This window comes from Elephas maximus, chromosome X (assembly GCF_024166365.1).
Source record: "Elephas maximus indicus isolate mEleMax1 chromosome X, mEleMax1 primary haplotype, whole genome shotgun sequence".
In the NCBI taxonomy this organism is placed as follows: Eukaryota; Metazoa; Chordata; class Mammalia; order Proboscidea; family Elephantidae; genus Elephas; species Elephas maximus.
Window position 1 is genome coordinate 151756580 of NC_064846.1, and position 72089 is coordinate 151828668.

The following is a 72089-nucleotide window of genomic DNA, read 5'->3' on the forward strand; positions in this document are numbered from 1 at the left end:
TAAGAGGAATCCTAAATACAACTTTTTATTTACTGGAAGCCATTCTAGTAAATTAAGACAGCCCAAACTTTTAAGTAGCTTTCCCTCTTTTTAAGTTAAACATATTATGCCTGCTTGGTTGTGCTTGGTTTCAGTTTAATGTGACACTGGGTACTCAGGAAAAGGAGTCTGAGATTGGTGGCTTAGAAATGAGGCTATTAGGTCAAAAATAATATCCTTTTTTAATAAGGCTAAGGAGCCCTGGTAGTGCAGTGGTTTAGCACTCGGCTGCTAACCAAAAGGTCAGCAGTTCAAACCCACCAGCCACTCCATGGGAGAAAGCTGTGGCAGTCTGCTTCTGTAAAGATTTACGTCCTAGGCAACCCTATGGGGCAATTCTACTCTGTCCTATATGGCCTCAGTGGTCAGAGTTGACAGTAGTGGGTTTTAACTCTGCTCTGGGGATAGGCAATAAATTAAGTTTATTGAATTAGATGATATTAACCAGACTCCTGACAACAGATACAGAAAGTTAGAAGCTCATCTTAGCTTTTCCTCCTGAAAAATATGAAGTTAACATAAATATAAAATAAATATGAGTGTCCTTTTAATTGCTTTTTTAAAGGAATAAACAATCTCAAAATAAAAATAAAATGTATTTTACCCTATAGAATACATAAGCAAATTGTTTAAATGATTTAATCTATTGTTGAAAACTCCTGCTCTACTATATATGGTGGTTGTTAATTGCTGGCCAGTAGGCTCCAACTCATAGCAGCCTCAACCCAGAACCCAGTGCTGTCAAGTCGATTCTGACTCATAGTGACCCTATAGGACAGAGTAGAACTGCCCCATAGAGTTTCCAAGGAGCACCTGGCGGATTCGAACTGCCAACCCTTTGGTTAGCAACCGTAGCACTTAACCACTACGCCACCAGGGTTTCCATAGCAGCCTTATGTATAACAAAACAAAACCTTGCTCAGTCTTGCACTATAGCCATGATCTTTGATACGTTTGATCCCATCATTGAGGCTATTGTGTCAGTCCATCTCACTGAGGGTTTCATTCATTTCTCTGACCCTCTACTTTACCAAATATGAAGTCTTTTTCTGTCAATTATTCTTTCCTGATGAAGTGCCAAAGTAAGTAAGCCGAAGTCTCACCATCCTCCTTTCTAAGGAGCATTCTGGTTGTACTTCTTTTAAGACTAATTTGCTTGTTCTTCTGGCAGTCAACTCTATATTCAATATTCTTCCCCAACACCATGGTGTGAATGCATCAATTCTTCTGTCGTCCTTATTCATTGTCCAGATTTTTCAAGCATATGAGGTGATTGAAAAGACCATGGCTTGGATCAGGTGCACCTTAGTCATCAAAAGGACATCTTTGCTTTTTAAGGCTTTAAAGAGGTCTTTTGCAGCAGATTTGCCCAATGCAATACATTGTTTGATTTCTTCACTGCTGCTTCCATGGATGATGACTGTTGATCCAAGTAGAATGAAATCCTTGACAACTTCACTTTCTTGTCCATTTATCGTGATATTGTTTAGTGGTCCAGATGTGAGGATTTTTGTTTTCTTCACGTTCAGGTGTATTCCATACTGAAGGCTGTAGTCTTTGACCTTCATCCATAAATGCCTCAAGTCGTCTTCATTGTTGGCAAGCAAGGTTGTGTTATCTCCATATCCCAGTTTGTTAACGCATCTTCCACCAATCCTAATGCAGTGTTTTTTCTTCATATAGTCCACCTTCTTGGATTATTTGTTCAGTATGCAGATCGAATAAGTATGGTGAAAGGATACAACCTTGCCGCACACATTTTCCAATTTTAAACCACACAGAACTGCCTTGTTCTATTGGAACAACTGCCTCGTGGTCTACGTACAGGTTCCTCATGAGCACAATTAAGTGTTCTGGAATTCCCATTCTTCATAATATTTTCCTGAATTTGTTATGACCCGCCCAGCCAAATGCCTTCATGTAGTTGACAAAACAGAGGTAAGCATCCTCCTAATATAGATGGCATTTGGGGTGAATTTGAAGAATATATATCGTGGTTCATTAAGTAGCTTATTTTAATTTTAGCACTTCCCCCCCATGGAATTGCTTTCAAATGGCTGGGAATTATGGGAAATTTCTGGGTCAGCTTTGAAAATGTAGCAGTAATGCTTGCAAAGTTGACATGTACTTGATATAACAGCAAAGTCTTTGAATTTCTCTAAAACACATTAAGAAAGTTCTCGTCTCAAAAAAGATGGGAATCTTAGAATTGAGAAGAACAGATTGTCAAATGAAACATGATGGTAGGTGGTAGAATTTGTTTAAATATAGTTATCTACTCTTCAATAATTGTTGAAAATGTACCATCTGCTTTAAAAGTGTAATCATTTGTGGCATGTCATGTCAATACATTCATCAGGATTGAGTTTAATGTAGTTTGGAAAATTCCCTTAACCTAGAGTTATTAAGTACAGTTGGTCAGTTTGCTAGGGCAGTATTAGAAACTTTCCAGTGAACCATATGTTATATCTTTCAGCTAGGTGATCCTATAAGATCTAGTCTGGAATCACTACCTTAGTGTTCTCAGAATTCTTGGATCAGAGAACAAAGAGATGTCTTGTAAATGAAGATACATGAGTTGTAGTATTGGTCAAATAGATGTCTTAATATTTGGAATATTCTGAGGGAAATCAACTTTTGTAAATATTCATTGTCAGAGTTTGGCAAATATCTGCCAAGTAGGCTATATGTATCTACAGTGTGCATTAGCCTACTATAAGTAGAAAAAAGGATTTCTGTTTTATAAGAATGTAATCACAAACAAATGGAATAACAAACAAATGGAATAGGTGATATTAAATCGATTTATGTTCTATAAAGCATGGTGTAAATCTAACATATTTTTAATGTAATGGAAGGATTATTCAACTTTGAAATAATCCTCCACTAATTTTTGGTAGCTTTCATCCAACAACTATTAATCTTACTTCTCTATTGTATGTCACCATTTTATAATGACAACTTAACATTTTGTGTTACATGTGATACGTTCAGTTTTTCACAATATGTGAAAAAAAACATGTTCTAAGCAGATAATAAACTATATATTTTGGTCTGTTCTTTTAAAGTTCACCTAACTAGCTTCTCTTCTTAAAACCTTTTTTAAAATTCCCTTATTTTTTTTTCAATTAAGTAAGATTGATTCTCATTCTGTAATAAGCATATGTTAATTTTATCTTGAATTTTATTGACACATATATTTATCTAATTCCCCCTAAACTATTCTTTTCCCTTTAGAAGACAAACACTTTTAAGGGCAATGACTGTCCTTTATTCTTTTATATAATCTTTCTTGAATCTAGCATGTGTCACATATAGTAAGCCCTCAATCAACACTGGTTTTAATTACATCGAATATTATATGTTTCTACCCATTTCAAGATTAATTGGCTGCCATGTATTAAGGAAAGAATTTAATACACAACTGATTTTTCAAAGAGAAACCAGCCAGATGGATATTTTTTCTTTTAAGTGGTTGATGCTTTTATATTTATTCCATGTGGCATGTGCTCTTTCTGTCACATCTCTCACTTTAATGAGCTGATAATGTCACCAAATGGTTTTTGGCTATATCAGAACAGGTATGTGTAGGAAGGAACTAGAATTCCCTTATGAATACCTAAAAATGCCAAATGAGTTCCTAACATAGACATTAGGGAAAAAGAAGAGAACATCTGAATTAATGAGAAAAGTGAAGACACACTCCTTGGTAGAGCAGCAATGGAATGTGCCCAGAGCAATGCAGTGATCCCCTTCAGAAACACAGCTGTCTAGCTTTAGTATATATATAATACACTAAATATATATATATATATTATATATATATACCACACACACATATACATACACATATGTAATATTTTATCTAGCCTTTATTCTTTTCTCACTTAGAAAAAAATACCTAAATTGTTCTAGTATACTTACATCTGAATAGTTGGTTTTACTACTGAACGTTGAAGAATTTTAAAAATACAAATATATTATTTAAGCTACCTACAGCAAATACAATCAGCCTCCAGGCACTGACTCTAAGACTGGTCTCTGGTTACTAAAATCCAGCAAGCTTGGGGCACTCGCTTCCTATTCTCCTATTCCAAACCAAAATCAAACTCGTTGCCATTGAGTTGATTCCAACTCATAAAGACCCTGTAGTTCAGAATAGAATTGCCCCATAGAATTTCCAAGGAGTAGCTGGTGGATTTGAACTGCCAACCTTTATGGTTAGCAGCCACACACTTAACCACTGCACCACCAGGGCCCCCATTCTCCTTTTAGTCCTTACTTAGTTATTCTTAGTGCCTGTATGACCTTGGCAAGACGTTTAACCTGTGTATCGGTTTCCATGTCTGTAAAGGCAGAGATGTGCGTGCCATATACTTTCAGAATTCTTCACTCTGAACATGTTTGTGTGTGATGGTGTGTTTATGAATAAGGGAGCCTTGGCTTGATTTTCTTCTCTACCACTTGGTAGTTCTGTTGCCCTGCACAAGTTATTTAAGATGCTTAAAATTCAATCGAATCATTTCCAAAACCAATATAGTAAGAGGCATGTGTTATGAGGATTAAATAAAAACATGGATGTAAAGTTCTTATGGTACGTAAAATCACTCAAGTTTTAACTACTGTGATAGTGGGTCTTTAATTGTACAGTGTGGCAGATTCAAAGTAAAAAATAAGGAAAATTAGTGAGCTTTTTCAGGGGGAGAATATATGCTTTAGATGCCATCAAAATGCCTTCAATATTATTGTTTAGTTTAAAAGTCTTATGTTTGCAATAATGAATGAAAACTCTTCTGGTCCAACTTTCTTAATTATGCTCCCAGTTGAACATAAAAAATTAAAAGAAAGAATATTTTTATTACATATCAGCTATTGTATGGAGAAGTAATTTCTAAATACATGGAGTCTTAAGAGCTAAAATAATTAAGCAAAAATAAGATTTGAGCCGTGCCTTTTTTAAGGGGTAAGTCAGTATAAAATACTCATTTAAAAAGACTATAAATAGTCAATATAAAATCCCTATAGGTATTTTAAAGTAGTCCAAATCTTTGCTCTCAAGAGGTTTGCAATCTAGTTATCAAGGCAAGAAATAAACAGTAAAAGCGTTATAATTCAAAGTAATTGATGATAAGTGCCAAAACCAAAAACCAAAGGCACTGCCATGGAGTCGATCCTGACTCATAGCGACCCTGTAGGACAGAGTAGAACTGCCCCATAGTGTTTCCAAGGAGTGCCTGGTGGATTCGAACTGCCAACCTTTTGGTTAGCAACCATAGCACTTAGCCACTAATCCACCAGGGTTTTGATAAGTATCGATGTTGATAATTACTGGACTTTGGACAAGGGAGAGAACAGCATGTGCTTGGCTGATGAGACAAAACTGTAGATAGGGGACAAACCTTCAACTGAACATTGACAAAGGGATAGAGTTAGAATAAATAAGTTTTAGTGTTTATTTATTGTCCATGAAAGGGAGCTCTGGTGGTGCAGTGGTTAAGTGTTTGGCTGCTAACTGAACTGTCTCCTAAATATTTGCAATCTCACTCTAAAGCACTAGTCAAGATACATGCCGTTGTTGAACAATCTAGTAAAAATAGTACAATTTGGAGGCTTACATGCTATACAAAAAATCGCCACTTAAGGATTGTACAGCAAAAACATGTTGCTTTTAATTGAGCTATTTCCTGTCTGGTAAAAGTTTTTTTTTTTTTTTTTGAAAAAAAATCTAAAACTACGTTAGTTGTTAACATAGTTATTATAATCATTGATGTAGGTTTTCCCCCACTGTATTGCGCACCCCACCCAGCGCAGTCGAGTTGATTCCAACTCATAGCGACCCCATAGGACAGAGTAGAACTGCCCCATAGAGTTTCCAAGGAGTGCCTGGTGGATTCGAAGTGCCTACCCTTTGGTTAGCAGCCGTAGCACTTAACCACTACGCCACCAGGGTTCCCCCCACTGTACTAGGTGCTCTTTAATGGTAGGGGCAGTGTCTTAATCACACCTTATGAAATTGACTTTAGTTGCCTTAGTGTTTTGAAAAAGCTCATATTATTATGTGCACTTTTTATGGCATTATTTTTGTTGTTGTTCTCAAGTTAATTTAAAGTTCAGATGCCTTGACACTGGGACAGTTTATGGTTCCAGAACCAGTGTATGGTATAGGCCTCGCCCATTGAAGACTAAGCTATATGGTACATAATTGTGCTCATAAGATTCATTCCTCACTGCCCTTGAGGAATATGAGTTATGGAAATCAATTAGTTGGGGACAGTGTCAGTGATGTTTCTCATATATTGAAATCATTGCTATTGTTGGCAGAATAATATAAAAAGCACCTAGCTCTGACAAATTCAGTTATTCACTTAATTTATGCTATGCCACAGAATGATATGCCAAAAAAATAAGGCAAGCGTAATTCTTGGATAATGTCACCATAATTCCATCTTATAAAATGTAATTTAACTTTTCTTTCTTTATTAGAGTTGAAATGTCTTGTTGAGTGAAATGATTTCTTCTTCAAGGCCTAAACGCATGTGGTATCTACTTTATGGATATTTCCAGAAGTACCCTAGTGCTCATCGATGTGTCAGCAAAGCAAAATTTGGCAATGTTAAATAAATACACGAATGTATATGTGTAGTTTCTAGTAACATAACGTCATCTTGGGCTGCACTAAAAGAGCATTATAGCCACAAAAAGGTTAAAAAAAAAAAGGATTTCCACTATAGTTTATTTGCTCAGAGAATATCTAAAATACTAAGTTGAGCTTTAAAAAAAATTTATTATTAAAATTTTGAAACATACAGGAATGTAGAAAGAATACCTATATACCTGTATATACTTACATATCTATATATACCTGAATATACCTATATATACACTGAATACCTATATATTTACCCCCTAGATTTAACAATGGTCAACATTTTACCATATTTACTTCATTTTACAATATATAAAGTTCGTAGCATATATCAGAACTTTATTTCTCTTTATGGTGAATAATACTGCATTGTTCGTGGTGGTGCCAATGGTTAAGCATTCAACTATTAACCAAAAGGTTGTAGGTTTGAACCCGTCCAGAGGTACCTCAGAAGAAAGGTCTGGTGAAGGTTGCTTCCAAAAGGTCACAGCCTTGAAAACCTTATAGAGCACAGTTCTACTCTGCAACACATGGGTCACCATGAGTCAGAATCAACTCAACAGCAATTGGCTTGGTTTTGGTTTGGTGCGTATATACTAACCCACTAAACCCATTGCTGTCCAGTCAATTCCAACTCATAGTGACCCTATAGGACAGCGTAGAACTGCCCCATAGAGTTTCCAAGGAGCGCCTGGCGGATTCGAACTGCTGACCTCTTGGGTAGCAGCCGTAGCACTTAACCACTACACTACCAGGGTTTCCATATATATATATAGATATATATAGATGTACTACATTTTGTTTATCCATCTGTTGACAGACATTGGAGTTATTTCCACCCTTTGGCTTTTGTGAATACTGCTACAATGAATACTCAAGTCCGTTACCCCTTTTTTTTTATTTGGGTTATTTGTTGTTTTGTTGTTGAGTTGTTGGAGTTCTTTATATAATTTGTATATTAAAACTTTATCAGATATATGATTTTCAAATATTTTTCACCATTTTGTAGGTCGTCTTTTTACATTCTTGATAAAGTCCTTCAATGCACAGAAGTTTTTAATTTTGATGAAGTCCAATTTATCTTTTTTTTTTTTCTTTCTTTTGTTGCTTATGTTTTTGGTGTCATAGCTAAGAATCCTTTGCAAATACAAGGCCCTGAAGATTTATTCTTATGTTTTTTTTCTTCGAGTTTTATGGTTTTAGCTCTTATTTTTAGGTCGTTGACCTAAACTGAGTTTTAAGCAATGTACCTTGACTTGTAAGTTCTTATATTCACAAATAGATTGACATGCATTATTATTACTGTTCTTGTTATATATAGACTATATAAACACTATGAATTAAAAATGATTTCAAAAATATATTTTTGCATTATACTATGTTTAGGACTGTCTTAACTATATACCAGGTAGTTAAAAAACACTTGCCAGAAGCCTGAGAAATGCTTTTCCATCTTACCAAAATTGAATCCTGGAAACTGGTAAATCTGTTGAGTGGTAGCGGAGTCCTGGTGGTGATAACATGGCTTAGGAGTAAATCAAAGGGTACTTTAAGAACAGCTGTGTCATTCTGCAATGTATAACCTTGACCAAGTAATTTTTAAACTTCTAAGCCTTCGTTTCCTCAGTTGAAAAATGAGGTCTAGGGAGTAAAAAAGCCTTATACTATTAACATTTTCTATTATATATATATTTTTTTATAAATATAATAGAGCCCTGGTGGTGCAATGGTTAAGAGCTCGGCTGCTTAAGAGCTCAGCTGCTAACCAAAAGGTCGGCAGTTCAAATCCGCCAGCTGCATCTTGGAAACCATACGGGGCAGTTCCACTGTCCTATCAGGTTGCTATGAGTCGGAACTGACTGGATGGTACCTAACAACAACAACATAAATATAATAGAGTCCCTGGGTGATGCAGGAAACGCTGGTGATATAGTGGTTAAGGACTATAGCTGCTACCCAAAAGGTCAGCAGTTTGAATCCACCAGGTGCTCCTTGGAAACACTATGGGGCAGTTCTACTCTGTGGTATAGACTCGCTATGAGTTGGAATCGACTGGACGGCAACGGGTTTGAGTCTTATTTTTTTTTTTTTTGTGGATGATGCAAACAGTTAACATGTTTATCTGATAACGTAGAGGCTGGAGGTTCGAGTCCACCCAGAAATGCCTCGGAAGAAAGGCCTGGGAACTACTTCTGAAAATTTGGCCATTAAAAACCCTACACAGCATAGTTCTACTCTGACACACATGGGGATGCCGTAAGTCGGAATTGGCTGAAAGGCAATTTTTTTTTTTAAATAAACATAATATTGTGTGTTTTTTTTTTCCACAGTGGTACTATTATTAGTGTACCTGATTAAAGATATACTTGATTTTATATTTGTTTAAACAAGGTATTTTTTAAATTCTTTTAAAAAAAATTTTTTATTGTGCTTTAAGTGAAAGTTTACAAATCAAATCAGTCTCTCGTACAAAAAGTTATATACACCTTGTTATATACTCCTAGTTGCTCTCCCCACTAATAAGACAGCACACTCCTTCTCTCCACCCTCTATTTTCGTGTCCATTCAGCCAGCTTCTGTCCCTCTCTGCCTTCTCCTCTCCTCTCCAGGCAAGAGCTGCCCACATAGGCTCATGCGTCTACTGGATCCAAGAAGCTCACTCCTCACCAGTATCATTTTCTATCCCATAGTCCAGTCCAATCCCTATCTGAAGAGTTGGCTTTGGGAATGGTTCCTGTTTTGGGCTAACAGAAGGCCTGGGGACCATGAACTCCGGGGTCCTTCTAGTTTCAGCCAGACCATTTAGTCTGGTATTTTTACTAGAATTTGAGGTCTGCATCCCACTGCTCTCCTGCTCCCTTAGGGGTTCTCTGTTGTGTTCCCTGTGAGGGCAGTCACAGGTGGTAGCCATCCACCATCTAGTTCTTCTGGTCTCAGGCTGATGTAGTCTCTGGTTTATGTGGCCCTTTCTGTCTCTTGGGCTCATAATTACCTTGTGAGTTTGGTGTTCTTCATTCTCCTTTGCTCCAGGTGGGTTGAGACCAATTGATGCATCTTAGATGGCCACTTGCTAGCGTTTAAGACCCTAGACGCCGCTCCCCAAATTGGGATGCAAAATGTTTTCTTAATAGATTTTGTTATGCCAACTGACTTAGATGTCCCCTGAAACCATGGTCCCCAAACCCCCGCCCCTGCTACGCTGGCCTTTGAAGCGTTCAGTCTATTCAGGAAACTTCTTTGCTTTTGGTTTAGTCCTGTTGTGCTGACCTCTCCTGTATTGTGTGTTGTCTTTCCCTTCACCTAAATTAGTTCTTGTCTACTATCTAATTACTGAATCCCCCCTCCCTCCCTCCCTCGCCACTCTCGTAACCATCAAAGAATATTTTCTTCTCTGTTTAAACTATTTCTTGATTTCTTATAATAGTGGTCTCATACAATATTTGTCCTTTTGCAACTGACTAATTTCACTCACCATAATGCCTTCCAGATTCCTCCATTAAACAAGGTATTTTTTAAACCAGTGTCAAATGTAGGCACTTTGACTTTTAGCAGGCTATAAATAGCTATAAAACTTATCCTAGTGTACAGGTCTAAGATATAACTTATCCTAAAACACAAAATTTGCCATTATGCTAGTTCCCTTTGTTGCATCAAAAATACTCCTTTTCTTGTTTTTGAATATTAATTTTAATAATTTCATATGATTTTAATTCTCAAAGGAAACAAGTTAAAGAAAAATGTTGAAATGATCATAGTCCTAATAATATATTGAATATGTAGTCCCGAGCCTTCAAATATTGCAGCTGTCTCTTATTTCCCTTTCTATAATGATAAAACCCACTGCCGTCAAGTCAATTCCGACTCCTAGTGGCCCTATAGGACAGAGTAGAACTGCCCCATAGAGTTTCCAAGGAGCACTTGGTGGATTCGAACTGCCGACCTGTTGATTAACAGCTGTAGCACTTAACCACTACACCACCAGGGTTTCTATAATGATATTACTTTTAAAAACAGAGGAAAAATGGCAAATGTTCATGTAATGACAAGGCACTTCATTTACGTCCCATTTCATTAAATTTTAACCAATATTGTTAACTTTCTGCTCTCAATTAATTCATAGATCTAACATTTTCCTATCTCCCTATGCCACTGTACACTGAATATGTTTCGTTTTCCTGATGGGCTAGATAATTACACGCACCACGTGAAGTACAGAAGAGATTTTGTTTTGATGAACGTCTCTTTATGTTTCCTCTATAAAGATACCCTCCATGATACTGTGAAACTTAATTCATGTTTAAATGTAAAACAAATTTTTTTGCACTTTCTGATAAAAGATTTAAAGTTACAGTTGTGGAGTATAAATTGCTACAAGGTAAGTTTAGGAAAATGTAATTTGTTATTCCAAAAAATATTTTATTTCCATGTAGTATTATAAAATATTTACATTTCATGTATGTATTTATTATACAGAATAATAAACTTTAGAAAGGAACTTTGCAAGTTTGTTACCCAGTTAGGGTCCGTGCGCTGGAGCAGTCGAGCCAATGAAACAAACTCCAAGTCAGAAAGAACGAGAAAGTTTTTTAAGGTGATGTATAGGTGGCGTAGTGGTTAAAGGCTACAACTGTTAACCAAGAGGTCGGCAGTTCGAATCCACCAGGTGCTCCTTGGAAACTCTGTGGGGCAGTTCTACTCTGTCCTGTAGGGTCGCTATGAGTCGGAATCTACTCAACGGCAGTGGGTATACACATCACTGGGGACCCAGCAGCAACACAGGCTGTCTCTATGGAGTCCCAAAGAGCAGTTTTACATTAGAGCTTATATAGAATCCTAAAAGTGTTAGAAGTGTCTTAGTAGTCTGCAGATGGCCTGGCTGGAGGAGTTATCCATTACAAGATAGTGACAAAAGACTCTTTATCAGATTAAAGAGATAGGTATCAGATACCTGGGCTCTGATTTTCCTGTGGGGGGTTGTAAGTCACGGGTGATCAGACAGAACAAAACAAACTTATTTGCATCAGATTAAAACAAATAACAAAGTCATTAACATCAGGTCAAAACAAAGTCTTTAACAGTGGCATGCAAAGAAGGAGGCAGACAGAGAAAGGAGAAAAACTGACCAATTCATCATGGCATTAGTTATGTCAAGCTCTCAGTCACCCATTTTGAAAAACAGACAACATGCTGGGGAGAATTGTGGTCACAAGTTGAAAGAGGCAGAGGAGAAGTGAATTCCAACATCCTTGTCTTTATGATAAAAATTTTTTTTTGTCTTTATGATATAAAGCACATTGTTGCTTGTTTTCTATTAAAATCATACTCATTTGGGGATCGAGTTCTCAAGATTGGCCACTGTTTCTTCTGAATTAAACTATGTTAAAAGTCAAGGACCATAGTTATTCTTGCTCTGCTAAGGCTAAGAACCCTAAAGATTTCTATCACTTTGTCCTTCATGTTCTTGACTCTAACTCCTTCTATATCCGGTGGTTGCTCCATCTCTCTGATCTATTTTAAATCTCTTCCTCGCTAGAGGTATATTTTTCCAGGTTACAAACATGTTCAATTCCTTTCAACTATTAAACTCATAACAATATTTTATGTGCATCCCACCACTTTTTTCATCTGGAAATATTCTAACTTTCTCAACTCTTTTAAAACCGAATGTTGGGACTTGAGGAACCCAGTAAACAACAGCTATGTATTCTCCTCAATTTAGAGCAAATTGAGAAATGTACACAGAAGATAAATAAAATGGAAGTGTGGTCTTATTTCTCCCCTGCCTATAAATAATCAATGATTTATTATTATCTTGGCATTTCTTACAATGCCATGCAAAATATCACCTGTTTACCTTACCTGTTTCATGTCTCACCAACCAGCATCACACCTACCTCACCTAGACCAAAGAGAGAGCTGCTCTCTGGTCTTCAGTTGGATAATGTTCTTTCTTCTCTAGGCCATGTTTTTTCATATAATGCCACCTCAGCCTGGAGCATTCTTTTCTTCTCTGCACCCTAATTGATTATAGAATTGTCTGATCTCTCACAGAGATTCTTAGCCTTTTTTCACGTCAGGAGCCACTCAGAATAATGTTTTTAAATCCTTAAAGAAAAACACATAGTGTAACCTGACACACCAAGGTCTCCTCAGCACTGCTGTGAAGACGCAGGGAGCTGATAAAAGCAAAAGAAGCAGCTTTATTTAGTTGCCCAAGTAAAGAAGAACACCGGGACTCAGGTTGCCAAGGTGTCTCCCAGAACAATAGCCCAAGGGATTTATATGGATAAAGTAAATCGGGTCTGGGGTCCTTAGGAGCACCCCAGGGTGGGGTAAGCTTACTGATCGGTTTGACATGAAAGGACATTCTTGGGGCTTTCTGGTCTTCTATGCCTATTCAGTCTGAAAGGGGGGCTACAAAGATGGCATTTTGCCCACTTCAGGGGTGTAGACAGGGGTGTGTTTTTCGGCCTCTGATGTCAATAAGTTGTCTCAGGAGGAAGGTCATCAGTATTATGCAGTTCAGGAGGGTCTGAGCTGGTCCAAGATTGGTTTTAGCTGGACCGAGGACCCCCGTCTCTTCTTGTCTTTAGCTGAGTTGGAACCGGAAATATACCTAAATAAGGAGATACTCTAAAAGCAGAGGTTAGTTCCTGTTTTGCCTAATAAGGGGATAACTTCCGTGCTGGGAGTTAACTCTCTGTGTTACTGAAGATGGCAGGCTCGGCCCCATGGCACAGCCCCTTGTTTCAAAGTGACGGTGTGCTGCTGGTCTCAATAGAATTACAAAGGAAACTGACTACATTGAAATCTAATCATCAAAAAGCATTAAAATATGGGATATAATTATATGTTCTTCATTTAGCTCATTAAACGCATTAATTTCAAGTAGTAATAAGCTTTATGTGATATGAAAAAGAAATACATATTTAACTTCTAATACTGATGTAAGGAGACCTGGTGGTGCAGTGGAGCCCTGGAGGCACAGTGGTTAAAGCTAGGCTGCTAACCAAAAGGTAGGCAGTTCGAATCCACCGGTTGCTCCTTGGAAACCCTATGGGGCAGTTCTACTCTGTCCTATGAAAACAAAAACCAAACCTCTTGCCATTGAGTAGATTCCAACTCATAGCAACCCTATAGGACAGAGTAGAACTGCCTCATGGAGTTTCCAAGGAGTGCCTGGTGGATTTGAACTGCTGAATTTTTGGTTAGCAGCCATAGCTCTTAACCACTATGCCACCAGGGTTTCCACTCTATGCCATAGGGCCACTATAAGGTTCTACTCTGTCCTATAGGGTCGCTGTGAGTTGGAATCGACTCAACTGCAATGGATTTCGTTTTTGGTTTGGTGGCACAGTGGTTAAAGTGCTCAGCTGCTAAGCAAAATGTCAATGGTTTGAACCCACAAGCCACTCCGCAGGAGAAAGATGTGACAGTTGCCTTCCGTAAAGATTACAGCCTTGGAAACCCTATGGGGCAGTTCTACTCTGTCCTGTAGGGTCTCAGTGGGTCAGAATTGAGTCGATGGCAGTGGGTTAATACGGATACGCTACTGGTACTGCTAGTATTACTGTGGTTTGTGTCTACATTCATAATTCAGGAAATACAAAATTTATTTAGAGATCGATTTTATTTTTCCCCAAATGAGTTAAGGTACCCCTTGAACCTTAACTCAGGTGATCTGTTGACCCCAGGGTAGAAATTTCACTGTCTCTCTTGAGGCCTTCTGTGACCTCCCAATTCTAGATTAGATGTGCATTCTTTGTTATCCCCAAGTAATTGCCGTCACCTATTTTTTTTTTATTTTTATATAACTCTAATAATCACATTGCAATTATCAATTTAGTTTTGATTCTTCTAGGAGACTTAGAGAGGAGGGGACTTTTTGTATCTTTTTCATGAAGGTAACTCCAGATCCTAGTCCTCCCGATGCAGTTTGTGAAAGAGTAAATAAAAAATGCGTAGAAATTGGTGGTTCACTGAATGTTGATTCCTACTCATAGTAAAAGGAAGGAAAAGGTACAAAGGTATTTTCTTTTCATTGTCTTTTTCTTTTGTCCTTATTTTCTGAATGAGGGAAATCATTAGAGATTAATCTTGGTGGATTTTTGAGACGTGGCAGTGATAATATAACTATTTTATTCAGGAAAACTCAATATGAGCCTTATCCTCTTCTACAGTGAAAAACAAAGAGATGAAAAATCATTCTACACCTAAAAAACCGCATAATTTATGCACAGCTATCTCTCTGCCTAAAACTGGCTATACATTATCTCTTCCCAGGTGTTATCTAATTTTACTGATATCAGTTTATCAGGTCTCCCCACAGAGTTTTGCTAGAATATGAATATATAGTTTTTGAATTTCCATTTATGCGATCAGTATCTTTCTTACTGTTTATCACAAAGCCATCCTGACCTTTGACCTCATTCTATCTCCACTCTCCTCCTCTATCATGGATACAGCTAGCACTAAAAGTGAGTTTTTTAGTTAAATAGAGAAGCACAATACCTAATATTTGAAAAACAAGAAACAGTTGCCATCTAGTGGATTGTGACTCACAGTGACCCCATGTGTCAGAGTAGATCTGAGATCCATATGGTTTTCAATGGCTGACATTTTGGAAGTTGATCGCGAGGCCTTTCTTCCGAGGTGCCTCTGGGTGGATTCCAACTGCCAATCTTTCAGTCAGTACCCCAGCACTTAATAGTTTGCTTCATCCAGGGACTCCCATCTAATGTAAATTAGGTGTGTAATAGAGTTTAAACTTCATAAGCTGAGACTTTACTCTTTACCAAATTGGTAAACCTCCCAGTTGAAGGTTAGGGATATATTTTGCTATAGTATTTGGACAAACTACAAGCTTTGTATGATTAAGTATATCTGATTCTTTGGCTTGTTCTAGTTTAGAGTCAAGTCATTGCCTTTAAATATCATAATGGAGGGCTTCTAATTAGCTGACAAGAGTGACAACATACATCTCTATCATCCAAAATTTCCCTCACATCATACAGAGAAGAGGGGAAAGATAAAACTAAGCTGTTATATATGGTGATGCAACAGTTTAAATGCTCTGCTGCTAACAGAAAAGTTGGTAGTTCAAACCCACCACCTGTTTCACTGCAGAAAAGACGTGGCGATCTATTCCTGTAAAGACCAGGAGACCCTATGGGGCAGTTCTACTCAGGGATGTAGGGTTGCTATGAGTCGGAATCGACTCGACAGCACACAAAAACCACAACTATATATGTATATAACCACCACTTCTCTGTCAGTTTATTATACTGTGGTGGTTTACGTGTTGCTATGATGCTGGAAGCTATGCCACCAGTATTTCAAATAGCAGCAGGGTCACCCTTGGTGGACAGGTTTGAGCGGAGCTTCTAGACTAAGACCGACTAGGAAGAAGAACCTGGCGATCTACTTCTGAAAAATATTGGCCAGTGGAAACCTAATGATTTACAGCAGAACATTTTCTGATATAGTGCTGCAAGATGAGCCGCTTAGGTTGGAAGGCACTGGGGAAGAACTGATTCCTCAAAGTAGAGTCGACCTTAGTGATGTAGATGGAGTAAAGCTTTGGGGGCCTTCATTTGCTTGTGACATGACTAAAAATGATAAGAAACAGCAGCAAAAATCCATTAGTAATCAGAATGTGGAATGTGTAAAGGACAATTGGAAGGTGTGAAAAATGAAATGGAAAGCTTAAGGATCAACATCCTAGGCCTCATATTGGCCATTTTGAATTGGACTATCATGTGGTTTACTATCCTGGGAATGACCAAATTGGCATTTATCATCAAAAAGAATATTTTTAAGATCTATCCTCAAGCACAGTGCTGTCAGTGACAGGATAATATCCACATGCCTACAAGGAAGACAGGTTAATATGACTACTATTCAAATTTGTGCACCAAGCACTAATGCAAAAAGTGAAGAAATTGAAGATTTTTACCAACTTCTACAGTCAGAAATCGATCGAACATGTAATCAAGATATATTGATAATCACTGGTGACTGGAATGCAAAAATTGGAAACAAGAAGGATGAGTAGTTGAAAAATATGCCTTGGTGATAGAAATGCCACTGGAGATCACATGATAGAATTTTGAAAGACCAAAGACTTATTCATTGCAAATACCTTTTTTCACAACATAAACAGCGACTATACAAGTGGACCTTGCCAGATGGGATACACGACTATATCTGTGGAAAGAGACGATGGAGAAGCTCAATAATATCAGTTAAAACAAGGCCAGGAACTTACTGTGGCACAATCAATTGCTCGTATGCAAGTGCAAGTTGAAGTTGAAAAAAATTAAAAATAGACCATAAGAGCCAAAGTACAACCTTGAGTGTATCCCACCTGAATTTAGAGACCATCTTAAGAACAGATTTGACACATTCAACAATAATGACCAAAGACCAGATGAGTTGTGGGATGATATCAAGGATATCATACATGAAGAAAGCAAAAGTCCTTTAAAAAGACAAGAAAGAAAAGGCTAATATGAACGTCAGAAGAGACTCTGAAGTTTGCTCTTGAATGTAAAGTAGTCGAAGCGAAAGGAAGAAATGAAGAAAAGATTTCAAAGGGCAGCTCGAGAAGACAAAGTAAAGTATTATAATGAAATGTGCAAAGACCTGGAGTTAGAATACCAAAAAGGAAGAACACCTATGGCATTTCTCAAGGTGAAAGAACAGAAGAGAAAACTCAAGCCTCGAGTTGCAATATTGAAGGATTCTATGGCAAAAAAAAAAAAATTGAAAGACGCAGGAAGCATCAAAAGAAGATGAAAGGAACACTCAGAGTCACTGTACCTTAAAGAATTGGTAGATGTTCAACCATTTCAGGAGGTATAATATGATCAAGAACTGATAGTACTGAAAGAAGAAGTCCAAGCTGCCGTGTGAGCGCTGGTGAAAAACAAGGCTCCAGGAATTGACAGAATACCAATCGAGATGTTTCAACAGATGGATGCAACACTGGAAGTGCTCACTCTGTATGCCAAGAAATTTGGAAGACAGGTAGCTGACCAACCAACTGGAGGAGATCCATATTAGTACCCATTCCAAAGAAAGGTGATCCAACAGAATGTGGAAATTATCAAACAATGTCATTAATGTCACACATAAGTAAAATATTGCTGAAGATCATTCAAAAGCAGTTACAGCAGTACAGTGACAGGGAACAGCCAGAAATTCTAGCTGGATTCAGAAGAAGACTTGGAAGGAAGAAGGAACATCATTGCTGATGTCAGATAGATCTTGGCCGAAGCAGAGAATACCAGGAAGGTGTTTACCTGTGTTTTATTGACTAGCAAAGGTATTGGACTGTGTGGATCATAACAACTTATGGATAACATTGTGAAGAATGAGAATTCCAGAACACTTTATTCTGCTCATGCAGAGCCTGTACTTAGACCAAGAGGCAGTCATTCAAACAGAGCAAGGGGATGCTGTGTGGCTTAAAATCAGGCAACGTGTGTGTCAGGGCTATATCCTTCCACCATACTTATTCAATTTGTATGCTGAGCAGATGATCTGAGGAGCTGGACTATATGAAGAGGAACATGGCATCAGGATTGGAGGAAGACTCGTTAACAGCCTGTGATATGCAGATGACACAACCTTGCTTGCTGAAAGTAAAGAAGACTTTAAGCACTTACTGATGAAGATCAAAGACCACAGCATTCAATATGAATTACACCTCAACATAAAGAAAACAAAAATCCTCACAACTGGACCAATAAGCAACATCGTGACAAATGGAGAAAAGATTGAAGTTGTGGAGAATTTTAACTGGATCCATAGTCAAGCCCGTGGAAGCAGCAGTCAAGAAATCAAACGTTTTGCATTGGACATATCTGTTGCAAAAGACCTCTTTAAAGCATTAAAAAGCAAAGATGTCACTTTGGGGACTAAACGCCAAGTGCCTGACCCAAGCATGGTATTTTCATTCCTCTCATAAGCATTGGAAAGCTGTACAATGCATAAGGAAGACTGAAGGAGAATTGATGCCTTTGAATTATGGTGTTGACGAAGAATATTGAATATGCCATGTACTGCCAGAAGAATGAACAAATCTGTCTTGGAAGTACAGCCAAAATGCTCCTTAGAATCGAGGATGGCAAGACTTGGCCTCAAGGATTTTGGGCATGTTATCAGGAGGGACCAATTCCTGGACAAGAACATCTGGCTTGGTAATGTAGAAGGTCAGCAAAAAAAGAGGAAGCTCTTCAACCAGATGGATTGACACAGTGGCTGCAACAACAGACTCGAGCACAGCAATGATTGTGAGGATGGCGCAGGACCAGGCAGCGTTTGTTCTGTTGTACATAGGGTCACTGTAAGTTGGAACCAACTCGACGGCACCTCACAACAACAGTAAAAGTAAGGTAGCTAATCCTCAAAGGTGAAACAAACTATAAAGTGATTTCTCAAAAGCCAAAATGGAATTCAGGAGATAATAGAACGATTTGTTCAGTTTGCTTCATAAAAAGATAAATTAAATTGTATATCCAGTGAAAACACTTTTACTAAAACCTTTATTGACCTATCCACCATGAAAGATGAGGATATTAGCCAACTTCACATCTCTTCATCTCAATTTCCTGATAATTATGTTTCTATTAGATTCAAAACATTGAGCTCTATAATATATACATCTTAATGAATAATAATCTAGTTCTTGACTTGTCAAATTAAGACTTCATCTTTACTTCCCTTTATGAAAAACAATGAAATTATCATACTCTACTTTCTCGTGCCCTATATCATAAATTTTGCTTTGTTATTAGATGAAATTTGAAATTAGATGAAATTGTTGCCCATTTTTACAGGTCGGAAACAACTATTGGCACATATAGTCCAACTTAGTATATTATCATTTATATATTCTTAAATTTTGATAATTTTATCTTATATAACCATATTTCGCACAAAGCCTTGGAGATTTATATACATATAGCAATTAAAAAACAAATCCAGTTGCCATAGATTCAACTCAGACTCATGGCAGCCTCATGTGTGTCAGAGTAGGACTCTGCTCTATAGTGTTTTTAATGGATGTGACCTTTTGAAAGTATATTGCCAGGCCTTTCTTCTGAGATACCTCTGGGTGGATTTGAGCTGCCAAATTTTTTTGGTTAGTAGCTGAGGGTTTAACTGCTTGCACCACCCAGGGGCTCCGATATAACAATTACCACTCTGTAAAATTTATATCTATTTTCCACATCATTTCATCCTGCCTATGGGTATCTTGGACAAGTTGTTTTTTTTAGGTGCCGTCAAGTCGGTTTCAACTCATAGCGACCCCAAGTACAACAGAACGGAACACTGCCTGGTCCTGCGCCATTCTTACAATGCTTGTTATGCTTGAGGCCATTGTTGCAGCCACTGTGTAAATCCATCTCCTCGAGAGCCTCCCTCTTTTTTGATGACCTTCTCCTTTGCCGAGTATGATGTCCTTCTCTGGGGACTGGTCCCTCCTGTTAATATACCCAAAACAAAATCTCACCATCCTTGCTTCTAAGGAGCGTTCTGGCTGTAAATCTTCCAAGACAGGTTTGTTCATTCTTCTGGCAGCCCATAGTGTATTCGATATTCTTCACTAACACCATAATTCAAAGGTATCAGTTCTTCTTCGGTTTTCTTTATTCATTGTCCAGCTTTCGCATGCATGTGAGGTGATTGAAAACACCATGGCTTGGGTCAGGCTCACCTTATTCCTCAAAGTGACATCTTTGTTCTTTAACGCTTTAAAGAAGTCTTTTGGAGCAGATTTGTCCAATGCAATGTGTTGTTTGATTTCTTGACTGCTGCTTCCATGGGCGTTGATTGTGGATCCAAGTAAAACGAAATCGTTGACAACTTTAATCTGACATCAGCAATGATATCCTTTGTTCTTTTCTGAATCCAACTTGAATTTCTGGTAGTTCCCTGTCGATGTACTGCTGCAACCCGTTTTGAATGTTCTTCAGCAAAATTTTACTTGTGTGTGACATTAATGATGTTTCATAATTTCCACATTTTGTTGGATCACTTTTCTTTGAAGTAGTCACAAATATGGATTTCTTCCAGTCAGTTGGCCAGGTGGCTCTCTTCCAAATTTTTTGACATAGATGAGTGAGTGCTTCTAGAGCTGCATCTGTTTACTGAAACATCTCAGTTGGTATTCTGTCAATTCCTGGGCCTTGTTTTTCACTAATTTCTTCAGTGCAGCTTGGACTTCTTCCTTCAGTACCATTAGTTCTTGACCATATGCTATCTCCTGAAATGGGTGAACGTCAACCAATTCTTTTTGGTACAGTGTCTCTGTGTATTCCTTCCATCTTCTTTTGATGCTTTCTGCATCATTTAATATTTCCCTTCTTTTGATGCTTTCCTGCATCATTTAATAATATCCTCAATATTACACCTCAAGGCTTGAATTTTCTCTTCAGTTCTTTCAGTTTGTGAAATGCTGAGTGTGGTTCTTTCCTTTTGGGTTTCTAACTTTAGGTCTTTGCACATTTCATTATAACACTTTGCTTTGTCTTTTTGAACGGCCCTTTGAAATCTTCTGTTCAGGTCTTTTACTTCATCTTTTCTTCCTTTCGCTTTAGCTACTCTACACTCAAGAGCAAGTTTCAGGGTCTCTTCTGACATCCATTTTGGTCTTTTCTTTCTTTCCTGTCTTTTTAATGACCTCTTGCTTTCTTCATGTATGATGTTCTTGATGTCATTCGCAACTCGTCTTGTCCTCGGTCATTAGCGTTCAATGCGTCAAATCTATTCTTGAACTAAATGTCAATGGAAAAATCGGTTCAAGGCAAAGGTAGTCACTGACTGTGTTCCATGATGCTGAATACTCAAGATAAATGAGCTACTTATAGTTGGCAATTTGATTTAGCACTGTGGAGCTCATTAGAGACATGGTAGGTTATTATAGAGGCCCCAATTCTTCACCTCTGCCTTTATCCATGTCCTTTGTCTTGGGGATTTTTAGTTCTTTCCACTAGAGGCAAAGTGTACTTCTGCTCCTTGAACTTAGGCTTAGCCATGTGACTTATTTTGGCTAATGGAACACACAGAGTTAACAATGTGCTAGTTCCTTAAGAGGTAAAGCATATTTCCATTTGTCTTGTTGTTCTTCACTACCATGAGAAGGACATACCCTGGCTAACCTGTCCATCTTAGGTGGATGGAACATTCATGAGACAGACCTAGATCCAATCTGCAGCTTAGAGCTGTCCAGCCCAGCACAGACTGTATAAATTAACTGCTAGATAAACTGCTGTTGATGGATGAATGCCAGAGAGACTGTGTGTGTTTGTTACATGGCTGACTGCATCATGACCTTAACAAGAGCTGTGTTGAGTGACAGAAAGAGAGTCCAAAGAAGAACGGGAGGAAAATAATTGGGTATAGTGAATAAAGCAACACTTCTGTGCAGTTTTCTCATAAAAGGGGTATAAGAAATGAGGTTCTACTTGGGTCAACAATCGACATCCATGGAAACAGGAGTCAAGAAGTCATATGGCATACTGTATTTGGCACACCTGCTGCAAGAGACCTCTTCAAAGTTCTAAAGAACAAAGATGTCACTGATGACTGAAGTGTGCCTGATCCAGCCATAGTCTTTTCAATCACCTCATATGCACTGGAAACCTGGACAATGAAAAAAGACAGAAGATGCCTTTGAATTGTGGTATTGGCGAAGAACATTGAATATATCATGGATTGCCAGGAGAACTAACAAATCAGTCTTAGAAGAAATACAACTGGAATGCTCCTAGAAGTGAGGATAGTGAGACTTGGGCTTGCTTACTTTGGAAATGTCATCAGGAAAGACCAATAGCTAGAAAGGGACATCATGTTTGGTAATGGAGAGGGTCAGTGAAAAAAGGGAAACGCTTGATGAGATGGATTGACACAATAGCTGCAACAATGGGCTCAAACATATCAAAGATAAGGTCATCATTAGCTGGATCTTTCATGAAGTAAAGTAACAACAAGAAGAAATGGGGACATACCCAGGGGGCGATGTGAAGGAAAGAAATTATCTTCTCGTATGAAGAAAAAAAAAATTTTTTTTTTTTATGAAGAGAAGACAGCATGTTTTTATGCTGATGGGAATGATCTAGTTGAGTGTGGAAAAAAAATTGATGATACAAGAAAGAAGGTGGAGACTCACTCCAGCCATTCTGGAGGGTGCTATGTACACAAGTAAAGATTTTAGCTTAGGAAAGTTTCAATTTCAGGTTTTCCTGGTATGAAAATCCGTGTACTTGTCATTAAAACATGCTGTCAAGTTTGTCTTTTTCTCAAAGCAGTAAATGTGGAACAGGAGTGGGAAGATATGTTGTAAAGCCAATTTAGTGGAATGATAATTTGAAGTCCAGAGCTCTTCCAAGGGTGTGCCTTGAATTAGAGGCATGATGGCAGACAGGTTCTGTAATTATTTGGATCACTGTTTCTTCACCTATTAAAACAGTGACTAGAGAGGCAAGTTCTAAATTTTCCTCATCCAGCTCTAAAAGATTATTATTTCCAGACCCAACAACTTTGCTTCAAATGTGGCCTTCTGAGAGCTATTGCCGTCATTATGTAAGTGCACAGCTTACTGGCATCCTCCTATGTAACAGATCTTGAAATGCCTCTTTCACAGTAACATCCCAAACTCACCTCAAGTCAGATATTTTCGAATATCTGACATCTGCTTAGTCTCCCAAGGCTGGTGGAATGGATTGAATAATAGTTATTTTAGGATGGAATTGCGGCACTGCTAAAAAATAAACCCCTCTGCAACTAACTAATGTCACATTTCTGAGCCGGTTATGTAACCAAAATGATTTATCCAAATGCAAAGAGCAGGATTTGGGGAAACATTTAAAAAGTCACTGCAAATGATTTTCATTACTAGCCCGCTGTGCTGCAAAAGTGTGATTCTCCATAGCTTAGGTGGTAGCCATGTAGAACAATGATGCTTTTTGACAAGTAAATTTTAAGAAAGCTTAATAGCACACAGAGAGAGCTGGGGTATAGAGTAAAGGAATGGGAATACAAAGGTACCTAAAGGACCTTAAATGTCTTTGGGACAAATAGAAAGTTGAGGTAAACAGCTGTGACCTTTAAAGTTTGAAAGAGTAACCTGTGAGGCAAGGGTTAGGGGGAGTGTATGGATAAATAAAGATAGCTAACGCTGATGAAAGAGAGAGACAGAAAGAGAAAGAGAGTATTTTCTGAGTATAAATAATAAAAAAAATACCTGTTGTCATCAAGTCAATTCTGACTCATGGAGACCCCATGCATTACAGAGCAGAACTGCTCCGTAGGGTTTTCTTGGCTATAATCTTAATGAAAGCAGATCACCAGGCCTTTCTTCCTTGGTGCTGCTGGGTTGGTTCAAATCGCCAGCCTCTAGGTTAGCAGTTGAGCACAAACTATTTGCTACTTTGAATATGAATAACTAAACTTTATTTAAAATTTGTGTAATTTTAAAGAATTTCAAGAAACTGAAGTTGATGTGGCATACTAACTAGACTTGGACCATTCAAATGCATATTAAAATCTCTCAATAGTCCATAAATTAAGAATGGTAATGTCCATAATGCTTCAAGTTTGAAATGAAAGTTTAGAGTGTGCGTGTCTGTACATGTGATATAAGGATTTTTAAAGTGCAATTCACAAAGTTAAGTATGTTGAAATAGAAACTGGGATAGCGACTAATTTCTGAAACTTAAAGTCAAACTGTAATTTTTTTAAATGCTAAAGCTACTGTTGAAAAGTGATATCATTTATTGTTGTTACATAGGCAAATAACTTATTAAATGCTATATTCTCCAAAATTTGATTTGACTTCATATAGTGATGAATGTCGTGTTAAAATTTTTTTTATAGAGACAAGAGTTAAAATGGCTTCCCTGGGCCAAGAGCCAAACAAAAATTAGACCGAAGACCATTTACAAGAAACAACAGTTTTATGCAGAACCAAAACTTAGGCAAGTTTTCCTTATCAGCATAAGTTGGCAATAATTATCAGCATGATAATTCAATAAAGATAAATCATTCAATCAAGATAAGCCAGCTTAACATTCAGTGACCAACTTCCCCCAAAACAAAAGGAAAATTAAATGCGATTTTTTTTTTAACCAATCAAAGGGCCAGATACTCATCTAAGCTTTAAAAGGGCATTGTAGCTGTGTAAACTCAAGCTCCCTCATCATTTTGTGGTGCTCTCTGTTTGAGAACAGTTTCTCTCTCAATAAACTCTAATAAATCTAATGATTCATTAATCAAACTTTTTCTTCTTTTGACAATTGCAATACCTGCATGCCAATAAACAGAATTATGGGACAATGAATAACATTTTGCTTTTTTTTTTTTTTTTAATTGCATCACCCAAAGAAGGAGCTCACTGAGATTCACATCGACCTCATACTGAAATGTCAAATATCTGATACAGGACAGCCCATCACTTCTTTCTGGTTCTCTGAACAAAGGTGTAGAGGGGGTGGGGAACCCACTAATTGTCAGGGAAACAATTTACTAGTATTATGTTCTGTAATCTTTTTTTAGAAAACCAAGAGCCCCAATTAAATCTCATTCTTTTAAATGAATTACCTTTTGCATCGTTATCTTTCTATTGACATTGGTCCCCTATAGATGTAGCATCTGTAAATCTGTTAAAAATAACCAGAAGGTAAAAGTTAGCTTTTTTCCCTTAGTAGAAAAATCAAGATTCATTTTTAATTAAGTATTAAGTATTTGACACCAAATTGGTTTATCATATCATTTGAGTTACTCTCTGTGTTGCTACAATGTCATATGACCGAATTCTACTTAATTAAAAAATCTTATAACTACATACACTCTTAGAGTCCTTTGACTAAGTATTTGAGGTATATTGCCTCATTTGGTATCTTTGTTTCCCATTTCATGTGAAAGATGTGATAACTAACAGGTGACAGAGCCAGGATTCAAACCTAGGTCTACTTCCTTCCAAACCACATTCTATTGCCACAGGCTCTCTTTTAAAAACTAACCATCCAGGGGTCAGTGATAGGAGGGAGGTGAGGATAAATAATTTTAACTAAGCAAATAGATAAATATAGATCAACAGTTAGCCAGATAGATTGATAGATTTGTTATCTACTATGCATGCATAGGAGCCCTGATGGTACAGTGGTTAAGAACTCAGCTTAAGGCTGGCAGTTCAAATCCACCTGCCACTCATTGGAAACCTTGTGGGGCAGTTCTCCTCTGTCCTGTAGGGTTACTATGAGTTGGAATCAACTTCTTGGTTTCGGTTTTGGCTTATGTGTGCATAAGTAAACTTCATTGACAATTTGTATTTTTATTGACAATTTGTGTTTTTAAAGTATTACAAGAAACTCAGTTTGGCAAGGCATACTAATTTCAGTTTTGTCATCTCTGTAAAATTATAAACATCGCATATTTACCACCAAAACCAAAAAACCAAACCCGTTGCCGTCAAGTTGATTCCAACTCAAAGTGACCCTATAGGACAGAGTAGAACTTCCCCATAGGGTTTCCAAGGAGCGGCTGGTGGATTTGAACTGTCGACCTTTTGCATTGCAAATGAACTCTTAACCACTACTCCACCAGGGATCCACCTGTGTCTGTTACAAAGGTATTGAATATTACCGTTGTCAAAAGGTAAAACAATTCTCAGGCAGAACTGAGTTAAAATCCAAGCTCTATTATCTACTGGCCATATTACTATCGTAGGAGCCCTGGTGACACAGTGGCTAAGGACTCAGCTGCTAACTGAAAGGGCAGCTATTTGAACTCACCAGCCACTCCACGGGAGAAAGATGTGGCCGTCCGCTTCCGTAAAGATTCACAGCCTTGGGAACCCTATGGGGGAGTTCTACTCTGTCCTATAGGGTCGCTATGAGTCGGAACTGACTCTGGGGGGAGTTGACTCTGCGGCAGTGGGTTTGGTTTGATTGTATCACTTTCACCTTGGCGAGTAATGTGATCCATATATGAACTTTGGTTTTCTTATCTGTAAAATGGGGATTTATAAAACTTTTCCTAAAATATTTTTTGTATTAAATATAACAAATGCACATAAATTATCTGGCATGAGGTAGATATTCCATAAATTTTCATTAAGAATAATTAATGTGAAATTATAATCAAGAAGTTACACAGAATATAAATCCTATGGCTATGATAACACTTCCTCCCCTCTTTCTTGGGTTATTGTCTTTTGAATTTATTTAATTTTTACTCGTCATATGAAGATATGACATACTGATCCACAAAATATTGAGGAAAAAAAATCTCTTGCCATCTATGCTGGGGGAGACCTGTCCCTTCACCCTCATCTGCTCTCAAGTTCTGTACATGTTTTCCTGCCCCTCTCTGGCCGTATTCACATTTCTTCTGTCTCCAAAAGTGTATATTTGTCATTCCGTAAATAAAAGAGATCCAACACTTTGATGCATGGAGTTTTGATAAGCTGCAAAAGACCTTGGAAGAAATTAAAATTGGTTTGTTAAACATTTTTCCTTCTTGGGGAACTGGAAGCTATGAGAGTGAGATTCAATAAGGTGAGAAGACGGAGGCACTAGTCCTCAGGTCACCACTAAGAAAAAAAGAAAAAAAAAAAGAAAAGAAAAGATATATTTCCCCTACAGCAGCATTATGCTTGGGGTCAGCCACTTTAATTTCATAGAATCTTGTAATTATCAATTAGTCATCAAGTTTATTCATTAGCAATGTAGAGGGTAGAAAAATATATTTAGATGTGGTTTTTTTATAATAGAAAATTGTTTTTAGTAGTGACTCCAGTGACACTGGTGTACTATACAATATGGAAGATGAACTGCTTAGCTTAAGATTGCCATGACAGTCTTTCTCAAACATTGAAAACAGAAGAGAATCATTCTCTTGAGGCAGCTAATTTAATATATGAACTTTTAAAAAATCTATTCTTGGTATAGGATAGTTCTAGACATCATTGGGTTTTAATCAACTGGATCTAACTATTAAATGAAGCAGGTATCAATCGGGTAATTATACCAACTGGTTGATTATGTTAACTGCTTAATGACTGATTTCATTACTTCTGGTACTCTACTGAAAGGTAACTTTAATTTTTTTCACTTTCAGGATAAAAAAGTCACTAACATAACAGTTAAGGACTGGGCCCCAAATGAAAATGATTTATCTTTATCACTCTTGTCTATGTATCTTTATATCCACAGTGCCCAGTATAGTGTCTGGCAAATCACTGATATTAAAAAAAAAAAACCCAAAAACCCAGTATCATCGTTAAAATGAATTGGGTAAATAACAGAATTGTGAAATGATTACTTTTCTTTTAAACAAATATTTTAAGTAGTTCTATGTAAAATTCGGTTCTGTGCTACTGCACCTATGTATGAGTTATGCAGATAGCCACAGTGCACTTTGGGAGTTCTACAAATGCATTAGGAATGGTTTTGAAATTATGTATACAGTAATAAAAAACATAGATAGTAGTAAAAGTGAAACATTGGACTAGAACATCATTTTCTGAGCCTTTATGTTTTTCTTCTTTTTTATTTTGATGTGTAGGATTGTTAGTTTCCTGTGTGGTTACCTTAATATTTACCTCTATTTTTCTAAGTTTAAACCAATCTTTCATTTCTTGAAATCGCCTTGACTTCTTCTCCATATGAAAGATCAATGACTACATTATTTAGGCCCTCTGTTTTGTTTTAATGTTGTCATCTCTTACATATTGATGTCTCTGTTTCCCTATTTTCAGTGTTTTAGCTTTGATTTATTTTCGTGACTTCCCTGTCTGTGTTGATATCTGGTTGTTCTGTCCTATGTTCCAGTCTTGGGTTGTTATCTGATGTTATTGATTTTCTAACCAGAGGACTCCCTTTAGTATTTCTTGTAATTTTGGTTTGGTTTTTACAAATTCCTTAAACTTCTGTTTATCTCCATCATATTTGAGAGACATTTTTGCTGGATATCTAATTCTTGGCTGGCAATTTTTTTTTCCTTCAAGGCTTTTTGTATGTCATCCCATTGCCTTCTTTCCTGTATGGTTTCTGCTGAGTAGTCAGAGTTTAGTCTTATTAACTCTCCTTTGTAGGTGACTTTTTGTTTATCCCTAACTGCTCTTAAAATTCTATCTTTGGTTTTGGCAAGTTTGATTATAATAAGTCTCGGTGACTTCCTTTTGGGATCTACCCTGTGTGGGGTTCGATGAGCTTCTTGGATAGATATCGTCTCATCTTTCATGATATTAGGGAAGTTTTCTGCCAATAAATCTTCAACAATTCTCTGTATTTTCCGTTATCCCTCCCTGTCCTAGTACTCCAATCACTTGTGGGTTATTCCTCTTGATAGAGTCCCACATAATTCTTAGGGCGTCTTCATTTTTAAAAATTCTTTTATCTGATTTTTCCTCAAATAAGTTGGTGTCAAATGCTTTATCTTCGATATCACTAATTCTGACTTCCATTGCCTCACTTCTGCTCTTATGAATTTATATTGCATTGTCTAATACTGAAATTTTATTGTTAATCTTTTGGATTTCTGTTTGCTGTCTCTCTATGGATTCTTGCAGCCTGTTAAATTTGTCATTATGCTCTTGTATAACCTTCTTAAGTTCCTCTGTTGCTTTGTCTGTGTGTTCCTTAGCCTGGTCTGCTGTTTTACCTGATCTTCTTCCTGATCTCTTGAATTCTGCCCCTGGTAATTCCAGGAATTTATCTTCCTCTGGAAGGTTTCTTGATTGTTTTGGGTGCTTGCTGAAGCCAACATGGTCTGCTTCTTTGTGTGATTTGATATTGTCTGTTGTCTTGTCTCTGAGCCAACAATAAGTTATTATATTTATTTACTTTATGTTTGCTTACTATGTCCTAGCTTCAAGTTTTGTTTTGTTTTGATATGCCCAAATGGGCTGGTCATGTGAGCTACTTTGATTATTGGTGTCTTTGAAGATCTCATGTCCCGTCATCAGGTGGTTAAAGGTGCTACTAAGTATTGGGCCTAAGAGTCCAATTACTTTTCTTGTGTGGATTCAGTTCAGGTGTCCAGATTGTCGGTCACTGAGTGTGCGGTACAGGCTCTTACCTACAGTCCTAGACAGACAGTGGTGATTGGTGTAAGCACAGGTAACTGGCTGCAGTAAGGGGTCACATACACAGCAAGGCAGGGGGCTGATGGCTGCCCCTGAGTGTCTCAGTAGAAGATGTGTCCCTATTCCTTAGAGTGTGTAGGTGGGTGAGTGTTGCACCAGATTATGGGCACCCAATGCACTGTCTGTAAGTACTGGGAGATACCACTTATTCTTGGATGCCTGTCTCAGGTGGCTAGGTTGAATGGGTGGAGCCACCAGTCCTCAGGTCCCTGATGTGGGCAGGTGAGGACCCTGCTTAATGGGCAGGGAGGTGTCAGATGTCACAAATCTGCCACTCCTCCTTATAGCCAATGCACTTGAAAATAGGCTTCAGGTATATACCCTGTCATACTGTGCTGATGAGGGCCTACGCTATTGAAATAGGCCTACACAAGTCTATGTGGGGGTGAAAGGCATTCAAAGTCCAGGGACCCCTTATGCCTATGCCTAGGCAAAGGGACTATGCCTTCCCTGAGTTCCTGGCTAGGGGAGCTGGCAGGTTATTTTTTCCTGTTTGTTAATTTGCTCCTGCTCCAAAGCCAGGAGAATGGCTCAGAAAGTGCAGTGGGTCCTACTTCCAGCCCAGGGGGCAGCAATTGCTGAAGCCAGACCAGGATCTGGAGCAGGGCAGGGAGGGTGCAGATAAATGGGAGAGAGGTACTATCCAAATGGGGGAAGGATTTTTTTTTCATCTGGGAGGCAGGTTAGATGCTTGTACTTATCTTTTGCTGATTCAGAGCCACTTCTCTCTGGTTCTAGAGGCTTGAGCAGACTCTCCACCACTCGGTTTCTCCTGATATGGAAAACTAGCCCCAAGTGCCACTGCTTGCCTCAGTCCATGCTCACCAGCAGATCCAACCTGCAGGGTGCCAGACCTGGACAGGTCAGGCCTGGCAACTCCTTGCTGCTTCTGAACTGTCTTTCCCTCCCCCTGCCACTCAGCCCAACTCCTCAACTTTGTCTTTGATATTCAGGGAGCCTACACTGTCATATATAATTGATTCATTTTTTGGGGGGGTCTTTGTTGTAAGAGGGACCATCTTGGCCCCGCCTCCTAGAACATCATTTCCTTTTACCACCTTTATGAAAACTTGTATAAATAAAGAATATACGTAATTTAAAGGCCCACAGGATCCTATGTATAACAATAAAAGAAAAAAAAAGGCACTTTTTCTGATTCTGAGATGAATCACACTTCTATTGATGTTTTGGCTGTATATTTCACTGTCACCAAAAGGGAGAATTTTGAAATTTCATGGTGAAGTTACTTCTGAAATTAAGCAGCGTGTTCTGGGTAATCTAGGCTGAATAATTTATCAATCACTCCTCAGCTATAATATACACGTTCCTTTTCAACTTATAAATCATTAGCCTTAAATTACCACAATTACATCATCAAGGGACAATTTTTACCAAAAGGACGATGTTAGGACCAGGGATCTTTGCTTCAGCAGTGGTTGTCGTTGCTTCTTTGTTTATTGTTAATCCTTCTCTGAAAAGCACAGTATAAGTGGTCAGTCAACAAGTATATGAAAACAAAGTTGATCATTTCTGCTCATCAGCTGATGGTCTTTCATATGGTGCTTTTTAGCATCCAAATCAATATTCTCGGTGATAAAGTTTATTATAGACTTGCTGTTTTAAAATGGGAAGCTCAGATATGGGCCATGGTAGGTAAAGTATATCAGGTAACTATTATGTATATTTATTTCTTATTATGCTACACACTCTGTTTTTGTTCTTCAATAGAAGTGTACTCTCCTTATGCTTTCCTCTTGCATTTTCTGCCCACTGTGTAACAAGTGAGAGATTTTGTAAGCTCTGGCCATGGTTGGTAGACAAGGTTATATTCGCCTGTTCACATGCTAATAACCCTTTATAATTTATGTCTTTGTACATATATAGAGCTAATTTTAGCTACCAATTATAAGCTATTATTTTAGGATATCACTTTTATATGGACAAGAATTATTTTAAAAACTAATGACAACTTCAGCTACTTCAGGACAAAAAACACAAAAATACTTCATGATCATATGTGATTACTTTTTTTATCAGTAACTTTAGCAAGTAGGAAGCAGAAAAAAGGATAAAAGTTATGACGCTAAGGGAAATATGCATATATATATACACATATATATGTATATATATATATATGAACTCAGAATAATTTCTTGCAAGTAAAAGATACATATATGTATATAAATATATATATTTAAAATGCAGGTCTATATCCACTTTGAGTTTAATCTACAATATATATGTTTATCGTCTCCATTTTATTCTCGTTGTATAAAAAAAAAACATAAAAAACTAAATCCATTGCGGACGAGTCGATTCTGACTCATAGCAACCCTATAGAACAGGGTAGAACTGCCCCATAGGGTTTTCAAGGCTGTAATCTTTATGGAAGCAGGCTGTTACAACTTTCTCCCGTGGAGTGGCTGGTGGGTTCGAACCACCGATCTTTTTGTTAGCAGCTAAGCACTTAACGACTGTATCACCAGGGCTCCTTTCTTGGTGTACACACTTCATATTTATAAAATGATCAACAAGAGAAAAGCAAGTGTACTTCTTATATCACAAAAAATATAGAATATCAATTATTGGAAATTAAAAACTATTTGAAGTTGAAATTTTATTGATTTAAGAAACTAAGAATTTCCCTATAGTTAATAAAACAAATTTTAAAATTACTAACAATCAGAAGAGTTACATAATGCTGTATGTGACCAAAAAATTATTTTTACTCTTTTAAAGCTCAAATCTCTTATGTGTTAGAATTAGAAGAAAATGCAAGATAAAAGACATGAAAAGAATGTGATCCAATTACAGTAAGAAAAAATAGAGGTTATGGCAGCATAATAAATAAACACCCCTACCTGATTATGTGTTATGTAGTATCTAATAGTATTGTAATTGCACGTTAAACCTTTATTTGAAAGAACTATCATGGTTTTCATGATTGCAATGAGAAGAGAAATTAGATTTTTATTACATACTAAAGGCTAAATTTGACTTCTGTTAACATCAACAAAGATTAAATATTTTCCATAGATAAGGTGAAAGTCAAGGTAGCTTTGAAAATAACACCAGAATTACTTCATTGTTCCATTTGCTATAATGAGAATAATTGTTTAGGTGTATGAAATAAAATTCTTTTTGTGAAAAACTACACTGTGTTTTATGGATAGAAAAATTAAAAGTGCATTTAATGTTTGTGCTTCCCAGAATCTGTTTAGCCCCCAGCATAACGGGCATCTAATGGGGAGATTGCAGTATAACCCCTTTTGTCATTTATAGTGCCCGGTACTTGATTGGAGCCCAGGTGGCAGCAGTGGTTAAGAGCTCAGGCTGCTGACCTTCCACCAGCCACTCTTTGGAAACCCATGGGGCAGTTCTACTCTGTCCTATAAGGTCGCTATGATTCGGAATTGACTTGACAGCAACGGGTTTTTTTTTTTTTTGGTTAGTACTTTGTTGCATTACTTAACGGTTGACCCTCATACTCCCTGCCTCTGACTTTGTATTTTGAGATTGGTGTACAAAGGCACACTGTAAGTCAGAGATTCCGTGTAGAAATTGCAATGAATTTAAGAGTGCAGTGGGGCAGCAAGACTTGAGTTTTTGGAGGCTGGAGAGTTTGCCATCACAGCTGCATATGTGTAGAGGAGGTGGCAACAGCAGCTGTGGCAGTGAACATCAGTAGTATGTTCAGTGGACCATATTGAGGGCGAAATGTTGGCTATATCTTGTGTTCCGCAGTTCCTGTTCCCACCTGCTCCCACAGCCTTCCAGGAAGGTCTTTCAGCTATCTGATTCCCTTCCAATAAATTATTTTTCTGTTTAACACAATCAGAGTAAGTTTCTGTTGCTTGAAAACAAGAATCTTGACTATTATTGTTTCTTTTTTTCTGAGGTGGCTATTTCTTTCATTGTTAACTGGTCATGTAAATCACATACCACTCTTTGATATACTTTAGTATAAGCAAATTTAAGAGCATGTAATGACTTTGGAAAACCTGGCAGTATAGAGGTTAAGAGCTACAGCTGCTAACCAAAAGGTTGGCAGTTCGGATGCACCAGGCGCTCCTTGGAAACCCTATGGGGCAGTTCTACTCTGTCCTATAGGGTAGCTATGAGTCAGAATTGAATTGACGGCAGTGGGTTTGGTGATGACTATGGGTGGTATAAATGGTTAAGCACTTGATTGATAACTGAAAGGTTAGTGGTTCGAGTCCACCCAGAAGTGCCTTGGAAGAAAGTCCTGGCAATCTACTTCCCAAAAGTCAGCCATTGAAAACCCTATGGAGCACAGTTCTACTCTGACTCATGCAGGGTCACCATGATTCAGAATCGGTTTAATGGGAACTGGTTTGGTTTTTTGCTTTAATGACTATATATCAATTATGTTTTGACTCTACCTAAGCATTTTAAGCATTAGTCAGAGCCCTGGTGGCGCTATGATTAGACATTAGGCTGCTAACCAAAAAGTTGGCAGTTCAAATCCACCAGCCACTCCTTGGAAACCCTATGGGGCAGTTCTACTCTGTCCTATATGGTCTCTATGAGTCGGAATCCACTCGATGTCAACCGGTTTTTTTTTTTTTTTGGTTTAAGTATTAGTCTGAATCAACTCCATGGCAACAGGTTAAGCATTACTGGGAGCCCTAGTTGCTCAGTGGTTAAGAGCTCAGCTGCTAACCAAAAGGTCAGCAGTTTGAATCTACCAGCTGCTCTACTCTTTCCCATAGGGCCACTATGAGTTGGAATCCACTTGATGGCAATGGATTAAGCATTACTGAAGAAATGAAAGAGTCTATGAATCCTGGGAAATAAAATTCAATGACAAAAATTTTATGCTTTTTCACCCTTAAATGGAAAAAAGCAGCTAATTTTTTCCTTTCAGAAGGAAAAAAAAAACAAAGGGGATATGAATAGTGGAATTGTGGAAAAACTCACTGAAATTCTGTTATAATATTAAAAAAAATTTTTTTAATATTTACTGTGTATAAAATGTACCACATAAAACAAAAATGCATTTTTACCCTTAATTAATCATTAAAAACATTGTGAAGTGAATAAGAAAATTATAAAGCCTACTTTCTGAGCTATTGTGAGAAATTGATCTATTTTAGAACTTTAATTGAGCTTATAGTATAGATTTCAAATGATCCAATTTGAATTGTTCCCTAGTAACCTTTATTTTCCTGTAGTTGTCCTGCATTCAGTCACAACTTTACAATATCGAAATATTTTCAGTCAAGACAATGAATGAATGAATGAGAGGATAAATAAATAATTAACACTTTGCAATATAAAAAGATTACTAGTACATATACTCCAATCTAAATTGTTATTAACAATTTTTAACTGGAATCCGATCTCATGATAAATATACAGTATACTCCAAGGAGTCATTAGTCAAGTTTTATGGACCTTTGTTTCATCTATAGCCGATTCCAGGCCCTGTTGCTCAGCAACTGCGTACTGCCAAGTCACATTTCCAAGCTGTAATGTAACTGACTCCCTGGAGAGCACTTCAAACAAATGGGAGTTTTCAGCCACTTAATTCAATGCCCTTTACACAAGGATTGCTTTAGGGACCAGGAGATTTGAGATTTTAAATGCCCCAGGACCCCCGTTAACTCTAGAGTTTCCATAGAATACTGGTTGCAAGCAAGGGCTTAGTACTTCAAAATGAAATGCACCCAGACAGGACTGAAAAGACACCTCGATAAGGACTTTGTTTCTTGATAGCCTGGAAATGAATGAACTATCCAATGGAGAACCTACTGACAAAAGAAGAAAAAAAAAAGAGAGACCAAGAACAGTCTTATGATATCATTTACCTGAATATAGGGAGAAAGACATCAATAAAAATATATAGACGGTGGGGTAGTTAGAAACTCAGGAGAATATAATGGTTATGGCAGTTAATAAAGAATGGAATTGCAAAAAGGTATAACCATCAGGGCCTAATACACTGAGAAGCTGAAAATAAGTGAGATAAGGTCACGTGGTTAGAGGTAAAGTTACTGATGAGTCCTAAAGAAATTGGCTGTATTGATTGATTGGTTTTCTATTGAGCTCTATTCTCACTCCCTTTTTAGATTGTTCAATGGTAGTCTAGACACTCATTCATTTTTCTTTTTAAAAATTTCTGTTCATCAATTAATCACCACTTTGGACTAATAGGCTAGGCCACTCCTAAAAGAAAGTACAGGTAAGGAGATGGTAGGAGTGGTCCATCACAGAATTATTTCTACATGATTAGCATCAAGCCTGAATGAAAGGAATCAATCAGAAGGTCTATCATATGGTCAAAGCATAGAAGCTGTGTAAGTAGCTCTTGTCAAGGCTATAGAACAGGGATAAAAAAGGGCAAGGGGAAAGATAAAGTAAAAGAAGAAATCAAGAAAATGAAATGAAAAATTCTTAAGAGGAATTCAGGAAACCTGTGATTCCTCCAGATTTCTCCTTTATGTTTATAAAACCCAATGCCATCAAGTAGATTCCGATTCATGGCAACCCCATGTGTCAAAGTAGAACTGCACTCCATAGAGTTTTCAATTGTTGTGACCTTTCACAAGCAGATTGCCAGACTTTTCTTCCTAGGTCTCTCTGGAAGGATTTGAACTACCAACCTTTTGGTTAGTAAGTAGTCAAATGCTTAAATGTTTGCACTTCCCACGGACTCCTTTTATATGTATGCTAAAGCCATTGCCGTCGAGTTGATTCTGACTCATAGCCACTCTATAGGACAGAGTAGAACTGTCCCATAGGGCTTCCAAGAAGTGCCTGGTGGATTTGAACTACTGACCTTTTGGTTAGCAACTGAGCTCTTAACCACTGCACCACGAGGGCTCCTTTATATGTATAAGGAAGTCCAATTCACTGACCACAATTTGAAATCTTAATAAAGGGTGTGTCATGGATTGAATTATGTCCTTCCAAAAATATGTATATTAACTTGGTTGGCCATGATTCCCCGTATTCTGTGTTCTCTTCCATTTTGTGATTGTAATTTTATGTCAAAGAAGATTAGGGTGGGATTATAACACCCCTGCCAGGTCACATCCTTGATTTACTGTAAAGAGAGTTTCCCTGGGGTGTGGCCTGCACCACCTTTTATCTCTCAAAGGATAAAAGGAGAGGGAAGCTAGCAGAGAGACGTGGGGACCTGATACCACCAAGAAAGCAGTGCCCGGAGCAGAGCACATCCTTTGGACCTGAGGTTTCTGCGCTGAGATGCTCCCAGACCGAGGGAAGACCGATGACAAGGACCTTCCTTCAGAGCCAACAGAGAGAGAAAGGCTTCCCCTGGAGCCGGTGCCCTGAATTCGGACTTCTGGCCTACTGGACTGTGAGAGAATAAACGTCTCTTTGTTAAAGCCATCCACTTGTGGTATTTCTGTTATAGCAGCACTAGATAACTAAGACAGGGTGCAAGGTACAAACTGGGCCAGAGAGTGGGGTAGAACCCATCAGCTTCTTCTAAGGTATTTGAGACCCTAATTCCCACTGAATGGTCTCTGTCTGTCTGTCTCTCTCCAAACACACACACGTAAGTGCATTAAATACTGCACAATATGAAATAATTGTATATAGCCATCTCCATTACTAGAGTGTAAGATTCTTCATGGCAGAAAAAAAAAATGTCCCACACAATATATTTAGAGCCTAGCAGAGTGAATTGCAAATGATATGGCTTATTGTTGAAATGGAAAACTAGTTACAAATTAATATGACATGAAATTGTCCACAAACTGAAATGCATTTAAGTCAAAATTCAGATACCTCAAGAGAACTCTGGAGATAGTCCTAGACATCTGTCTCTGAGTTTCATATCTATCCTGCAGACCTTTCTAATTGTCTACTCAATATTCACTCTCCTCTTTCCCTAACTATAATTCTTTTGGGGGTGGAAGTGTGTCTAGTTAAAAATACCTTCCCACAGGTCCTTTGCAGATAGGGTGGCCATGTGTCCAAGTTCCAGCCAATGAGATATAGACAGAAATCAAGTGCGTTGGGCATTCAAGATTCAGCATGCCTTAAACTTGTTTTTCTTGTGCCTTTTTGCATATTCTTGCCTTGAGCAAAGTCTTGTTGCCTAATAGTGAAGCAGTCACCTTGCAACAATGATTAAAAGATCAGATTATAAGGATAGGTCCCTGGGTAGCACAAATGGTTTGCAATCCACTACTAACCAAAAGGTTGGTGGTTCAAATCCATGCAGCAGCACCACAGAAGAAAGGCCTGGCAATCTACTTCTGTAAGATTACAGCTATTCAAAACCCTATGGAGTGCAGTTCTACTCTGACACATATGGGGTCGCCATGAGTCAGAATTGACTCAATAGCAATAGGTTTGGTTTATTTGGTTTTATTATAAGGATAATGATGAAGGAAGGTAGGAAAATGTAGAACTGATACCTTTTTTGCAAACAACTACATTATGCCTGAATTCTATTTCTCTAGGCTTCTTGTAAGGAGTCCTGGTGGTGCAATGGTTAATCGCTCAGCTGCTAACCAAAAGGGAGGTGGTTTGAATCTATCGAATGGCTCTTAGGGAGAACAGACCTGACAATCTGCTTCAGTAAAGTTTACAGCCTAAGAAACCCTATGAGGCAGTTCTACTCTGTCATATAAGGTCGCTATGAATTGGAATAGACTTGACAGCATACAACGTCAAAGGCTTCTTGTTGCCTGGGAAAATAAGACCCCTATTTGTCAATTGCCTGACAGGCGATTTCATCACCTTTTTTCTCACGCAGTCAATCTTTTTGGAAATACAGTAAAAGCTATATAAATGTCTATACATGAATACATACAGATAAACAGATAACCATACAATATATAGATGCACACATTTATATTGGCTTCCCCAGTAATACTATTTAAGCCTATCAGTGGAAAAGACCACCACAACTAATATTTTATACATTACTGGACAATGATATACTTTGAGAAAATATTACTGGATGTCAAAGTTGAGAAGTTTTTTAAAAAGACTTTGTAGACATAGGAGAAATCAAAACCGTAGAAAATTCGTTACAGGTAAAAAAACATCATATTTGTTCTGATTAAAATTCATCAGCGTTAAAGGAGAAGATAAATTTTATTACATACCTTTATCTAATGCACATGAAAAAAGAAAACTTTGATTAAGGACATGTTGAAATCTTGACTATTAAAATCATGGTTTAAGAACATCCAAAAACAAAGAGTAAATAATTGCATTCTGGCTGGTGACCCACTGTTTCAAGAAGCGTTTTTGCAAAAAGTGATCTCCTCGAAGGTTTGTTAAACATCATCTAATATAACGTAAATATCGATTCTTGGATCTAATAAATACTAGAGGTAAGATGAAATGTCAAATATCTAACGTGGATAGATCTCATAAGAACACTGGCAACATATGACCATTTATCACCTTTTGTTTTGTGTGCATGTTTGTTTTTCATAATCTATGACTGGCAGAGTGAAAAAAAAGTATTAAAGGGCATTTTTGTTTGGGGAGATTAAGGGTTTGATCTTATGGTTTCGTATAAAGTGCACATGATATGAATATATTTGAGAACCAGAACTATCGTACATTTGAGACCATTTAAGAAGGACAAGATTTAGGATGGTGAGGGAGAAAACAAATTATGTTTCTTTCTACATTAGATCAGGAAAAAGTAATCTTTTTGGTGAATAGCAACAAGGGATTGAGTATTTTTTTGAAGAAACTCAGGTGAATAGAACTCACCAGGCCTATAGAGCAGATTCCATGTTTGCTCAGTTAATTATTATATTCTCCCATTTATAACCAGAGATCCAGACCAGCTGCCTTTGAGTCGATTCTGACTCATGGCGACCTTACGTGTGTCAGAGGAGAACTGTACTCCATACGGGTTTCTACAGTGGAGTTTTTGGAAGTAGGTCACCCGGACTTTCTTGCAAGGCACCTCTGGGTGAACTCAAATCTTCAACCCTTCAGTTGGCAGCCGAGCTCTTAACCTTTTGTACCACCTAGGGACTCCTCTTCCATTTATAACTAGTAAGTCTCCTCCGTAGGAAGGGGCGATTACCTTTCCTACGTCAGTCTCCCTTTGTCCTCCCACTCTACTGCGTCATCCTTTAAGGGTTAGTGGACTGATACAGTGATGTGCATAACGGTTACTTTTGCATGTGAATTTCCAAATGAGTTAAACTGGGATTATGCCATATTGTTTCTTCTACTCTTCAACTCTATCTGATTATGATTTTTTATTTTTAGATAACAGTATCTACCTCTGTGGCGTAGTGGTTAAGAGCTACAACTGCTAACCAAAAGGTCGGTAGTTTGAATCCACCAGGTGCTCCTTGGAAACCATATGGGGGCAGTTCTACTCTGTCATATAGGGTGGCTATGAGTTGGAATCGACTCGACGCCAACGAGTTTTTTTTTTTAAGCTCAGTGGCACAAAAGGTTAAACGCTCGACTACTAAATGAAAGGTTAGTGGTGTGCACCCATCCAGAGGTGGTTTGGAAGACAGGCCTAGCCATCTGCTTCCAAAAGGTCACAGCCTTGAAAACCCTAGAGAGCAGTTCTACTCTGCACACATGGGGTCGCCATGAGTCGGAATCGACTCAATGGCAACTGGTTTTTTAGGTATTTAATGCACTGCTTTCTAAGACAGGTCAGTGGCCTACCCTTACCTAGTCTAATGCTCATCAATTCAGCACATACTTATGAGAAAAGCTCTTTAGATAGTCTTTAAACCTTTAATGAAACACCACCCTATCTCTGATAATATATTTCCTCACCTCATCCCAGATAACTCTCCTTGAGAAAGCTATTTGCTGCGAAGGTTGTGACAGAGCAACCCTTGAAGGTTCCAAGGACTCACAAATGTTCTATGGATTTTTCACAGTGACTTTTTCCCCTGCAGTAGATAAAGGAAATCAGGGATCTTTGCATTGCATTGAAAGTGATGAGTGATTAATGTAACTTTAAACTCTGCCCAGGGTTAAAAGATCTCAGGCTTTAGTGAGTTCTTGATTCCTCTCAGGAAATTTGTCTGTGAGTAACAGTTTCTTTATTCATTTTGGACCTACACCCATGCAAGGCTTTCTTGGAAGTAAAGGAGATAATGAGACATCAAGAGTAGCTGTGGCCTCATTGTGACATGTTACCATGTTTTTATCTAGCAGTTTGGGTTCCTACTTTTAAGTCTTAGTGGTAGGAATGTGGAGGAAACAAACTTTGTAAAGTGCAACCAAGAACAAATGGACGTGATGTGAGAAGCCAAAGATTGCCATGGAAAGATAGTATCAATATGCTGTCAAGTTTTAGATTTCAGTGAGGGGTCACTATCTTCCGAGTGAGGTGTGTAAAAGAAGCAGCATCTGAAATGAATTTAACTCCTTTATAACCACTAATGACTCCATGAGGTAGACGGCAACTTCTTCCCAATTTCCAGATGACCAAAATAAAACAGAGTAATAACGTCATCTGCTGCTTAACATATATATATGTGTGCATGTATGTACACATATATACACACACACATACACATACATATGTATTGATAGTGACACTGCCCTAGTTCATGGAGCAATAAACTAACCACAGTTTTTCTAATTATTGACTTTTTTTTATTACACTATCTCATTTCCTTCTTTTAGCCACAAACTAATGAACTTTGCTTCCACATTTGCTTTCACGTGTCTGTCAGTTTGTCCACCACCCGTCTGTCGGTTTGTTGTACTGCGGTGGCTTGAGTGTTGCTGAGATGCTGGAAGCTATGCAACCAGTATTTCAAATACCAGCAGGGTAAGCCATGATGGACAACTTTCAGCAGAGCTTCCAGACTAAGACAGACTAGGAGAAGGACCTGGCTGTCTACTTCTGAAAAAATTGGTGGAACATTGTCTGATATAGTGCCGGGAGATGAGCCCCTCAGGTTGAAAGGCACTCAAAATATGACTGGAGAAGAGCTATCTCCTCAAAGTGGAACCAACCTTAATGAAGTGGATGAAGTAAAGCTTTCAGAACCTTCACTTGCTAATGTGGCATGACTCAAAATGAAAAAAACAGTCACAGACATTCATTAATAATCAAACAGGAAATGTATGAAGTACGAATCTAGGAAAATTGGAAGTTGTCAAAAGTGAAATGCAATGCATAAACATTGATATCCCAGGCATTAGTGAGCTGAAATGCAGTCTATGGATAAAGCTGGTGAAAAACAAGGCTACAGGAATTTATGGAATACCAATTGAAATGTTTCAACAAATGACGCAGTAATGAATGTGATCACTCGTCTGTGCCAAGAAATCTGGAAGACAGCTACCTGGCCAACCGACTGGAAGAGATCCATATTTGTACCCATTCCAAAGAGAGGAGATCCAACAGAATGCAGAAATTATCAAACACAAGTAAAATTTTACACAAGTAAAATTTTGGCGAAGATCATTCCAAAGCAGTGGCAGCAGTACATCGACAGGGAAATGCCAGAAATTCAAGCTGAATTCAGAAGGGGATGTGGAAGGAGCGATATCATTGCTAACGTCAGATGGATCCTGGCTGAAAGCAGAGAATATCAGAAAGCTGTTTACCTGTGTTTTATTTACTATGCAAAGGCATTTGACTTTGTGGATCATAATAAATTACGGACAACATTATGGAGAATGGGACTTCCAGAACACTTAGATGTACCCATGACGAATCTGTACCAAGAGGCAGTTGTTTGAACAGAACAAGGGGATACTACATGGTTTAAAATCAGAAAAGGTGCACATCAGGGTTGTATCATTTCACCGTATTTATCCAATCTGTATGCTGAGCAAATAATTCGAGAAGCTGGACTATATGAAGAAGAACGGGGCATCAGGATTGGAGGAAGGCTCATTAACAACCTGTGATATGCAGATGACACAACCATGCTTGCTGAAAGTGAAGAGGACTTGAAGCACTTACTGATGGAGATAAAAGACCACAGCCTTCAATATGGATTACACCTCAATTTAAGGAAAACAAAAATCCTCACAACTGGACCAATAATCAACATCATGATAAATGGAGAAAAGATTGAAGTTGTCAAGGATTTCATTTTACTTGGATCCACAATCAACACCTATGGAAGCAGCAGTCAAGAAATCAAAAGACGCATTGCACTGGGTAAATTTGCTGCAATGGACCTCTTTAAAGTATTGAAGAGCAAAGATGTCACCTTGAAGACTAAGGCACGCCTGACCCAAGCCATGGTATTTTCAATTGCATCATATGCACGTGAAAGGTGGACAACGAATAAGGAAGACTGAAGAAGAGTTGATGCCTTTGAATTATGGTGTCAGCAAAGAATATTGAACATACCATGGACTGCCAAAAGAACGAACAAATCTGTCTTAGAAGAAGTACAGCCAGAATGCTCCTTAGAAGCGAGGATGGCAAGACTTCGTCTTACATACTTTGGACATGTTGTCAGGAGGGATCAGTCCCTGGAGAAGGACAACGTGCTTGGTAAAGTAGATGGTCAGTGAAAAAGAGGAAGATCCTCAACTGGATGGATTGACAACAATGGGCTCAACCAAAACAACGATTGTGAGGATGGCTTAGGACCAGGCAGTGTTTCATTCTGTTGTACACAGGGTCATTGCTAGTCTGGATAGACTCTACAGCACCTAACAGCAATAACAAGTGCACCAGCAAAGAATACTGTGAAGAGAAATTTATTAGCTCTATCGACCTCTATTTTTCTGGGTGCTCCTCACCCACTGCCACCCTCATTCTGGACTCTGGTGTAAACATTTAATCAACTAGTGGTTTGTGGAAAGGAAGATATTGAACTTAGAACTTACATATTCTTCTTGTTATTTATCTCTTAAGAGAATTGTGCAGCAATAACGGGTGTAGGAAACAGTTACAAAGTTGAACACCCAAGTGCCCTTATTCTAGGGGAAGGTGTTTGAAAACATGAAACTAAAAGAAGCATTGAGATTTTAATCTTGCCCTGTGACAGCGACTATTTCAGATTGCTGTTAACAAAAAGTTGTATTCTTTTTGAGACGAACCATAGAAGCATATTTAAAAAAAAAAAAAGTTGCCTTTCAGTTGATTCTGACTCACAGTGACCGCACAGGACAGAGTAGACCTGCCCCAAAGGGTTTCCAAAGAGCGGCTGGTAGACTCGAACTGCCCACATTTGGTTAGCAGCCAAATGCTTAAGCCCTGTGCCACCAGGGCCACCTACATGCATATAAACCCAAAAAACCAAACCTGTTGCCATCCAGTGATTCCGACTTACAGCAACCCTGTAGGACAGAGTAGAACTGCACCATAGGGTTTCCAAGGAGGCCTGGTGGATTTGAACTGCCAACCTTTTGGTTAGCAGCCATAGTTCTTAACCACTACGCCACCAGGGTTTCCAAAAATTAAGCCCATTGCCGTCGAGTCGATTCTGACTCATAGAGACCCTACAGGACAGAGTAGAACTGCCCCATAGAGTTTTCAAGGAGGCCTGGTGGATTTGAACTGCCGACCTTTTGGTTAGTGGCCGTAGCTCTTAATCACTACACTACCAGGGTTTCTGGATGCATAAGGGACCCTCCTTATTAGCAGTCTGGAGCAAAACTATGTCATTTCCTAGGGTTGTCATTCTGAATAGGATCTTAATTGAAAAAACTATCGCTCTGGAGGGAACCCTGGTGGTGCAGTGGTTAAAGGTCTTCAGTTTGAATCCACCAGTTGCTCCTTGGAAACCCTATGGGGCTGTTCTACTCTGTCCCGTAGGGTCATTGTGAGTAGGAATCGACTCAACGGCAACGTTTTTTTTTTTTTTTTAATCTCTGGCGGTGGAATCAAGGCAACAAGCTTTTGAATTCTGACTCTGTCAAGTAATAACTGTGTGATATGGGAAAGCTATTTAGCTCCAAACCCATAGTTTCATAATCTGAGACAAATGGGGTCAAGTCACCTACATTTTTAGTGCTTGAAAAGGCTATACAAAATAGTACAGTGCTCGACACATAGAAAATGAACCAAGAAGTATTCGTTTAAGTATTAGAAGCAAATCATCTCCACTCCTTAGAAGAGAGAATATGTGTAATTCTTGCAAATATTAATAGTGATTCTAGTTTAGTGAATAAAAATAATAAGTAGACAGTGAAAAGAGGTGACGTTTTGTTTTTGTAAAAATTTGCAGTGTTTTCATTTGAGAATTTTCTAGAATTTGGGGTGTCACACATGACTTGATTACATGAAAATTTCTGAGATTGGAAAAATAATGCATTTAAAAATAAACTTGTAAAAAAAGTATATCTAGTCACAGTAAGAAAACAAATTTTAAGTGTAAATATAAAGAGAGAGAGGTTATGAAACTCAAAGACAGTGGATGTTTACTTGGCACATCAGCTTTTTAAAATATGGCAATACAATATGGTGCTACAGCAAGTAACCAATTAAAAAATTCCACCACGCATCTGTCAGTTTGTCATCTTGTGGGGGCTTGCGTGTTGCTGTGATGCTGGAAGCTATGCCACCGGTATTCAGATACCAGCAGAGTCACCCATGGAGGACAGGTTTCAGCTGAGCTTCCAGATTAAGACAGACTAGAAAGAAGGACCTGGCTGTCTACTTCTGAAAAGCTTTAGCCAGAGAAAACCTTATGAATAGCAGTGGAACATTGTCTGATATAGTGCTGGAAGATGAGCCCCCCAGGTTGGAAGGCACTCAAAAGGTGACTGGGGAAGAGCTGCCTTCTCAAAGTAGAGTCGACCTTAATGACGCGGATGGAGTAAAGCTTTCGGGACCTTCATTTGCTGATGTGGCACAACTCAAAATGAGAAAAAACTGCTGCAAACATCCATTAAAAATCGGAAGGTAGAATGTACAAAGTACGAATTTAGGAAAATTGGAAATTGTCAAAAAAATGAAATGAAACGCATAAGCATTGATATCCTAGGCATTAGTGAGCTGAAATGGACGGGTATTGGCCATTTTGAATTGGACAGTCATATGGTCCACCACACCAGGAATGATAAATTGAAGAGGAATGGCATTGCATTCATCAGCAAAAAGAACATTTCAAGATCTATCCTGAAATACAACGCTGTCAGTGGTAGGATAATAGCCACATCCAGAGGCAAGATTTAGGTTTAGTCAATGTGACCCCCTATGTGTCTGTCAGTTTGTCGTACTGTGGGAGCTTGCATGTTACTGTGATGCTGGAAGCTATGCCACCAGTATTCAAATACCAGCAGGGTCGCCCATGGTGGACAGGTTTCAGTGGAGCTTCCAGACTGAGACAGACTAGGAAGAAGGACCCGGAGGACCTGGCACTGAAAAACAAACTACAATAATTTAAAAATACTGTGCTATAACAAATTAATTTTTTTTTTACTTTTGCTATGAACCTGAACTGTAAAATCTAAGAAGATTTATTTGCCTTTTAATGGCATTAGTTTTTTAAAGAATTGAATTATTTTGATTATATCATATTTTTGCACAAATTCTTTTACAACAGAGCATTGAGATTCTACCCTCCCCATCAAATGCATTCATGTGTTCAGTTTTTCAGTGCCTGATCCATGCTGCTATCATTTAAAAAGTCCATTGTCACGTCGACGTGTTTATCTGTGACATTTCTATCCATCTTAACTTATTTGACACATTTGAAATTGCACTATGACTTTGAGGGTTTATTTTCTCTTCTCTTTGAAATGATAGTTATCCTATATACTGCCTACTGCTTTTATGCTTATTGTATATGATCTCATATAACGCTTTAATCTACTCATTTAATGTTGTGTTGTTTTATCTTTGGCATACAATTTATTTCAAATTCTATTGCCTAGAATGATGGCATATTAGGTTAAAACCTTCGACAGGAAACGTATGAAACATATACATCATGTTGGTTCACGTTCACTTCCAAAATGAAACATACCATGTTGAGTTTTACAGCTGGGGGAAAAAAAGCTGTTTTCATAAACTTAATAAAAGCAGAGGAATTTTGCAACTATGTTAATTGCCATGATGGGGTAGACAGGAAATCTTTGTAAAATCAGGAATACCTTTAGAAAGCAAACTACCTATCTGTGTTAGTTTAGGTAAGAATAGGAAATTTTTCTAAAAGTTGTTTAAACAACTTTGGATTCCTTTTAATCAGTTGTCCAATATTTATCGATCATGTCCTATAGACTGGGGACGAGGAATAGAAAAAAATAACATAACGAGACAAACTCACTACCCCTGGAGAAGTCAGACTCGGAAGGATAAGCTCACAGCTTAACAACTCTCAGCCAGTCAGAGATATTATATGTTCATTCAGTTTTCTCAAGAAGCATTTTACAGCATTTTGAAAAGCACTTGAGGGAAAGACACAAGTCAAGGTAGTTTATGGGTTATTAAATAGAGATGTATTAGAAGAGACAGCATCTGCCAGTCAGAGCTAACAACTGAGACACAGAGACAGATTCACCTCTATTAGAATGGCAGTGATCAAAAAAAGGGAAAACAATAGGTGTGTTGGTGAGGTTGTGGAGAAACTGGCTGGAACCTTCATCCATTTCTGGCAGGAATGTAAAATGGTACAGCCAATGTGGAAAAAAGTCTGGCGGTTCCTCAAAAAATTGGACATAGAATTACCACCTAAGCCAGGAATCCCAATCCTAGGTATATATCCAGAAGTGAAAGCAGGAATGCAAACAAAAACCTGTACACTAATGTTCGTTGCAGCCCTTTTCATAATAGTCACAATGTGGTAACAACCCAAATGTCCATCAACAGATGAATGGATAAACAAAATATGGTTTATGCATACAATGGAATGTTACTCAACCATATAGAGAAATGAAGTCCTGATACATGCTACAACGTGGATAAGCCTTGAAAACATTATGCTGAGCGAAATAAGTGAGTCGCAAAAGGACAAATACTGTATGATCTCATTTATATGAAATAAGAAAATACATAGAAACCAAAGATTACTAGTGGTACCCAAGGTGGGAGGGAGGCGGAAAGGGAGAATTTTTACTTAGTGGGCATTGAATTTATGTTAGCGGTGGTGGAATAATTTGGAAAAGGATAGTGATAATGGTACATAACGTGAACAATGTAATCAATGTCACTGAATTATACGTGTAGAATTTGTTGGGAAAAAAAACCAAAATCGGTTCATACTAAGTGAGTCTAAGGAGAAAGTCAAGTGCTGAGTTAATAGTAGATAAGCACTTAGGCTTATTTATCTACCCATTCAAAAAACAAATATTTATTGGCACCTCTGTGCCAGGTACTCTTTTTAGATAGAGATATAACAGCGATCATAAAACACGCATGCTCCTTGCCCTCATGGAGATGACAACTTTGCTAAATAGATATGCCTAGACAGGCTTTTTAAGGAGCCCTGGTGGGGCAAGGGTTAAGGGCTCTAACCGAAATTTGGTGGTTCAAACCTGCCCAGTAGCTCCGCAGGAGAAAGACCTGATGCTCTGCTCCCATAAAGATTAAAAAAAAAAAAAAAAAACTCGTTGCTTTCAAGTCAATTCCAACTCATAGCGACCCTACAGGACAGAATAGAACTGCCCCATAGAGTTTCCAAGTAGTGTTTGGTGGATTCGAACTGTGGACCTTTTGGTTAGCAGCTGTAGCTCTTAACCACTATTGGCCACTGACAGCCTAGAAAATCCTATGGGGCACTTCTACCTGGTTACATGGGGTTGGTATGAATCGAAATTGACCCAACAGCACCTAAAAACAACAGATAGGATTTTTGTTCAACAACTCTCAATTTTTTCTGATTATATGTTTTCCTTTGAGAAATGTGTCCAATTTTCTACTCATATTTGGAGGAAATTCTAAGTGCCATCTAAATTCCTCCAACTGAATGGAGTATAATCACCACGTTTTGAAACAATATAGAAGAAATAGAGAGTGAGGTTGGTAAACCAGAATGAAAGTTATCTGCAAACTTTGGTCTTCTGAATTGGCTGTGGAAAAGGAGATCTGCGATTATTTGTGAATCCCTGGGACCTACTTGCCTTAGGTGGCTGAAATAAGGGCTCAGGGGAAATTGTACCTGGCACTGAAGATGTGTAAAGCCTCTTGTGGAGGTCATTACTGGCCACGGTAATCAGCATAATGGACCAGATGACTTTATAAAATCACATTGAGAAGTGTTCAGGCTAGGAGTTGAAAGTATAAACACAGTCATGCTGCTTGGGCTTGTCTAAAGATGTTTCTGAGTTTTAATGTTATAATTACAGTTAGAGAAAGAAAGAATACGCTCTGGAAAAAGGGGATAGTGGTCATAAATACAGAAATGGGATTATCAAAAAGACAAGACATTATCTTGGTGTTGGAAAGATGGTTCCAAAAGTAGTCATGGTAGTCCTGCCTTGTGGACAAATCTTTTCCAGTCTCCATGGCTGCTGTATCCCTACTTTGGACAAGGATACATCTACCAAATTATATTGAGTCTGATAATTTCTTTTTGTGTAATATCATTTTTGTGAACTCAGATAAAGAAAAGAGAAAAACTTAAAAGCATAACAACTGCAGAAATAAAAGAGAAAGGAGTAAAGGATAGTTGGGTTAATTTTGCATTCACAATATAAATATGGATTTCCATCAAGATATGTAAATTTCTGTAAAAACTGTGCACAATTGGCGCTACAAATGCGACTATTACATTAATCCTTTATTTTGAGCTACTGGAACACTTGTTTTATTTTAATCTTTGAATCGGGTTTTTATGCAAATAACCTGCACCTTCTATGTTTCTTTGCCAACTGCGCCCTCCTCCTGTAAAGTATTTTCCTGAGCTCACTATGCTCATTTTTGTTTATTTTTTTTTAAAAACAGCAACATGTAAAAAAACAAAATTGGCATATTGGCGTTTATGAAAATACCTCGCAGGGGGAGGATATGGTTGGCAAGCAAATGTAGAAGGCATGCGTTACTTGTGTAAAAATACGGTATTCATTATCGTGGTGTACACTTCTCTCCCTTATTGATACTATTTTTATTTTCCTAAGGTTTATTTTTCTAGATGATCTTTAGTGCTGTATGCAATAAAGTGTACTCAAATTTATTTGGAACCAGGAACTATTAAATTCAATGCTATATTTCTACTTCAGCTATATCTCTATTTTGTCCTCTTAGTCATTTTAAAAAGAAATCTCCCTGTGGTCCCAACGAACATCTTCTTTTAAATTCCCATTTAATTTTCTGCTTGGATTCACACCAAGTTCTCTTTCAGTGCTCACCCAACCCCAGCTTTTTTCTCCCATCAACAGGCATAAAGTAGATTATCTTCTCTAAGGTATTATTTTGCATTTCTTTGAGTCACACTTCTGCTACAAGTTCTAAATTCTGTGTTTCATTTGCACCATGTCCCCACATTTGACTGAAAACATAGTTAAACTTTCTTATATGGTGTTGGCTTCTTCTTCCTAATCATTTAATGTTGCTAGTTGCCGGCTAGTTGATTCTGCCTCATGGCAACCCCATGTGTGCGAAGTAGAACTGCTCCATGGGGTTTTCAAGGCCTATCTTCTAAGGTACCTCTGTGTGGATTCAATCTACCAACCTTTCAGCTGTAGCCAAGTGCTTAACTGTTTGTGCTGCCCAGAAACTCCTATACTGTCCCTCGTCTCATTTGATTTGTCTAACTTTAAAACCCCAGCTCTGGTGTATGGACCCCTAACTTGGGTCACTGATACCTCTCTCAATTCTTTGCAGTTACTATGGTCCCTGGATTAAAGGGGAAACTGAGTACCTCTTATAGACATGCTCAGTGCTCCACTCAGGTCCTCTTGAGTCCCTTTTATTGTTTCTGTGTGTGTCTCCTTCAACTTTGGTGTCCTTTTTCTTTGGAGAACTGTTTACTCACAGAAGCAGAAATCTGGAAGTGCTTAAAGGTTTGTGGCCCCCAGGTGGTCCTTAGCCAATGACTAATGTTTGAGGGAGCATATGAAACCCCAGCTCCATTGTCTCTAGTCAGAAAATTTTGTGATGTTATTTACAATCCAAATGTTCTCTGTTGGAATAAGCTCAAGCTACCTAAAATCATACATTTGCTTGATTTTTTCCTCTTTCCTATCTTATTTCCTCCTAGGTGATTCTCCTGGGAACACTTCCTTAATAAATCATTTTCACAGACACCCTTGTCACTCAGTCTGCTTCTGAGGAAATCGAACCTAAGAGAGTATCCTTGAAGAAGCACTCTATAATAATACCACAAGTACTCTGCCAATTTCTCCTAGTCTTCCACTTTGGGACCTACACTCTATCACCAGAAAATTTATACTTGAGAAAAGGAAATAGCAGAATTTTTCAGGGACTTTTTTGCATTGACTCTGAACTCCCTACCTCCTGTGACCTAGAACACCAATTCATTCTGCCATTCAGTCTGGTGATAGTATAAGGGTCCAGTGATATTGAGTTGTTTTCCAAGTCTGCCTTATGGTAGAACTACAGTGCTCTCAAAACACATCTTGCATTCCTTTCATCAGTGGTTGATTGCATGTTTTATAAATAGTCTCAAAAAAAAAAAAAGGTCAAGATCCCACATTGGCTCTTTGACTTAAAAAGTATTGACTTTTCAGTTGCATGGAAGCAAGTGGATGTCTCTGAAATCATCCTCACAGTAATAAATAAAACCAAATCCAGCATCCTTGGAAGAATCACAAAGATAGTTCAAAGAGCTGCAAAAAAAAAAAAAAAATGCAGCATTTGAGACACCTATCATATCCTCATTCATTGACCCAGACGGACTAATGAAGAAGGCAGATGTATCTGAGAGAGTCACAGTGGGCTAACATAAACGTATTTAATAAATGGCTGTTCCGTATGGGGCTACCTTACTGTAGACAATCTGTGTTGCTCCTGACATCGTGTCATAGCTATCAATCAGAGAAAAACAAAAATTAAACCACTCTGGAAATGAGCTGAAACAAAACAAAAACAAAAAAACAGATGTTTTTTGCCATAACCTGAAAAGGACAGACATCTTGCCTCACAGTTCTGGAATCTAAACCAAAGTTTAACCTTGAACATTTCATTATCACACAGATGGACTATATTATGCCATTGTGCTGATAAAACACAGAGTTACTAGAAATTTCACATGCCTTTTTAAGACACATGCTAGCCAGAGCATGCCTGAGAGATAAGCCCAATGAAAAAATATTCTGACATTGCTGCGAATTCAGTGGTCTGGGCCATGTTAAAATATCCTCTCCAAAATAGAGGACGGATTTCACTTCCTACCATTAAAAAACAAAACAGTTGTCATTGAGTCAATTCTAACTCATGGAGACTCCATGTAGTTAGAGTAGAACTGTGGTTCATAGGGCTTTCAGTGGCTGATTTTTCAGAAGTAGATTGCCAGGACTTTCTTCCAAGGTGACTCTGGGTAGAATTGAACCTCCAAGTCTACCTCCAGTGACTGTGTTAACCTTTTGTACCACCCAGGGACTCCTTCTACCACTACCAGAAAAACCAACCCCATTGCTGTTGAGTGGATTCTGACTCATAGCAACCCCAAAAAGACTACATTTATTGTATTAGTCAGAGTAGAACTGCCCCATAGAGTTTCCAAGGAGTGCCTGGTGGATTCGAACTGTCAACCTTTTGGTTAGCAGCTGTAGCACTTAACCACTACGCCACCAGGGTTTCCAACAAAGAAGGAAACATAATACATAGGGATCCTCCTTTGATTTTGAATTCAACGACATTTGACTGTTTTTTAATACAAAGGGTGTTTTGACTTAAATCCAGAAGATGCTCTCCAGCAAGTTTAGGATGCACTTCAAGTAGATCTTTCATTTTGGGCGTTATGTCAAAGCGGATTCTATATTGCTTAAAATATCCACATTAGATGTGTGGAAACTACGGCGAGGCTTCATAAGAAAATTGCAGCATAGTGTCCTAGGATTTTCTAGAAAGGTCATACCTTTTTCATGAAATAGATCTACATGTGGCTTTTGGTTATTTTTTTTTTTTTTAGAAAGTGAAATAGTAGAGTCTGAGCCCCTGACTGTGAGACAACAGGTAACCATGTAAACTGAGCTCCCTTACAGAAACTGAACGTTTCCGATTCACCACACCAAAATCAGTTATGGCCAGGAGTGTTCAAACATCTAGTAAATGAGCAGAAGGCTTCGAATTCTGGGGGTGCCTACTTCTGGCACATGGCCACCCGCTCCCTTAACCTATATTCATAACTTCATGGGAAGGTGTCCATAATCAATAGACTAAGGAAAATATCTGAGACTAGATTGTAGATGATTCTGCATGATATGCTGATCCACGACAGAAGTTGATGATCTTGTATTTGACATAGATGGCTGCAATGATGGCCAATGATTGTGAGGATGGCGCAGGTCTAGGCAGTGGTTTCATTCTATTGTATATAGTTTGGCTATGAGTCAGAATGGACGTGACAGCACCTAACAACAACATCAATAACAATCTAATAGTTCAGCTTGCTTGAAAAGAGATGGCCGGAGGCATGCCTAAATAGCAATTTATGAGCTGAAGCTAACAGTATATGGTCTAACTGGATGTTCAGGAACTTGAAAGGGACAAGACTGCGCTGTCTTACAGGATGTAATGGAAGATCAGAATCAGTGCATAATATATGGTGCTGGTTGGTTGTCCCTAGCCAGCATTCATGAGGTAAGTAAACAGGAGGAAGTGGAGATGGTGGCTCTCACGATTAAATCTAATGACTCACTCAGTTTTGCTTTAGAGCTCCAAGCTTCTAGGCTCTCATTTTTGAGGGGAGAAGGTGGCTTTTCCAAACGAAGTGAATTCTTTTAGGCAGAGAACCCTATTTTCAGGACAAAAGCCATCACGTCCAGTATTTCTTCTCTTTCCCTTGTAGCAGCTGTGAGACAAATATATGACTTAAGCTTGGCAATTAAGGTGTTCTGATCTGAGATTTTTAAGCTTGAATGGTTAACAAAAATACCAGGGGGAGTTGAGAGATTATTCCAGATAGGTACAGCAAGTACCATGAATCCAGTGGTGTGATGGGTATTTATCCAGTAATAGCGGTACTAGCAGAGGCAGCCTAACCAGACTTTTCACGTGTCCTGCATTAGACTGAATACTCAGCTGCCTATTTCCCTATATTTCTGTCCATTTTATAAGTCAGATTCTTCAGCCTTCCCCTCAGCTCTGTGAGCTTCTTAATATTCTTCCAATAGTTATTTTTCTGCTTCTGATTGATGGTTCGCCTGTGTTTCTTACAATGTAAACCCTCGCTGGCACATCAAGTAACTTATCATCTACAGACTGGTATTTGCCTCGAAAATAAAGAGAATGAAGTTGGCATTTTAAGAGTCCTTCAATTTTTAAATTTCTGTGTAAAAAATTTAATGAATAAAAATATACGTTTTGAGAAAAACAAACAAAAAACCAAATCCACTGCCATCGAGTCGATTCCGACTCCTAGCGATACTGTAGGACAGAGTAGAACTGCCCCATAGGGTTTCCACAGAACAGCTGGTGGATTTGAACTGCCAACTTTTTGGTTAGTAGCCAAGCTCTTAAAGTTTCTCTGACAAATGAATTAAGTTATTCCAACTGGTCATTACTGTTATCTCCATAGAAAATAACTTGACAGTTTTTAAAAAGTAAATGTCATGGCTAAAAAACATACTGTACTTTGTTCCAGAAATTCTATTTTTAAATTATAAAATGAGAACATACTTAACATATAGATATTACACAAGCCGCAAGCCAATGTTTGTACATCTATGCATTCATCTGTCAAATGCATTTTAATATAGTTAATATTATAATTAAGAAACAAATGATATCAGTCAAAATTCTATATGAAAGGAATCTTTAAAACTTTTTTCCCCCAAAAAGATTACATTTATTGTATTAGTCTGTTTATACATTGGAGGCCCTGGTGACCCAGTGGAAACCCTGGTGGTGTAGTAGTTAAGCGCTAGGGCTGCTAACCAAAAGGCCAACAGTTCAAATCCACCAGTTACTCCTTGGAAACTGTATGGGGCAGCTCTACTGTGTTCTATAGGGTCACTATGAGTTGGAATCTACCCAACAGCAATGGGTTTGGTTTGGTTTTGGTACCATTGTATATACATATATAACAAAGCATAATGAAGTTCTGTTAATCTCTCTCTCTCTCTCTCTCTCTCACACACACACACACACACACACAAGCAGAAGCATACTGAATAAAGACTGCCTCTTCTTTTTTCTGCTCTTATAAAATAAACAATTAAGGGTGCAAAAAAAAAAGTTGTCAACTTGACTCCGAAGTAGTTTCATCCAGTTATGAAATTGCATTTTATTTTCACACACACCTGCTTCTGTTCCGTATTATACATATTATTCATTTGGACTCTGCATTTCTAGAACGGAGCTTTATGCTTTACTGAAGACAATCATCTCTTGAATAAATAATAGTGGGTCAGACGCTTTTTCTTTTGCCGGAAGACAACAAGAGACACATATGATCCTGAGATAATGTTTTTGGCTGCACATATGGATTTCTTCATTTAATATTTGGAGTTTTCTTTCATTCAAAAATCTATTAGAGGAAATGAAGAAGGCCTTTTTCCTCCCTAATTTCAGGGGTTTCATGTTCATTCTTAGATGAAAATGTATTTAGAATGATTAAAGATTTCAGACCACTTAATCACCCAAGCAGTATATATAAATAAATATATATATGCATACTTTAGATTTTCTTCTTTCAAAGTACTCCCAAATACAGAATTTAAAATTTGTATCATTGAATTTAGAGTGCTTGCCTACTGAGTCTGGAAGGATATTGTTGGAAAGAGCCAGAATATGAGAGTGTGTTTTCCATTGTTTGCTGCCTTTAACGCTGGATTAGACAAACATTCAAAAATCATTCTTCGAGCTGAAATAGAAAAAGATAGACAAGGTACAGATATTAAAAACCTGTGTTCTCTTGTATACGGCACAAAATACATCAGAAACCCAGTATGTTTCTATGAAAACAAATTGCCGAAGAAACCAACCCTTGGTCTACAAACTTGACCTAGATTGGCGTGGCCTGCCAATCTCTACATCAGGGGGCAAACACTCCAATGCCCATTGCAGACATGGCCATGGAGCTAATGATAAATGGTAGAATCCAATCAAAGACTTTCCCCTGGCAGGAATTCTTCATAATACCTGTCTGACACGTTGTCGTTGTGCTACGTACCAGTGGCTTTTGTATATTTCTCATTGTTCTTTTTATTTCCTAGGTGTCCAGACATGGGGAATCACATCTGCATCTGGTAGAGGGGATTGTGCACTCTCCACACCTGGACTTTGATATGGATACAGTGAGCAGCTTGGACTTTATCTCTCTCTTTCGGGGTGGAGAGTGCAAGCTTATAATTATAGGGAGAAGATTTCAAAGGAATAGTCACTCAATAACAAAAACAGTTGTTGATGACAAACGCTACTAACTATTTGTAAAAGTCACTGTTCTTCTCTTCTTCCAGGACACAGAACTAACCTACGTTTTTAAGCATCCCTGGAAATTAGTCTTGTTAGTTGTAGCGCTACAGCTTTACTGTGTTGAGGAAACACAAGAATGAAACTGAAATGGAGCGATCGAAGAATCAATAGTAAAAAACTACAAAAAAAAAAAAAACATTATAGGTTGGTTAAAATCCAGATTATGTAGGTCTTTATAGGCTGTGCTCAGGAATTTAGATTTTAATAAAATATTGATGGGAAACTTTGAGGTGGTTTTGTTCAGAGGAATAATGGGCTCATATTGATATGTTTTTAAAATAATGCTGGTTTCTGTATAGTACAATAGTACAGCAGGTATCGACGTCACAACAAAACTATGGACATGATTGACAGAGAGATCCTTGCAACAAATAATGTACGAGGTATTTAATAATAAAGGATAGGAAGAAGGTCTTTTTATATGGTTACAAAAAGTGGTCGAGAGCATGCTGCCAGACAAAGGGAATTGTCTCTACCCCAATATTCCCCAAGGGGACATTTAGTTGCAAACAATATTACCTCTTGGAGTGAGGTTTTTGCAAAGCATGACAAATTTGTTTTCACCACCTTAGCCGGGTATTTTAAGTGTAGTCGACTGATAACCTTAAGATTGGCAATTCAGATCTACGCAGCAGTACCATGGGGGAAAAAACCTGGTGATCTTTTTCCATAAAGATTACAGGCAAGAAAACTTTATGGAGGAGTTTTATTATGTAACACATGGAGTTGCCACGAGTCAGAATTGACTCTACAATGGCAACTAACAACAAGTGGGATGTTTACCCTCCTGCCCTAATCCCCTCTAGCCTGACTAATGGAGACTCTATTTTTGTGCCAAGCTATTAACATGTGCAAATAATTAAGACAAACCTTACCTACCAACATCTATAAACCACCACCACAACAAATTTTGTATCAGGAGTAGTTTACGAAATATCTATGTTTTAGTAGGATTAAGTTTCAGGCCTTTTTGAGTTCCATTCTTGCAAGTATAGGATGGAAGCGAGCAGATGAGAAAAATTGATGCCTTGGGTTGACGTCTTAGCTGTTGTCTTAGTTATCTAGCACTGCAGTAACAGAAATACCACAAGTGTGGCTTTAACAAGCAGAAGTTTATTCTCTCAGCCTAGGAGGCTAGAAGTCTACATTCAGAGTGCCAGCTCCAGGGGAAGGATTTCTCTCTCTGTTGGCTCTGGGGGAAAGTCCTTGTCCTCAATCTTCCCCTGGTTGAGGAGCTTCTCCATGCAGGAACTCCGGGTCCAAAGGACACGCTCTTCTTCCTGCACTGCATTCTTGGTGGTGTGAGGTCCCCCAGCCTCTCTGCTTGCTTCTCTCTTTTATATCTCAAAAGAGATTGACTTAAAATACAACCTAACCTTGTAGATTGAGTCCTGCCTGATTAACGTAACTGCCTGTAATCCTACCTCATTAACATTATAGTGGCAGGATTTATAACACATAGGAAAATTACATCAGATAACAAAATGGTGGACAATCACACAATACAAGAATCATGGCTTAGCCAAGTTGACACATATTTCTGGGGGACACAATTCAATCCATGACAGCTATGAAACTGATGTAAAGTTTTTGCATTTGAGTTACACTTGGGAAGTAGAACGGGCAGAACTGATGGACTGGAATTCGAATACCACAAGAAGCAAAAACAATTTCTAGCTCTTTGGCCTAAAGAACTGGGGAAACTGTAGCAAGGAGCCGTTAGAAACTGAATGGAAGGCTAGCAAAATCAAGAGCTCTGTTGGTGCCATTAGAGCCCTGGTGGTGCAGTGGTTAAGTAATTTGACTGCTAATCAAAAAGTCAGCAGTTCGAATCCACCAGCTGCTCCTCGGAAACCCTATGAGGCAGTTCTACTCTGTCTTATAGGGTGGCTATGGGTCGGAATCAACTCAACAGCAATGGGTTTGATTTTGGTTTGCTTGGTCACATTAACAGTTTGAGTTGCCTATTAAACATCTGGATGAAGATGTCAAGTCAGTAATTAAATACATGAATCTGAAACTCAGGGATATCTTTAGGTTTGGAAATTTGGGAATCATTAGTATAAGACAGTATTTAAAGTCACAGGATTGGAAGAGTTACTTTAGGGACTGGGCATAGATAAAAAACAGAGTCAAGGACAGAACTTTGGAACAGAAAATGAGAATGATAAGTAGTGGCAGTCTAAGTAGGAGCAAAACCATGAAACAAAGTATTGAAAGAAGAAAGAAATGATTACCTATGTCAAAATCTGCTCAGGGTTTGAGTAGGTTGAGGACTGAATATTGAATTAGCATGATGGAAGTCTTTGATGACTTTGATAAGTAGGGTGACCAATCATCCAGTTCGGTTGGGATTTTTAGTGCTAAAACTGGGACTTTTAGTGTTAAAAGTGGAACAGCCCCTGGAAAAACAGGATGAACTGGTTACTCTAGGTTTCAGTGGGATGATGGGGATGAAAGTCTGATTGGAGTGAATTCAAAATCATGTATGAGAACTGTCAATGGGGCACATGTCAAGTAGACATGTACTGTTGACATACATAACTCCTTAGGAACTCAGTAGAAAAATCTCGACTAGAGATATAGAATTGAAAACTTTCAGGTTGCAGGTGGTAACTGAAGCCAGAGTAAATAAAATGGGCACAGAATGATGTAGAATTTTAAGAAGATGGAGATTTAATGTGCTTCTGTCACAGCCCTCTTCCAAATTCTAATTAATTGGCTTTTCTGGCAAGCAGCAGCTGAAATGGTTTATCAGGAAGTGAAGGGAAGATTGTGTAAGGTCAATTTTTCTGCTGTAATTTCTCGGAAAAAAAAAAAGAAGAAAAATAGGAAATGAAGATAGGAAATCCAGCTAGACTGGATTTGGGCTCAGGAAACTCAGGAGCATGGTAAAGTCTTGGACTCCATAATTGCTGAGAGCCATAATGACCACTTCAAGGAAGAGTGGGACCTGTCCACTCTTCCTTTCATGACTGTGTATGTGTGTGTGTAGCTAGGTATATCTAGGTGGGTATAATGAAATTTTGGCTGTAGAGAAACTACTGGAGAACACCATGGGTATCTGTCCTCTCTATCACTGAGGTGGAGCCCTGGTGGCACAGTGGTTAAAGTGCTTGGCTGCTAACTGAAAGTCAGTGGTTCCAGCTGATCCGTGGGGAAAAGATGTGGCAGTCTGCTTTCATAAAGATTTACAACTTTGGAAACCCTACAGAGGAGTTCTACTCTGTCCTATAGGGTCGCTTTGAGTTGAAATCGACTCGAGGGCAGTGGGTGGATCCCTGAAGCTGGGAGGACACTATATCCAGCTTAGAAGTTTCTTTCCAATGCTTCCAATGAAGAATGAGATAACAATTCCGAGAATCAAGTATTGCTGTGCTTCTACTTCTGATGGATTGGCTCCAGGGCCAAGAGGCCTACCACTTTGACCTTGACCAAAAGGAGTAAAGGAAACTGAGTAAGCAAAGGAAAATAACCTTGCATTTGAGCAGCTTCACTAAGTAGAGACAGGATGTCGAAGCAGAAAGCCTAATTTTGAAGTGTTATAGTGTCGGAGAAGACAGAGGGCAAATTTTAAAAAATGATAAAAGCACTTAAGATTTAATCGAGTATAAAAATATTTTATGTGACATAAAGCAATTCTTTTTTTGCAAATGCTTAACATTTCGTTGTAAAATATGGAACCATAAATACATAAAATTTAAAATATTCTGTTTAAGGAATTATTATAAAGCAAATCACCCACATTACCACTGCTTTTCTTTATAATGCTATCCCCAATTGTGCATTGTTAAAAAATATTTTTTAGTCAAACTATATATACTTTTTTGTAACTGACTTCTTTCACTCAAAATTATATAATTCACCATGTAGCTGTAACTCATTAATTTTTATTCTTATATAGTATTTCATTGAATAAATATGGAATATGCCACAATTCATTGATCTATTCAATTTATGAAAGTTTGGGCTGTTCTAAACAATGTTGCAGTGGATATCCTTGCACATGTTCCTTTGTGCACATGAGGAATATTGGATATATATCTTGAACTGGATTGTATCCACCATAGTATAGGAATATATTTTACCGTAATAGATAATGCCCAGTTTTTCAGAGAGGTTATACTTACAAAGTATATGTGTGTTCTTGTTGAACCTCTTGAATACAACTTGATGTTTTCTGTTGTCTTCAGTTTTTGCTTATGTGAGTTGTATGTTGTGGCATCTCATTATGGTTTTAATTTACATTTCCCAGATAACCCATGTGGCTGTGCACCTTTGTGTGTATTTGTTGATAATTCAGGTATCCTCTTTGTGAGAAAACATGTCCTCATAAAGACTTGTTCGGGAATGTTCTTAGCAACTTCATTCATAATAATTACAAACTGGAGACCACTCAAATGTCCATCAACAGATGACTGGTTAAAAAAAATGGATAGCATTTTGTGGTATAACCATATATTGACATACTGCTCTCATATAAAAATGAACAAAGTAGTTATACACACAACATGGATGAATCTCAAAAATATATTTGGACAAAGGCCCAGTGTCAGTTAATTGGGGAAAAGATAGTCTTTTTAACAAATGGTGCTGGCATAACTGGATATCCATTTGCAAAAAAATGAAACAGGACCCATACCTCACACCATGCACAAAAACTAACTCCAAGTGGATCAAAGACCTAAACATAAAGACTAAAACGATAAAGATCATGGAAGAAAAAATAAGGACAACATTAGGAGCCCTAATACAAGGCATAAACAGAATACAAAACATTACCAAAAATGACGAAGAGAAACCAGATAACTGGGAGCTCCTAAAAATCAAACACCTATGCTCATCTAAAGACTTCACCAAAAGAGTAAAAAGACCACCTACAGACTGGGAACGAATTTTCAGCTATGACATCTCCAACCAGCGCCTGATCTCTAAAATCTATATGATTCTGTCAAAACTCAACCACAAAAAGACAAACAACCCAATCAAGAAGTGGGCAAAGGATATGAACACACACTTCACTAAAGAAGATACTCAGGCAGCTAACAGATACATGAGAAAATGCTCTCGATCATTAGCCATTAGAGAAATGCAAATTAAAACTACGATGAGATTCCATCTCACTCCAACAAGGCTGGCATTAATCCAAAAAACACAAAAGAATAAATGTTGGAGAGGCTGCGGAGAGATTGGAACTCTTATACACTGCTGGTGGGAATGTAAAATGGTACAACCACTTTGGAAATCGATCTGGGGTTTTCTTAAACAGTTAGAAATAGAACTACCACACAACCCAGAAATCCCACTCCTCAGAATATACCCTAGAGAAATAAGAGCCTTCACATGAACAGATATATGCACACCCATGTTTATTGCAGCTCTGTTTACAATAGCAAAAAGCTGGAAGCAACCAAGGTGTCCCTCAATGGATGAATGGGTAAATAAATTGTGGTATATTCACACAATGGAATACTACGCATCGATAAAGAACAGTGACGAATCTGTGAAACATTTCATAACATGGAGGAACCTGGAAGGCATTATGCTGAGTGAAATTAGTCAGAGGCAAAAGGACAAATATTGTATAAGACCACTATTATAAGATCTTGAGAAATAGTATAAACTGAGAAGAACACATACTTTTGTGGTTACGAGGAGGGGAGGGAGGGAGGGTGGGAGAGGGTTATTTACTGATTAGTTAGTAGATAAGAACTACTTTAGGTGAAGGGAAGGACAATACTCAATACATGGAAGGTCAGCTCAACTGGACTGGACCAAAAGCAAAGAAGTTTCCGGGATAAACTGAATGCTTCAAAGGTCAGCGGAGCAAGGGCGGGGGTTTGGGGACTATGGTTTAAGGGGACTTCTAAGTCAATTGGCAAAATAATTCTATTATGAAAACATTCTGCATCCCACTTCGAAATGTGGCGTCTGGGGTCTTAAATGCTAACAAGCGGCCATCTAAGATGCATCAATTGGTCTCAACCCACCTGGATCAAAGGAGAATGAAGAACACCAAGGTTACACGATAACTATGAGCCCAAGAGACAGAAAGGGCCACATGAACCAGAGACTTACATCATCCTGAGACCAGAAGAACTAGTTGGTGCCCGGCCACAACCGATGACTGCCCTGACAGGGAGCACAACAGAGAACCCCTGAGGGAGCAGGAGATCAGTGGGATGCAGACTCCACATTCTCATAAAAAGACCATACTTAATGGTCTGACTGAGACTAGAGGAATCCCGGCGGTCATGGTCCCCAAACCTTCTGTTGGCCCAGGACAGGAACCACTCCCGAAGACAACTCATCAGACCTGGAAGGGACTGGACGGTGGGTAGGAGAGAGATGCTGATGAAGAGTGAGCTATTTGTATCAGGTAGACACTTGAGACTGTGTTGGCCTCTCCTGTCTGGAGGGGGGATGGGAGGGTAGAGAGGGTTGGAAGCTGGCAAAATTGTCACGAAAGGAGAGACTGGAAGGGCTGACTCATTAGGGGGAGAGCAAGTGGGAGTATGGAGTAAGGTGTATATAAACTTATATGTGACAGAGTGACTTGATTTGTAAACGTTCACTTGAAGCTCAATAAAAATTAAAATATATAAATATTTGGGATAAAAGAAAAAAGAAGGCAGTCACAAAGAGTGACTACAGTATGATTCCACATGTACAAAAATGGATCTACTGTGACCAAAAGCAGATAATGATTGCCTGGGGCCGTATTGGGTGGGGGTTAACTGCACGGGGACTTGAGAGGAGGTTTTGGGTGATGAAAATGTTCTATACCTTGATTGTGGTGGTGGCTATATGAGTGTTTACATTTTTTACAACAAATTGAACTATACATTTATAAATGAAGCATTTTCTTGTCTGTAAAGTACGTAAAATATAGGCAAAATAAAGATCTTTAAAATAAAAATGAAAACTATGCAATGTATATCCTTAAAAATCATAATGAAACATCACAACAGATGGCTAAAATTAAATTAAAAATTATGTTGTACAATATCAAGAACTAGCTTGCTGATGAAAATAAATTGGTAATCCACTTTGGAAAACTCTTTGGCAGTACTTATGAAAAATAAGTATACATTTGTATACCTATGACCTATCTGAGCTTTATACCCAAGATAAATGCAAATGTTTGTTCACCTATGTGTACGTGAAGAATATTCATAGTAGCGTTATTTGTAATATTACCCCAGCTGGAAGGACTTTAAGCATCAGTCAGTAGTAAAGAAGAAAAATAAATTATGAACAAACTACTGCTACATGCACCAACATTGAGCAAAAGAAGCTAAACACAAATGAATAAAAGTTCAAAAAGAGGCAAAACTAATCCACGGTGATGGAAGTCAGAATAATGGTTATCTTTTTTTTTTTTTTTGGTGGCATAGTGATATGGTGGGTTTCTGGTGTGTTGACAATGTTCTATATTCTCATCTAACTAATTTTTCTAGATCAGACTCATTGCCGTTGTGTTGACTCCAACTCATAGCGACCCTATAGGACAGAGAGAACTGTCACACAGGGTTTCCAGCGAGCGCCTGGTGGATTCCAACTGCTAACCTTTTGGTTAGCAGCTGAATTCTAAACCACTGGGCCTTCAGGTCATAGTGATCCCTCAGGACAGAGTAGAACTACCCCATAGAGTTTCCAAGAAGCAGCTGGTGGATTTGAACTGTCAACTTTTTGGTTAGCACCCGAGCTCTTAACCACTGACTGCACCACCAGGGCTCCTCTTTTACTAGGTGAAAAATAGGGTGTGTTTATTTATTTAACAATTTAAAATTACCGAGTTGTATAATTGTGATGAATGGAATTTTCTGTCTGTATTTTTTTTAAATAAAAATTCTTCATAAAAATTTTAAACCAGATCATGTTGTTCCTCTTCTTAAACTTCTCCAATGGCTTCCCACTGCACTTCTATTTAAATCCCAACTCCTTATCACAATCTATAGCTTCTTATCTTTTCAGTCCCTGACTTGATCCCTAAGCTTTAGCCACACTGGCCTTGATTCTCTTCCTTGGACATAGAATGCAACAAGCTCATTCTTACATGTTTTCACTTGCAGTTCCTTCAGCTTGGAACACTATTTTCCAAAATCTTTACCTAGCCTGCCTTTTATTGGCATTCAAGTCTCTAACTTACTGAAATCCAAAAACAGTCTCCCTGTCATTCTTTGATAGAACCCTGCTTTTTTTTTTTTTGTCAAACTTAATTGTAATCCTCATATCTGAAATTACGTTATCTTACCTATTTTTTGCATGACTTATTAGATGGTTCCCCAAGTTAGAATTCAACAACCATGATTGCGATGACTTTGTCTGTCCTGCTCTCTGATATATCTTCATTGACTAGAATCCTGCTAGACAAGTAGATGTTCGGTAAGTAATCAGCATTTGAATAAATTTATAGATGAATGAGTGAGTGAATGAATGAATAAGTTAGTAAATTTATTACATAGAAATTAATAGCTCTTGATTAAATCCTAAATGTTTCGATGGGACTGCATTACGCAGGGAAAAGTGTTTACATGATATTATTGAGAGGACCACCTCTTGTGTTTTAGATATAACTCAGGGCATAAGGACTTGAGAATGATGAATTTCAGTAGATTTCACAGACCTTTTTCTTCCAATTTCAAATAAAATAACATGAAATTATTATTTCAATACCCATGCTTCATCTTTCATTATCCTACAGTGTTACTGCTGAAGTTTCAAAGGTAAATAATTTTGAGTATTGCTCGTATGCTACCTGAATAACCCGAACAGTATGAACGTGTATTTTCCTGATATATTAAATACATGTTATAAACAAATTATTTGTAAAACACATAAATATACCGTATTTTTGTACTCAAAGTAGCTTATCATCAAATTTATTTTGTTCACTTTCTAAAGAGCTCCAGGTGCAGGTGGGCACTTAAGTGCTTTTTGATGATGATGATAATTTCCTGAAATTTCTTATAAAAACATTTTCCTTGTAATGTTTCAGTACGTATGTTCTGTTTTATTCTTTCTAAATTTTGCCTCTTGTAGTATTTCATTTTTCCAGTTTGTACAATTATATGGTTTACAATTCACAAAAGTTTTTCACCTTTTATCCTTACAATGGTGTGAACTAACATATGTATTCCTTCAACACCTATCATTATAGTCAATAAGAGTGGGTAACAATAAAATATGTACATATTTTAGCAAATGTTCATGGAAGGCCACCATCTTAAAACTAAATGAATAAGAGTAATGTATTATTAGTAAAATTAGGCAGCTTTGATAAGAAAAAAAAAAAAAACCCACTGCCATCGAGTGGATTCCGACTCATACCGACCCTATAGGACAGCGTAGAACTGCCCCAGAGTTTCCAAGGAGCGCCTGGTGGTTTTGAACTGCCAACCTTTTGTTTAGCAGCCATAGCTCTTAACTACTACGCCACCAGGGTTTCCATAAGAGCATACCATAAATAGCTATTTATACTGCTAAGACAGAAGTCCAATCATAGCGAACAAGGTGTATTCCTAGGTAGACACTTTGCAGTATGTATAGTCCATGTGAAATAGAACTGTTAAGTGTATTAGTCTCATTCTCATCTCTGAGTTTGAAATAATTATTTCTGAGATTGGTGTTCTGCATAGCATCAATAAATGAATTGTTAATGATTCAGTATTTGCAGTGTTTTTCTAGCAATGTCTGAGTAAAAAGAAAACATTTAAGTATTAAATATTTATGCACACATGATTTCACTTGATCTGCACCACAACCTTATGTGATAAATATTTAGCATGTTAATTGTGGTTATTTTGACGTTTTTGTCATTCAGTTCCAATATCATCTCTGGGGTTGATTCTATTAGCATGTTTTCCATTGCTTTTTCCTGCTTCTTAGTATGTATAATAGTTTTTTAAAATAGAGTGCCAGGCAATGTAGAGGATTGTAGAGCCTATTGGCTATGTTATCTTCTTAAGAATGTTAAGTCTTCTTGGTTGATCACCATAATCCTCTCAAGACTTAGTTTTAAGCTTTTTTTTTAGCATGGGTTTATTTCAATTTTGCCCATATTCTTAGGGTATCATCTTTAGTTCTAGGGCATGGATTTTTGGGAGTGTCACGTGAAAATCTGGGTTATTCATGAAGGTCTTTTTCCTTTGGCTTTCTCCAGAATTATGTGATCTCTGAAATCTCTGCCTACCTCTCCAGCCTCTTGGTGCTGTTCTTCGCTTGGCCTTCCAAAGTCTCAGCCTGCACATGTTCAATTTAGGGCACCAAGAATCCAAGGGGAATTTGTCCATATATTTTTGGCATTCTTTTCCTACAGCTCGCTCTTCTCAGTTCTCTAACCTCCAAATCCTATATACTCCTGAACTTTTATATTTGTCTCCACCCAGTGAGTTTATTTCTCTACTTGGACTCCATTAATTTGTGTTATGATTTGCAAAATACCTTCAGATGCATGACTAACCACCTCCTCTTCCAATTTGTATCTGGTATCGCTTTGTTGTTTTGCTACTATAGTGTCCCACGGTATTTCCCATCATTTTTAAGGAGGCAACTATTCATAAGGTTTTCACTGGCTAATGCTTTTGAGAAGTAGACTGCCGGGTCCTTCTTCCACAATCAGCAGCCATGGAAGCAGCAGTCAAGAAATCAAAAGATGCATTGCATTGGGCAAATCTGCCGCAAAGGACCTCTTCAAAGTGTTGAAGAGCAAAGATGTCACCCTGAAGACTAAGGTGTACCTGACCCAAGCCATGGTATTTTCAATCACATCATATGCATGTGAAAGCTGGACAATGAATAAGGAAGACCGAAGAAGAGTTGACGCCTTTGAATTGTGGTGTTGGCAAAGAATATTAAATATACCATGGACTGCCAAAAGGATGAACAAATCTGTCTTGGAAGAAGTGCAGCCAGAATGCTCCTTAGAGGCAAGGATGGCGAGACTGCGTCTTACGTACTTTGGACGTGTTGTGAGGAGGGATCAGTCCCTGGAGAAGGACATCATGCTTGGCAGAGTACAAGGCCAGCAGAAAAGAGGAAGACCCTCAAGAGGGTGCATTGACACAGTGGCTGCAACAATGAGCTCAAGCATAACAATGATTGTGAGGATGGCGCAGGACCGGGCAGTGTTTGGTTCTGTTGTGCATAGGGTCGCTATGAGTCGGAACTGACTCGATGGCACCTAACAACAACAACACCAACAAAAAGGTGGCAACTGCATCATTAGCTCTAGACTTGTTTGTCCTGAGTTTTCCTGACAATAAACTCAGCCCTACTCCCCAAGACTATACAATATTCACTTTACCATCCTAAAGCCTTAAAACTTTCTTGGCTGCAAGCCTCGTTATTGTGGAGATCAGCACCTGATCAAAAACCAATTTTTAGTACACTACCCTTTACCCTTGCTACAGAGATTATATTCACTCATCCAGACTCTGTTATCTAGTCTGGACCAATGTCCCTGCTTCTGAAACATCGGCGTTATTCATCTTCTGTGAAGCCAGTGGGCTAAGACAAAACCCAACTTTCTTCTATTGGAATTTGCATCAAGATATTTTCAACCTCAGAAGTCCTTCCCTGTGCAGGCAGAGATCTTTTTCAGTTAACTTAAACACTATCTTTGAAACTATCTAAGAAGAGATTGAGGGGATTGCAGATCTCCTGGCTGAAGACAGGTGAGTAATATCAACCTTTTATCTTCATTTATTCCATTTTGAAGATGGTCAGTTTTATAAATGGGTGTATTCACTTCCAAATATGTCCAATATATTGTGCAAAATGGAATGAAAACTGAGAAAAATTGGTGCACAATAAAATGTGAAGATTCCCAGTAACATTGTCCTCTAAAATAAGTGGAAATTTTTCTTTCAGAGTTTGAAAGATTTCTCTTTATAGGTCTGCTGAGTTGTATTTTGTCAGCTCCTATTAAATTGTGTTGTCATAGATACCTATGAATCTTATAGTGTATACAGAGCCTTCATTCCAGCTTTTATAAGCCTCTGCAACCAAAAAGGGGGAAAAAAACAAAAGATTTAGAATCTCTGATTTTAGGAAGGCTATTCAATTTCTTGTTTGTTTCCTGTTTTAAGTTCCTTGGGCTAAGAAGTCACACTTTTTATGTATAGGCTTATAAAGAAGTCTCAAGGGATTTTCGGTATATGTAAATACCCTTTTTTTTCCCCAGACATTTATGAAATGAAAATATAATTATTTTATGAATGCTTGATATGTTGCAGTAGCTACATACAGCAAATGACCTTCCAGTCAAAAATACACACCTGGCAAGTGTGATTTTGTATGGATGTATGTGTATACATGTGTGTGTGTCTGTGTGTGCATATGTTGATTTGTATTTACTCTCTGTTGAATAGATCCAGATAGCAATGTAACTTGTGTGACCTTAGCTACAATGTATTCTGGGACTTCATTGATGGACCTTTAACAAGGAAAAAATAAATTGAGTCTAGGGCTAGGGAAAAGAGCCCTGGTGGTGTAATGGCTAAACATTTGGCTGCTAACAAAAAGGTTGGTGGTTCAAACCCACCCAGCAGCTCTGTGGGAGAAAGTCCTGGTGGATTACAGCCTAGAAAATCCTATGGGGCAGCTCTACTCTGTCACATGGGGCAGCTATAAGTCGAATCCAACTCCACAGCACCTAATGACAACAGGACTAAGGAAACTAACTTGGTGGCACATACTGCAGATGGTAACAGTTCATATCACAGTGCCCAAGGGTTAGTGGTAGAAATCAAGGATTCCTGCTGGCACAATGGTTAAAAGTGCTCAGCTTCTAACTGAAAGGTTGACAGTTTGAACCCATCCAGGGGCTCCAGGAAAGAAAAGACCTGGTGACCTGCTTCCGTAAAGATTACAGCCTAGGAAACCCTACGGGGCAGCTTTACCCTGACATACTGGGTCACGATGAGTGGGAATTGACAGCACCTACCAATTTTTACCAACATAGCAGTATTATTTTTTATACCAACAGCAACATCAATGAAATCAGTGTTGGGAAGCATGTGGTTTCAGAAATGTCTAAGGAGTTGAAATGCTTATAGCCAAATGGATAACAATATTTGAACATGTTGGAGCCCAACCTCTGAGTAACTTGTTAGGATGCAGGAAGGGAAGGTTGGAAAAACTAGGCCTGTTAGGAGGGTCCAAGTTAAGCAAGTTTGTGTTTAAGACATGTTCCTAGGACCTTAGGCAAAACATAATTTGTTCAGAAAATAGAAGTCCAGACCTGCTAAAAAGTTAAACCTAGATAGATTAGTAGAAAGCAGATAATTGGTGAAACATAGCAACTAATGAATCATGTCAGGCTTATGGCAAAAGGCTAATTCCAGCAGCTATCTGATGATAATAACCCTGATTTTCTACTACACTGACAAAATTGTCTGGGTTTCTTCATGAATAATCTTTCTAGTATACTGAGATATACAGGGGTGCGGAAGAAGTAAACTCTGTCAAATTCTATTAGCTCTATTGGAACTTAGTTGTCGGGAGTAATCAGTCCCCGGAGAAGGACATCATGCTTGGTAAAGTACAGGGTCAGTGGAAAAGAGGAAGACCCTAAGATGGATAAAAAGTGTTTTAAAAGTGATCAGGAAAAGCATTCACCTTCAGCAGGATTGACTGCTTGATGGAAACACTGCTGCAGCTTCTCAGACCAACTTGGTGCTCTGTAAACACTACCATATGTAAAGAGCTTAGAAATCGCCAGTCCCATTCTTATAATGATAACAATAAAAGCTGAACAAACTGAAAATCAGCTACTTTTTTTTGACACTTAAGAGAACTGAGACAACAGAGCAAAACACCACCCCTAAATCTGAAGAGACAATTGAATCCAGAGAGTCACAGTCAAGATCTACTTAAAAGGAGCAAAATCAGATAGAACCATAAACTGGTTGTTGTTGTTAGGTTCCAACTCATAGTGATCCCATGTACAACAGAAAGAAACACTGCGCAGTCATGCACCATCCTCACAGTGGCTGCCCATAGTTGCAGCCACTGTTTCACTCCATCTCGTTCAGGGTCTTCTTCTTTTTCACTGACCCTCTACTTTAACACGCATGTTGTCCTTTTCCAGGGACTAGTCCCTTTTGATAATATCTCCAAACTACATGAGACCAAGTCTCACCAGCCTTGCTTCTAAGGAACGTTCTGGCTGTGCTTCTTCCAAGACAGATTTGTTTGTTCTTCTGGCAGTCCATGGTATATTCAATATTCTTTGCTAATGCCACAATTCAAAGACATCAATTCTTCTTCGGTCTTCTTTATTCATTGTCCAGCTTTCGCATGCATATGAGGCGATTGAAAATACCAGGGCTTGAGACAGGCGCACCTTAGTCCTCAAAGAGACATCCTTGTTTTTCAACACTTTAAAGTGGTTTTTTGCAGCAGATTTGCCCAACTCAGTGCTAGTCAGATTTCTTGACTGCTGCTTCCATGGGTGTTAATTGTGGATTCAAGTAAAACGAAATCCTTGACAACTTCAATCTTTTCCCCTTTTATCATGATGTTATTTATTGATTCATTGTGAGGATTTTTGTTTGCTTTATGTTGAGGTGTAACCTATACTGAAGGCTGTGGTCTTTGCTCTTCATCAGTAAGTGCTTCAAGTCCTCTTCACTTGCAGCAAGCAAGGTTCTGTCATCTGCATATCAAAGGTTGTAAATGCATCTTCCTCCAGTCCTGATGCCACATTCTTCATATAGCCCAGCATCTCAGATTACTTGCTCAGCATACAGATTGAATAAATATGGTGAAAGGATATGACCGTGAGGCACACCTTTCCCAACTTTAAACTATGCAGTACCCCCTTGTTCTGTTAGAAAGACAGCCACTTGGTCTACGTACAGGTTCCTCGTGAGCATGATTAAGTCTTCTGGAATTCCCATTCTTCACAATGTTACCCATAACTTGTTATGATCCACACAATCGAATGCCTTAGCATAGTCAATAAAACGCAGGTAAACCTCTTTCTTCTATTCTCTGCTTTCAGCCAAGCTCCATCTGACACTAGGAATGGTATCCCTCGTTCCATGTCCTCTTCTGAATCCTAGCCTGTCTTAGTCTGTAAGCTCCCCAGAAACCTGTCCACCATGGGTGACCCTGCTGGTATTTGAAATACCTGTGGCACAGCTTCCAGCATCACAGCAGCACGCAAGCCACCACAGTATGACAAACTGACAGATGTGTGGGGCATAAACTGGTAGGAGCCTTAAATGGTAATTTTGACAAAACAAAACAAACGAACAAAAACCTCTTGAAACTAATAAATGAGTACATATCAATGTTACAGCGTGCAAAGTTAATATACAAAGGTCAGTTGCTTTCCTATATGCCAGCAGTGAAAATTGCGATTTCAAATTAAAAAAATATATATACTATACTCAATAGCACCAGAAGTAAAAGGAATTCTAATTTCCTAAAGAACAACAACAACAAAAAACCCTTCTGGAACTTAATAAGGGTGTATAGCAAAGTAGGGAAACCCTGGTGGCGTAGTGGTTAAGTGCTACTGCTGTGAACCAAAGAGTCGGCAGTTCAAGTCCACCAGGCACAACTTGGAAACTCTATGGGGCAGTTCCACTCTGTTCTATAGGGTTGTTATGAGTCGGAATCAACTCGATGGCACTGGGTGGTATGGTGTGGGTACAGCAAAGTAGCAGGATAGAAGTTAATAAGTAAAAATTTTGAACCCATATCTGATAAAGAATTTGTATCCAAAACACAAAAAAACTCTTAAACCTCAACAATAATGAAACAAGCAACCC